At 37.0% G+C, this 72089-nt stretch overlaps 1 protein-coding gene and 1 pseudogene across 1 annotated transcript; one reads left to right on the plus strand and one right to left on the minus strand.

Annotated features, from left to right (window-relative positions):
• Nucleotides 1–23591: 23591 nt before the first annotated feature.
• LOC112203827 lies at nucleotides 23592–24443 on the plus strand. Its single transcript, XM_024344739.2, has one exon. It carries the CDS (start codon nucleotides 23592–23594, stop codon nucleotides 24441–24443), a length of 852 nt encoding a protein of 283 aa, XP_024200507.2.
• Nucleotides 24444–57885: 33442 nt separating this feature from the next.
• On the minus strand, nucleotides 57886–58820 carry LOC112167376 (annotated as a pseudogene).
• Between the last annotated feature and the right edge of the window lie 13269 nt (nucleotides 58821–72089).

The raw sequence follows: 72089 nt of genomic DNA on the forward strand, positions 1-72089 counted from the left end.
CCGATCACTGTACTGCTCCCAACGCCTTTTCAGGGCCCTGGAAGGACGGATCGAACACCGACTGCGCCCTGGATCCCAGATTTTCCAGTCACCAACAATCCCCAATCCAAATGGACGATGAACAGAAGGCGACCTCCAGACCCAGATCGAATCAATCTGAGGAGGAATGAACGAATTCGCTTCAACACGGGTCGAGGACCTCGATGTCTTGGAGAGTAACAGAAAAAACGAAGAGACGGCTGGGACCATACTCGAAGGCTGCGACACCAGGGGAAGTGCTAGAAATTTGCTCCATTTGAGATGAAGGAAGTTGCAGAAATGCATACCCATGGGCAACGTTCTCTCAACTTGAACTTGATCGTTGGATGGTTCTTAGCCGACATTGCACTACTACCTCAATTTGCTGAAGACTTCCTTTCTCCTATTTATATCTTTCCAATAAAAAAAAATGGAGAAATAGTGTTGCACTATTACGTAATTAACTAATTTTGTTCCTGAAAGTCCAATATAACATTTGTGAAATTCCATAGAGTACTTCAATATTGTTTCAACAGATTTTGAGTATGTATTGTCATTCAAGGTCCGATAATATCTCAATATATATATAAAAAGTATGAGTCAAGAATTTCCTTTTATATATTAACCAGGAAAGAAATTACTACTTGAAGCAATGGCATGCCATAAGTTAAACCATTCAGAGACACTTCCACAGCTAGCATTGCATTCATTAGTATCCGAAAACTCATTGGTAGTATCCGAAAGCTCATTGGTATTTATTTTGATGGACTAATTACAGTTACCGAAAGCCTGTTGTGTTACTTTTGCTTTTGATATCCGTCAAGTACTACTCTTTGTAAAAACTACATGAAATCTTATATACATTGTCTAAGTTTTACTTGTTTATTTATTAGTTTATGTTTTTATCTTGGTCACACCAGTAACCCCTCAACTACGCCTAAATACATATATGGCAAAATATTAGTTGACTATTTTAAACAATTTCCTAGCTTTTAGGGTTTTGCCTATAGGTTTGAATATTGCAATTTTCTGTTGAACTTATTCCATCCATTAGTTTTTCAAAGTCAGTGTAATTAATTAATTACAAAGGAATATCTTGTAAATTATCAAGACGATCTAATATGGCTTATTACATTTTAAGTTTAACTCGTTCAACAAGCTAATTTCATGATCTCAATCTTCTCTATGTTATGTTATCATTTATAAAGGTCTCTGTGAAAATCAATTGTTTAATCATGCATAATGCCAAATAAATATTCGACTAACTCACACTATATGCTCAAAAGGTTAGTCGTATGCATTTTTTTCTTAATTACAATACTTGTCGTAAATACCATAAGAACTTTTTGTACAATCAAGTGTATAATTGAGTTTCGTTTTCTCTTCTTTGACTAAATAGAAAATTACGTAGAATGCATGCATGGGATTCGAGTATTCGACATGGTTTTACATATCCAGCCTTCTCTTGCCGGCTAGGGCATTATATATGTTTGACCTTTGAAGCCCCAACCTATAGAAAAACCAACTATAGGTCTTGGCCAATGATAGAGAAGTTTCATGCATGTTCAGATATCAGTTTAGCCGCGTCTCGTCAAAATCTAATAATCTTTAAATTAAGGATCCTGATCCTCTCCCTGGCTTCTTCTTATTCTTTGAGTCCATTCAGTATTTAAAGGTAGATTAGTGCTCCACGTCATCATCTTCGACATCTCTTTAAAATGGGATTTTGTTACTTCACTCATCTAGAATTATGTGAGATATTTATATAACACAAAACACACATGATACGTTTGCTCATTTTCTAATACTTTGTAATAAAATCTCCACGAAGGTGATAAAATTATCAACCTTGAACCAAAAACTTGATAATAAAAAAAAAATAAACAAATGTTTACATGCAAATGAGGTTACAAATTAGCTCAAAAGAAGTCCAAGTCAAGAGTTCCTTTCTATAGAGATATGTTTTTCAGGAATCCATACCTAAGGAATTCTTCAGGAAATGACATACAATTATGTGAACAATTCAAACGTGCATACATTTAACAGTAAGCATTGCATTCAACTATCTGAAAATTTGTTGGTAGAGAAGGACAGTGATTTCGATCAACTCGATCAGCAAAGTAGATGAAATTGAAAAAGGACAACCCTCATAAAATTTCTAAGCAAGTTTAAAAAAATTTATTTCCCAGCAACCCTCAGCTATATATGTGTAGTAGCAACTAGCAAGTTAGAGAATCTGAAGAGGTCTTCATTATGAGTTGGCAGGTTGATGCATGAAGTAGTTCTTTGGTCAAATGAAAAAAAATATGACCGATTAAATAATTAATTATTGGCCTGGTCTCCTGGAATATATATTATAAACTCAAATTTGATGACAAACTTCGTAATTGGGTCAAAGCAAGCCCCACTGGTGGCATAGATCTGTGATCAGACTTCAATTTGATGAGACTGGATCTTCCATTGGAGTATGATATAAGGCCACGTTTGGTTCACGGAAGGGAAATCAATTCCCTTGTTTTTCTTATAGAGGTGGGAAATCAAAATTCCTGTCAGTTTTCCTTTCCTGTGTTTGGTAAAGTAGGGAAAGTATTTAGGAAAAACCATTTGATTTCCTTTCCTGTGTTTCGTTGGTGAAGGAAAGGAAAGTAAAAATATGTCTAAGTTTCAATAATACCCTTATATTTTGAAATAAAAACAACATTTGGATGTTGCACATCAGTAGGCTTCCTGATGGCTCATTTGGATGTGATTTGGTCCAAATATGTAAGGAAACCGTATGTATAAAAGAAAACAGAGCTGAATGTCTTCTACACCATTCATGGTAGCATAAATGTTTGGAAAGAGAAAGAATTATAATTAAGAAAACAATCAACACTAGGCAATTTGATATAAATATCACAAAGCAAACAAGATAGAAGAATCAAGACTGAATCAACTCATAGGCCTTTCGTACAGCAATTAACACAGTAGATGAACAAAAATATCACTTTTGTTAAGAGCCCAAATAACATTGATTGATCAGCACAACCAATAATGCTAGTTAAAAGCACCAATAATCTACAAGACTCCTTCATATCACAAAGCAAACATGTTTCTATAAACAAGGATCATATATATAATGCAACATGCAGAAGAAATCAATATTAGTTCAGCTTTTTATCAGTATTCATAAAGAAACAAGAAGTTAATATACAAACTTAGATTCATAAGGCTTAACCAAAAGAGAGATCAGATTCATAATATTGCTTATAGTCTGGAAGTTTATTATTTTTAATTCCACTATTATAGGAGAATATTATGCAGAAAATAGTACAATATTAAGTTCAAAAAGCGGGATTATATTCACTTACAGCAAGTAAGGGCCAGTGTAAGGCACTTAAAAACTTAACTCTTTTACAAATCTTTCCATAGCACAGCAAGTTAGGCAATCAATATTAGAATCAGGGTTATTATTGTCCAAAATTGCAGTCATAAATGCTGGGAAAGAAGAGGGGAAAATCAATCCCAAGGGTCTTGAGTGGAAAGACCTTCCCCCCTATTTTCCCCTCTGTCAGGGAAGTGCTTCCAGATTTTGTGGTTAGGAAAGACTTTCCTTTCCTGATGCCTCAAATCCATGAACCAAACATGACCTAAATGGAAATAAGTAGGAAATTGTTTAGAGATCAACTCATTTTTAATCAAGAAGGTAGTCTCTCCAACACATTGTATGTTTGGTTCAAGGAAAAGATCCCTAGCTTTCTTTCTTTTTTTCTTTGGTCGAAGTGTGCAGGGTTGGATTTCACAATTGTTTTTTCAACCTTACCATTTGTTTCAAAGTCAGTGATATAATTAACCACAAAATAAGGATATTCAAACAAAAGCTGAACAAGCAAATTAACAGGTAACAAGAAAGAGAGATAAATTTTTGAATAAGTTTTATACCATTGAAAAGAAGTGATTTACATTAGTAGTTTTATATTGGAAAACTGAACAGTCATGATATATGAATTTATGACGATGAGTTGGTTTAATTTAATTCAATAAAACTCATTATAGTAATAGAAATGTATACTGAATTTTATGTTTCTTGGACATTAGAGTAGCGTTAACTCATCATATATACTCTTTAGGGTTATTATCACAAATGGTACCTGAACTTATTCTCTATTTTATCGATGGTACCTGAACTTCAATTTTGATCACAACCAGTACCCGAGCTTTTCGACTTCATTTTAAATGGTACCTAAGGCCACCTTCGGTCACTATTCAGGCCAAAAAAACCAAATCTAAAAAAAAAAAAATATTCAAGTTCAAGGCAAGTCTACTACCAAAAAATCATCACTATATATGATCGCAACCCTTGAAATCATAAAAAATCATCACTATGATCGCCTCACATGCCGTTTTTAGTCAGAATATTGACCGGAGGTAGGTACCATTTAAAATGAAATCGAAAAGTTCTGGTACTGGTTGTGATCAAAATTGAAGTTCAGGTATCATCAATAAGTTTGAGGTATAGTTCATGTACTATTTGTGATAATAACCCTACTCTTTAAGAATCTCGATCAATAAGTAAGTAGTCCTTCTCAGGCCAAGGCTAGTACGTGGGCATTTTAGGTAGGAGTTGAATTCTGACCAAATAGCTAGCAGCCTAGCAGAAGAAAATAACATCTTGATAACCAAAGATTTGAGCCATGCTCGCTCATAATTTAGGTTTAACTACTGAGCCAATTACATGTATAAGGTCACTTTTATATATAGTGTAGCATGCAGTGAATCCAAGTAAGTAGCAAGGGTGGTATACACGCAATTAGGTCGGAAAGCAAAACCTAGTTTTCATAACGATAAGAATCGTCAAATATAAATCAACTTAAATGGTTAACAGTATCAAATATAAATGCATGTGTATGTAAGTTCGAATCAAATGTAGTGTTGTAGACCAATATGCGTGCATGTTAGAATTCAAAATAGAAAAATATATATATTCGAACTCATTTTATATATGAATATAGTAAATTACAATGAAGAACATATATGTTAGATTTGAACTCATTATATATATAATGGGACACTATTTCAATCGTGTGTTATTTGCACAGGGTTACTTGCTTTGATATTAAACCGTCAAGTACTTCTTGTAAATACCACATGAACTTTCTGTGCATGCATGTAATTGAGTTTCTTATCTTGGGAAAATTATGTGCATAAGTTTCTTTTATTTCATTTTCATCAATTTCTTTGACTGATCGGTCACACGGCCGATTGAGAGCCCTGACACTATTTAGAAATCTTTTAGTCAGCTTTATATATGGAGTTTTACATATATAAGAATGAATGAGATTCAATAGGGTTTTACATTTTGATCGAGTCTGATCAATTTAATTACAGTCCTTTCTCTCTGGCTAGAAGCATTACGAGGGTTTAGGGGTTGAATTTTGACCTTTGAACGTGGAACTATATATATAGGCCTAGGCCATTGGCATGAAAACGTAATTTTCATGGGTGAGATGACTGGCTAAACTTCCTTTATTTTCAAGAATTTATACTTATTGGTAAATAGAGGGTCAAAACATAGAGAATCGAAGTTTCAGTTAGAGTACTAAAGTCATATGTTCAAATATCAGTTTAATTAGCCGCGTCTCTTCGAATTCAAATTAACTATCTGCAGTGGATTCTCTCTTCATTATCACCTTTTCCATGGTCAGTAGCTATTCACATAATTCTACTCTGCAAATTAGGTAGATTTGTTGTATTCACTGGTATACATAAATACATGTTTCTTATCAAAGAAAAAAAACAAAAAAAAACTGGGTTCATTTTTTTGATACATTTCAATGCAAATGTAAAGATACATAAGTAATCTCCAGGACGTTAAATAATCATTTAACAAATCAACCAATTCACTCAAAGAATTAAATTACATTTTAAGGTACCGTTTAGCTCAATAGAAAAAGTCCAAGGAAAAATTTCTTTCCGGTTACTTTCCAGGAATTCATGACTGAGGACTAGTTCAAGCAAATGGCAAACTATTAATTAAAGTGTTCAGATTCACTTATGTTTAACGGCTAGACTAGTGTTGTATCTTACCATCTGGAAACTTGTTGGTATAGGAAGGACGGTCTCATTTTGATCAAGAAATAATGAAGACTATCGTGTTACGTGCTTTGATATGCAAACCGTCAAGTACGTACTCCTTGTCTAAGTTTGATCTATTTATTTATATGATCTTTTGACTGGTCATACCAGTAACCCTCGACTACATATGGATATGCATATGAGGCATTGGAAATAAGTTCACAAATTTTAACAATTTCTTAGATTTTAGGGTTATGATCATATCCGTAGTTTTGGATAACATAATTTTCTGTTAAACTTCTTCCGTTGGATATGATAATACAAACTCATATATGAAGTTCATGGGAAACAAGAAAGAAAAATTCAAATTGAGAAATTTTGCAATAACTCATACATGTACCGTTGAAAAGAGCGACATTAGAAAATTTGATACCAATTCAAAAAATAAAGAGTTCTATGTGATTTTATGTTGTAAGCGCACCCACTCAACCGTCAACACGCCGGATCTATGCGTGACCATGATGCTTCCACAAAACTATAGTTGGCATTGGGTTGTAGTTTCTATTGCCAGCTAGGACGTACTGTTTGGTTCAATTTAACAAAATTCCCTTTAGTAAAAGAATTTCAACATTCAATGTTACTTAAACATTAGGGCAACTCATTATAGAAAAGTTTCCCCACAATTTCACAAATTAATTCCACGACACCTGCAACCCTCATCTATGTATAAATACACATAGGGCAAAGAAAAGGATAACAAGATCCCTAACTAAGACAACAACAACAAAAAATAGTATTCTTAAGTAGTTGTAAGTTGTGAGCATGTCTTCTCCTCCGAAAGGTTTGGGACAGGGTTCAAAGGTACAGAGCAGCAGTTCCAAGGGAAACGATGGCTCTTCCAAGCAACCAACTGCTCAACAAATGCTCAGTCGGCCAAAGGAAAACAATTCAAATGGACAGAGCAGCAGTTCCAAGGGAAAGATTAAGCAACCAACTGCTCAACAAATGCTCGGTCGGCCAAAGGAAAACGATTCAAATGGACAGAGCAGCAGTTCCAAGGGAAAGATTAAGCAACCAACTGCTCAACAAATGCTCGGCCAGTAGCCAAAGCCAAAATAGAAAGGGAAGCAATGTGCCAATTAAGTGAAGAACAATTCAGAATGTTGTCTTATATATGTTTTAAGGTCTGTGCAGCTTGTTGCTAATTATTAGTACTTCTGTCATATACATATATTCACATTGATCGATTATGCATTGTAACAAATAAGCTAAATTTACATTTACATCTCTTTATTCTTTCGATACATTACAGTTCGATTAAAGATGTAAAAAGATCTAGCAGGTTATATATATTGTAGCATTCTGAATTGGGTGGCTGGTGCCCCCAGAATAAAACTAGTGTAGTAGAGTGTAATAGATTGAAGAAATAAATACACAGTTATTCATCTCAGTTTGTCCATAAGTATGTTGTTGTTTATGATATAATGAACTATAGAATGAATCGATGCTTATCTAATTTTTTTGACGGCGCAATCCCAATTGGAGAGCACAATCCATTAAACATCCAATCTAATGTCAAATGGGTCTAAGATAGATCTGATCAATTCAAGTACATTTCAGTTATATATGGACACCAATGGCAGCATGCATGCTGGTTTATTATCCAAATTAATTGTGTACGTCTAGCTCAATTGTCTCCATTCATCAACGGGCTCTCAATTATTCAAAATAAAAAATGAAAAAATATACGAAAATTCTTTTACCCACCCGGGTGGGTGGTCACCTGATGACGTGGCAACAAATCATGCACGCTGAGGCGACTAACCAATATGAACCCTTGGATGAGCCGTTAGTCAACAAAGACGGAGAACGTCAATCTGGGAAATAGAGTTGGCCAAAAAGTAATTTGTCGACCTGGTAAAATTTCATAGATGGGTAAAACTAGAACTGCGGTTGATGTTCGATGTCAATGACGGGCAATCCATACAAGAGGGCTGATCGATGTTGGATTGGATCTCAGGCAAGGTTTGGTGGCCGCAGGAGGTTGATATCCAGATTTCTTAGGCCAAGATCGGAGCGGGGTTGGACAGCGCAGTCGATAGAAGGTAGTGGTTGGGTCGAGGACGGCGCGATAATTTCTGGCGAGTGGAACACAATACTAGCCTTGCAGCCTCGTGCAAGCTTAGGTATCTCAGTAATATCATTTAGAAGGGCTTGAGTTAGAACAGGTAGGGGCCACTCAATAGGCCACTATACATCTACATTCATGTTGGGAAAAAGATTTGTTAACAAATTTTGCAATTACTTTACAGAATTCAAAATGTATTTAGGCATGTTGGCTAGCATACAAAATCCATAATACTTTCCTAGCTATTATAGTGGGAAATGAAGAGCTGTTAAGGTCTTAATTTCAAACATGCAGTTTCAATATATAAACATTGACCTTAATTTTTCACATTTCATATTTCTGGGTCTAACTATTATATGTAATTTCTAGCAGGGCTCCATGTAAAATCATATAGCTAGCATTGGGTTGAATTTTTGAACTTGAAGATATTAAGCTCGGTACGAAAAGAAAAAAAAAAGGCTTCACATGTATATGTATATACATGCATATTGACTGGCATACAAAATCCATAATACTTTCCTAGCTATAACAGTGGGAAATGAAGAGTTGTTAAGGTCTTAATTTCAAAAATGCAGTTTAAATATATAAATATTGACATTAGTATATGTAATATATGTAATTTCCACCAAAGCTCCAAGTAAAATCATATAGCTAGCATTGGCTTGAATTTTTGAACTTGAAGATATTGGTATGAATAAATTGAGCTTGGCACAAAAAAAAAAAAAAAAAAAAAAAAAAAAAAAAGCTTCAATATATATGAATGCCAGCTACAAGTCCATGCATGGGAAATATTGGGTTGAAACTTGAGCTTTGAATTTTGACTGCACGGGTGCTATGACTACGACCTCAGCTTTACCCAAAATGGCACGTAGAGGATCAAAATTAAGATCAAGAAGTTTAAGCTAAATCGAGTGATTCTGCAATAGCGACATATAATATATTCAACTGCTTAGATTAGTCCTCTATATGTCTTGGGATAAGTGATCCTTTCTTTCTTAATTTCTTCCAAATACTAGAAATTAATTTTAAAATATATATCAGAACAATCTAACTCTAGAAAAATTCTTACATACGGCAGCCTCACCACGTGGCTGTGCGGCTGCCCAATCAAAACCCACCAAACTTTACATGTATTCTGAAACTGCCCTTACTTTTTAAAGTGAAATATCCAAAATGCCCCATGCTAAGAACCTGATTGGACAGCCCTACCACGTGTCCTTTACGCATGCCCTACGTAAGACTTTCTCCTAACTCTAACAGTATAACTGATTAAAATTCAAAGCATATAAGCAGTGGCGCCCAGTAAACTTTTTATTTTATAAGCGGTTAGAGTTACCAAGTAATGCAATTGGGTTGCATAGTGCAGTGGTCTGGCACCTTTTCCTTACATTGCAGGTCTAGGGTTCGATTCTTATAAACTTCAGTATTTTTTTTTCTTTTTTTCTTCTCTTCCAAGGTTTAATTAGAGCTTGCATTTTCTTCCAGGGTTTAATTAGAGCTTGCAGAACTATTATTATTAGTATTACTATTTTTTCAAGTTGCTTGCTATTACAAACTTGACATCACCTAGGGTGAAGTTAGCTCCATCACTCATATATTGACACTTTTTGGTGATTTGGAGAACTCTTTAAAATAGAAAAGCATAGTTACAACATGTATTGCCTCTCAACTCAATCACAAATTTCTTGTCATTTTCTAAGATTTTTTGTGTTATGATATTATTATTTTATTTTTGTGCCCCAGTGACCCTAAGTTTCTGGCTCCGCCACTACATATAAGATATTTTACGGGCAAAGTATGAAACAAAATATTCTCATTTTGTTGAATATGATCAAAAGCAACAACTACATCTTCTACAAAGTTCCATCATGATAAACATGACAAATTCAGATTTATTGGAAAAAGAAGCAAAGTACTTGACACTCTTGATAATAGTTTTAGCCCTCCAATAAATTGAGCAATCGAACGATGAGAATCTCTAATCACAAAATCTGATATTAAGAAGAAAACCATCACAAATTAATTAAGTGGGTATTAATTTTTATGAATCTAAATTTGTACACAACGTTGTCCACAATGTGGCTACTTTGTTTAAAGATTCATGAAAACTCTATGCATGAATTACATTTATTATCAACGATTCAAGATCAAGTTCGAATAAGTAATTACATTTCAAGATACGAGATAGCTGATTAGCTCAACATAAAATGACAAATTGCAAATGATGAAGTGAAAATTTTCTTTTTGTCTTTCAAATTTCATTGAGCTGAAATCGAACATTATTCAGACCCATTCCTTGAGTAGAATATTATTCTATACACAGGGCCGGCCTTGCCCATGGGCAATATTGGTGACAGCCCAGGGCCCAACACAGAGTGGGGCACCAGATTTTATAAACAAAATATAATATTATATATATATATATATAATTATATATGTATAGGAATTGCAACGTAAAAAAAAATAAAAAATAATAAAAGAAATTTCTGATTTCTAGACGCAGATCGCGTCTTTACTTCTTCCAACACGCAACGGGAGCACAAAATTGATTATCCCAAGTGTCTCTTGCTCTCTCCCAAGTCTCAAACCTTGAAACCCAGCAAATTTTTTCTTTAAATTGGTTTCAATGGTTACTCAATTCTTCAGTTCATTCTCATCCATCACCCAATCTTTCTCCTCTCTATGTTTCTGTTATTCTACGGTGATCATATGAATTTTTCAGCATTCCATCAATGTAGGCTAAGGTACAAATCAAAATAGGTATTGGGTGTTCTTGAATTTTGATATGCAATGAAAATTTTGGATTTCAAAAGTCTTGTTACTTGTTTTTTGAGTTCTATTGATTTGTAAGAATTTCAATTTTCAATATTTGGTGCAATTGAAAGTTGGAGTTGCAAGTCAATCTCTATCAGAAAAGAAAGAACAAGAAGGTTAAAGCAAATTCCAAATTTCCAGGTATTGTTCTGTGCTCCAGTGTTTATCAATCATCATTCAAAGTGATTTTTAACAACCTGCTCATTCATCGCTTTTCAATTTTCAATATTATGTGCAATTAGAAGTTGGATTTGCAAGTCAATCTCGATCAGAAAAGAAAAAACAAGAAGGAAAAAAGCTGTTGGCCAACTTTCAGTTTGAAGCTTTAGTAAGATATCATTTGGCTCGGGACTACAATGCTATTTTGTGCTACTTTTGATGTTGTAATCACCCTGTTCATTTGGGGGGTCAGCCACCATATTCAAGATGAGGTAAAATACTAGTCATTTTTCAATTGGTTTTATTGAATATAAAACTTCATGCACATTACTGATCTTTTGGTGTAATTCATTAAATTGTGGAAATGGCAGAATACTGGATTAATATATCTATATGGCTTCCTTGTTGAAGCATATACTTCATAGAGGACGACCACAAGTGAGTGTACATTCAATAATTTCTATTTTTTTCCAAGTCATTTCTATTTGTTTGTTCAACTTTTGAATATGGTTTCTTTTTTGATTCAGAATTCTTCGTAAGTTTTACCAAGACACACGTTACCATGTCTCTTATTTGTATGTTTGTGTCGAAGTGCTACATTATGTGTGATCTTTTGAATTAGCTAGGAGTTTTATGTGTATTCTTTTTTATACGGGGTTTTGGTTTTATGTACCCTTGTTATATAATGTTTCTTTATGTAATAAAATCGGCGTGGGGATGAGCCGCGCAGCTTGATTAGGTTCCAAACCGCTAAAAAAAAAATTAGAGTATAACATTCGTAAGAATCATTACATGTTTATTTAGACCAGTTGGGCACACACAAAATTTTTTGCCCTGGGCATCAAAAAACTCAGGACTGGCCCTGTCTATACACTTCAGATATTGCAAATCAAACAAACATTTTCTTGTTCTAAGATTTCATTTCTTAACGCGATATGTAGTTACGTAAATGCCAGTCTATGCAAAGCTCAAAGTAAGCTCTTGTAGCCAAAAATAGGCTAGAAAAGTGACAGTTGACTTGACTGTTAATAAATTTCTATATAACTGACTATTTCTGTCACGCCCTTGATTTTACACACATGAAAATCGATATATATAACCCCATAATTATATATGCGTGAACGTCCAGTCATCAATACAAAATACCTGAATCTTTTTCCCTTAAACTTACACACATATTGATGCCCTGAACCCTCAAAGTTAATATACACTCGCATCCAAAGAGTTATATATTACACAAGCTTACGAATTAAATTGTCAACAATAAAATAAAACGTAAATACTCCTCAGAGCTCACTACAAACGGAAGTCTCTATAACGGTAAGGTCACAAAATTGACTTATTACCGTTAAGCTGCAAGCACGCTACCTCAGCATCAACCACGATCAACCTGACCTGCAGAAATAACCCCTACACCGTTGGAATGGTGTACCGGGTTGCCACACAACAAACCCGGTAAGCTTTTGCAAGCCCGTATGAGTAACTCAAAACAACTCACACCAATTCACGGGATGAAAGCCCGCACAACTCATGCCAAACATGAGGAAAACCTTTCAACTCGAGAATAAGGAAAACATACCATGTTTTCCCAAAACAGTACATTCTTTTCCCAAAAGAAACAATAAAGGTCACACCGTGACCAATCATATAAATTGAAACTCTGACAATTAAATATGATAAACAAGTCCTCCCAGGACAATTAAAAGAAAGAATCCCCGAAACTCCCTTTTAAAAACACGCACTCATGAGCATCAGATAGCTCCCCGCTACCTCCCATGATTTACCAACAACAAATTAGTCCAACCTAGACACACAACACAATAACACAGATTCACCACGAAGCCACCAATACATGAATACATATGTATATATATATATATATATCCCATAATATATATATATATATATATGCACACACGTAATCATTCACTCAGAAATGCCATTAATATCGTCTATAGTCACAGTTAATTCCATAACTCAAAGACAACATGGTAACTAGACTCATAACACAGATAAATCATTGGTCACCATCTGTGCTCGGTCACCATCTGTGACACATGATCTTCAGACCCTATCTGGTCATGAAATCAAACATCAAGGTCACCGTCTATGACTCTTGGTTTTCATACCCCGTCTGGTCTTAGAACCAACCATTGGTCACCATCTGCGACCCATGCTTTTCAGACCCCATCTGGTCTCAAGTCAACATTAAGTAAGTCACACCTGACCTAAAAACGTTATGACTATCTAGTTCTGGCTTTCCCCATCCCTGCTCACCATCTGTGACCCTTGGTACAAGGACCAATACATTTAAAATGAGTCACGCTTGACTCCAAAATGTAACATCAAACTCAATACTTTTCAAACAATAGAAAACATCTTTTCGATCCACAATATTGTTTATATGAAAAGTCTCATTCAACAATAATATGAACCTATCATGCATATTATTCATCACACATCATCCACAAGAATATATATATATCACGTAAATATATATATACGTAGTCATTCGCTCAGGAATGCCTACTAATACCAACTATAGTTTGCAGTTAAATAATTAACGCAAAACGATAATGGTACTTCTGTTCATAATGAACCTTGTGAGATTACTCACCTCGAAACTCCCACTGCGTCTTCACACCACTAGACTGCTTACAGAACGTCCTCTGTCAAGCACCTAAGGAAGTACAGCCTTTATTCAGTCAACGAAACACAAGGAATAACATTCGAAAACCCTAAATCGAACCAAAATTTCCAAAGTAACGCCAATCGAGGCGAAACCACATCCGAGACCACCCAATGTCTCCGGAATACTTCCACGATCGATATATCAAATTCACAAGTCGATCGAACGCTCAATTCCTCACGGATCGAATCATCGAACGGTCCGAAACCGTAAAAATCACAACATATTCATACGATCTCCAAAAATTACAAACAATATATCGAAATGCTCGTATCGACGAGTAGATCGAACTCAGGAACAGAAACTATCCCTGAGGTGGCCGGAAACCACCGGAAAACACCACCACAGTGGCGGCACCGCCGCTGGACCAAAGTCAGAATTTGACAAAACTCCCAACACCAAAGTTCTTCATCTCAACCCCAATTTCAACTTTCATAACTACAACAAAGTCCAAATATGAACCAATTGATCGAATTTTACCTTAGAACAAAACAGCTCGATTGAAACCCTAGAATTTCAATTCCAAAATTCGACCTCCACGAGTTGAATCGATGCAAGCCACCTTGTGGGAAGCATCAACGTCCTCCAAGATCCAAAAGCCCTCAAGAATCACCGACAAAGGTGGCCGGAATCTCCGACTCTGATCAAGGCGATTTCATCCCCAAAGCGGCCACTTCCAGTCGATGTAGCTCCCTCCACAGCTCGAATCTCTCTTCAATCCTTCCACATACCTCAAGAGGGGATTGAGGCGAGCAAAACCCACTCTTGAATCGAAGCAAATGGTGGCCGGAGGAGCGAGAACGACGCCGGCGAAGTGGAGGCCGCGCGCGGGCTCGGGAGAGGGCTGGGTTTCCGTTTTTTGAAATCTGGCCTTCTTTGCAATTTCCGGAAAATTTCATCCTTTTATACCAAAATGGAAAGTTTTTCCGAAGCCCATAACTTCTTCATACGAACTCCGATTCTCGCATTCCGCATGTCCACGAACTCGTATCGACGCGCTCTACAACTTTCGTGAAGGAAGTTTTCAGAGAATCTCAACGTATCAAAAGTCAACCTTGAAACCCCCCTAATTCCACACTTTACGAATAAAAATTCGTCCGAAACACTTCCGCTCCGTCCACGAGCCACGAAACCGTCCGATACCCACAATTTAAATTCCGGAAAATCCTCGGAAAATAAATACGAATTTCCGAGGCATCACAATTTCTAAACAGGGAAATTAATATACCTGGCGCGCAACAAAACCCAACATTATAACTTTGTTGTATATATAGGCTATTCTTACGACTGTCAACTCATGACATACTTAGGCTAATTCTTACAACATTCCAAAGTCTTTAATACATTTTAACATTTTATATGTAAAGACTTGACTGTATGCCACAATAACTAAATAGTAACGTTGCCGATGGCCTTCTCTCTGGCTCTGTAAACCTTGCCGTAGGTCCCTTCTCCGACCTTCTCCAGTTTCTCGAACACGTACATCGCCAACACTGCGATCGCCCCTACCTTCTCCATTATCTCTCTTTTCTTTGTTTCTCTCTCTACAATTTGATTTTGATTTGTGGAAGTGAGTGAGGAGAGGGCTAGGGTGAACTGAGTGGGTATTTAGAGGGGGATATTTATTTTGATCGTTGGCCTTGCCCCCTAACTGCAACTCTTTTTGAAATTCAAATTGTCTGAACCAGAGGTCGACGAAAAAAGAGGGAGGTGGTGAGAGAGTGAACGGTGAACCACTGTTGAGTCGGCGAGTCGAAGTCTATGGACTCTGAGATGAAATAATTGAAATCACTCGATCAGATCCCTCATTTTTGTTTTTCTTTTTTCAATCAAAACAAAAGAAAAAAAATTTAATATACTTTGATAAAAATATATATATATATATATATATATATATATATACATATATACACTTTATGACTGATTCACGACATACTTGAAAAGTAAGTCGTAAAAAACTATCTAATAACTCATTTACGGCACACATATTGTGCATGCTGTTAATAGATAACTAAATTTACGGCACACATAAGATGTACGCCGTAAATGACCCCAATAAAGACATTCTGACGGCACACATGAGATGTGCGCCGTAAAAGACCAATTTTGCTGTAGTGGTTACTATTTAGTTTTCGTGTGGATTTTAAATATGGGTTAATTAAACCTTAGTATCACTTTCACACTTACGACATCCTTTCCTCAATCATATATATATATATATATATATATATATATATATATATATACAGATCCTATCCAGAGCGATGCCTCGCTCTGAAATTAAAGTGCTAGGTTGAAGTTTAGTGTCACTTTTCGGTCTCATATCCACATCTTGACCGTTCAATCTTTAAGTACTAATGTATAGATCATCTCTGCAAAATTTTAGCCAAATTAATGATTTTTAAGGTATCTAGCTCACTTAAACCAATGGACGAACTGAATCTGTCCGACCTGAACCGTACTAGCGTTAAGGTAGTTATCAATGTCTTAACGACTATCAATTTCGCTGAAATTTTGCAAAGATGATCTACACATTAGTACCTAAAAACTGAACGGTCGAGATGTAGATATGAGACCGAAAATTGATCATAAACTCCAACCTCGCATTTTAATTTCAGAGCGAGGCCTCGCTCTGGAAGCAATTTCGTAACTTGACCCAGGTTTGGATATCCCAATTTTCCATTTGTTCATCTTCTTAATTGGATTGGCTCTCAAGGTCAATGTCAGTAATATATTAAAAAAAGGAAAAAAGGAAATTCAAATAATCAAGTTGATGGGAAACAAAAAAGAAAGCAGTAGAGAAACCCTTCAAGAAATCACGGACTGCAGTTAAACAGCTAGCATGCACTGAACCAAATTAACCAGAAAACTGGTTGTAGTTTAGTAACACTTCACTAAAGAAAATGAAATAAACAATCTACTTAAATGACCTGACCTATTACTCAAACAAAACTAATCACATTACATACCTGACCTCACCTCTGTTTGACAATTTCCAACCGTTAATTTTGCTCATTACATCATGATGTGCATGGGATGAAAAGAAATGAAGGCGTCCTAGGTTTCGGCCCAAATGAAAAAATTGTATTTAATTTTTCCTTGTATGATTATATCATGTCAAATACTTCGACTTTGGGTGTACAAAATATGGCCTCTATTGTTGCCTAAAAATCTACATTGAGTGAGGTATAGTCATGCCACATGATCATCATCTCACGGTCTAAATTAATTGGTGTTTATAGGGGAGATGTAAACTCATGAACTCATGAAATGAGCAATAATTATGTATGGAATCGAACATGATCTATGCATGCAAGATATATATTCTATCCTAATGTCCATATGACATTAGGGTAACTTATCCTAATGTCCAAACCATTAAGTTCGTAAACAGCACGAAAATTTTCTGCCAAAACACGCATGTGTATTCTTTTAGACTGAAATTTCTTAACATTGTGTGGATTTTAATTAAACATCGATCAAAAGAATGAAATTTCATCATGTTGGGAAAAAGATTTGTTTTCGGATGTAGATTTGTTAACAAACCTTTTTCCCTCAAATCTTCTTCCATAATTTCCCAGCTATAACAGTAGGAGAGGAAGAGTTGTTATTTTTATTTTTTGAGAGAATTGTCAACTCATTGCATTGATCAGCGAAATTACACATAATGACCCATCCCTATGGGACTGTCAAAAGAGTCACTACCTAAGTAATTCAACCTTTTTAAAGATCATGAAGCTCAGCCAAAATCTACCCTAAAATGTCCTAGAAAATCAAACGGCCAAGACATTCTGAGTATTTTTGGCGATAAATCTCAGAGAGAACCTACGAATTCATTCTCCAGAGGAGAATAAATTCTTACATCAAAATAATGAAAAGTAAAACAATCCAGCCAAGCAGCCCAGTTGTCCCATATGCCAATCAGAAGCCCAAATGAATGGGAAACCCTAGCACTAGGCCTAGAAGGGTTCCAAGCCCAACTGGACCTGCTAAGGCTACCCAAACTCATGGGCACCCCAAACAAGTACGGTAGCACACCAGATCGCCTCCAGTTGACGACGCCGGACGGAAAGGTCATCCGATCCCCCGCTGAAGGTCGCCATCGTCGCCTCTCCTAGCAGCAGCCAACCCCGCTCTAGCACGGATCAGTGCTGCATCAGTTAGCCCGGCCGCGCAAACCTCCTTGTACGACGACCAGTCCCCCGCCACCTTCCTCGCCCAGCCGCCTGGTACAGAACGAAATCCCAAGGAGGCAGACCTCCCCTCTGTGCTCCACTCCGTTCCCTGACGAGCTAAACCTTCCCAAACATCCCGGGCCAAGAAAGACCTGAAATCATTGCCGCTGCCTTGAAGAGCCACCCGAAACAGAAGTTCTTCAGTGGCCCCAATTTTGAGAATCTGACGACGGGGAACCCCACCATCCTCAATGCCCCAGCGACTAGACGAGAAGGAAACCCCATCTCCTCCAGTCCAATTTGTAGATCCGCCACCAGGAGGCCACGACCTCCACCTACCTCTCAGAGAGAGTAACCTAAACATAGTTTTTGAGTTACCATCTACCAATAAATAAAAACAGAGGAAGAGTTGTTATTGTCTTACTTTTAATCATACGGTACTAATATTGCATTTAGTTTTCACGTTGCACATTTTGAGTCTAATTAATACATGTATTTTCCACCAAAGTTCCAAGTAAAATCATAGGAGAATTCTTGGGTACCTTGGTGTTTGCCATATCCTCATTTTGTTAAATATTTTAGACCATTGGATTAGTAATATATCCAATGGTTTAAAATATTTAACAAATTGGTAACTTATTTAACCCTTAGCCTTTCTATTTTTTTTTCCTTTAGTCTATATTACTAATTAATTTTATCATTAGCGAATTAATATATGTTTGATTAATGCTTGTTATCAATAGACAATTACACAATTGTAAATTACGTTTTTTCCTTATTAAAAACAAAAACCTTCTAACCTAGGCTCGCAAAATTAGTATTAGTTAAGTACTCTTTATTACCAATTAATTATATCATTAGTAGTTTCCTTAACCAAATATAATTCTTTTTACATGCATTTTACGACAACCACAACAATTAGTGTAAAAATAGATCATATTTGTTTTAAATTTAGTCAAATGAGAACCTATTTTAGGACTTATTTACTCAAATGAGAATCTATTTACTCTAACCTACTTTACTCTAACAAATACTTTATTTACTTTAATACCAATTAATTATATCATTAGTAGTTTCCTTAACCAAATATAATTCTTTTTACATGCATTTTACGACAACCACAACAATTAGTGTAAAAATAGATAATATTTATTTTAAATGTAGTCAAATGAGAACCTACTTTAGGACTTATTTACTCAAATGAGAACCTACTTTACTCTAACAAATACCTTATTTACTTTAATGAGGATTTTTTTTTTCAATTACCACATGTGTCCTCAACGTGGTTATATGAGTCCTCAGAGTGGTAAATATTATATAAAATAGAACATGTATGAGAAATGTTAATGCCCATAGCTTTACCCGTCCTCATTTGTGTAATAAAGTTCTCCCTTGAGTAATTAAAGTAGTATATTGTGTAATGTCCATCGTCGAATTAGTAATTACTTTTAATCAACGAAATTTACCACAAACTTCAACAATTGATGAAAAACGATAAGTTTTGTTCTAATAATAGTAATTACTCCACCTACAACCTATGTACTAGTGTATGGATAATTTCACAAGTGTGACAATAAACTTGTTGTCAGAGTGGTAAATCTTTATATTTTTATCATTAATGAAATGATTACTACAATGACTACACATTTTACCACAACCACAACAATTGATGTAAAAGCGGTAACTTTTGTCCTATTTATAGTAATTACTCAACCTAAACTAATGTACTAATTTATGGACAATTTAACAACTGCAACAACAAATTTGTTGTCAAAGTGGTAAATCTTTCTATTTTTATTATGGACAAAATACTGTTTACTCCCTATACTTATAAGGTTTCGACGTTTCAGTCCCTGACGTTTCAATTTCATCTAAAAACTCCCTGAACTCTTCAATTTCACCTAATTGGTCCTTGCCGTCAACTTTCCGTCAAAAACTCCGTTATCTTGCTGACGTGGCAGTCCTTCTATAGTAAAATGACTATTTTACCCTCACTGACTAAAAAAAATAAAATTCTCCATTTTTTTTACTCTATTTTCTCTATTTTTTTTAACTCTCTTTTCTCTATTTTTTAATTTTTTCTTTTTTTTCCTACTTTTTTTTTTAACTCTCTTTTCTCTATTTTTTTAATTTGTTCTTTTTTTTCCTACTTTTTTTTTAACTCTCTTTTCTCTATTTTTTAATTTGTTCTTTTTTTTTCTTACTTTTTTTTTAAACTCTCTTTTCTCTATTTTTTTTAATTTGTTCTCATTTTTTTTTTAACTCTCTTTTCTCTTTTTTTGTTTGTTCTCTTTTTTTTTAACTCTCTTTTCTCTATTTTTTAAAATTTGTTCTCTTTTTTTTTTTGCTACTCTTTTTTCTCTTCTTTTTTTTATTTGTTCTCTCTCTCTCTCACTCACTTTTTTTTTTTTATATATTTCTTTCTCTTTTCTTTTTACCTCTTCTTCCTCTTCCTCCTCTCTTCTCTTCGGCCATCTCTTTCCCTTCTCTGATCACAGCTCTAGTTTCTGGCCACGCCTGGACGCCGAAATGGTTGGGTTCTCTTCCCTTCAGATCCCTGCCGCTTCGTGATATTGGAGCTATATCAGAAGCTTTCTCTTGACGTCAATAACATTTCTATGGTGTTGTTTTGCTAAGATGATGAGCCAAGAGAGAATCCAAGAGGATAAGATGTTTGAGTTTTCCTGCGCAAGGCAGTGATTTGGTCATTTTGGCTGTTTCTGATGGTAACTTGAGAGAGAAATGTTTGAACAGTTTTGGCGCCAAAGAAAGGGAGGTGGAAAAAAAAAGGAACAAATTAAAAAATAGAGAAAAAAAAGTTTAAAAAAAGAGTAGGAAAAAAAAATTAAAGAACAAATTAAAAAAAAATAAAGAAAAGAGAGTTAAAAAAAGAAGAAAAGAAATAAGAGTTAAAAAAAAAAGAGTTAAAAAAAAAGAGTAGGAAAAAAAAGAACAAATTAAAAAAATAGAGAAGAAAGAGTTAAAGAAAAAAAAGAGAGAAAAGAGAGCTGAAAAAAAAAGTGTAGAAAGAAAAAAAGAGAACAAATTAAAAAAAATAGAGAAAAGAGAATTAAAAAAAAAACAGAAAAGAGAGTTAAAAAAAAAAGAGAACAAATAAAAAAAAAGAGAAAAGAGAGTTAAAAAAATAATAATAAATTAAAAAATAGAGAAAAGAGAGTTAAAAAAAAGGGAAATGATGGAAAAGGTCACTTTAGAGAGTGAAATGATAATAAGGTTACATAGTTTTCCACTTGATAAAAAGGTCCGCTGTGAATTGTTATTAATATTAGTTTAGTCCTTATGAATAATGAGGTCATGTTATAAAAGGTCAGTTTTTAATTTTTATCATTCCGATTCTGCCCCTAAGGTAATAAACCTTTATATAACCTTCCATTTCAAAATCTGCGAGCTCAAATTTTCTCTCTCCTTTGATCAGAAACCTTCCGATTCGATTTGTTCGGAGATCTCTTTCCGAGATTTTTTCTTCTCCGTCCTCTCCGTCGGAAGCTTTCGATTTAGTTTTGTGCCTCTGCGACAATCTGAAATCTCAGTTTTGAGTGGTTTTGGAGCTTCCGCTGCTCTTCTCTTTTTCTGGATCTTTGGCTTCGTCGGTGTTCGTCTTGATCACGTTATTTTGTTCTTCTTCTTCGTCGACTCAGTGCTTAGTTACGGTCTCTGTATTTCTTCCTCTCTCTGGTTTTCTCTGATTTGATCTGTAAGCCTTCTCTCTGTGAATTTGTTCGTTTTGGATTTTGCAGTGTTTTTTTGTTGTTTGTGTTAAATTGTTGAATTGTTCGTTTTGGATTACTGTGTTCTTCTCCTTCGTCGACTCAATTCTATGTTGAATTGTTGATGATGTTTTGTGCTATTGCGGTACTATATTTGTTCTATACTGTGTTTTTTTTATCAGTGACATGGCCAGTTACATTTTTAATACTGCTGTTTTGTTCAGGCTTTAACAGTTACTTTGGCAGTGACTTGTTTGTGTTGATTCTGTTGATTTTCTTAGTAGTGACATGGATAGTGATTTTGTTTTATTCTTATGCAGTTGTTATGGATACTAGCTATGTTGTCAAGTTTATTTATTCTGGTGAAGCAGCGACAGTTCCATTGTTGCATAATTGGTCGTTTGTTGACCTATGCAAATCAATACGCTCTCGTTTTCCGGATTTGATTCAAGGAAATTTCATGTTGAGGTACATTATTCCTCTGGATTCTAGTTCATGTTTTCTAGAGAGTGAAGTTGATATGAGAATGATTTTTAGGAATTTGGTTCGTTACAATTCTGATTTCGTTGAAGTGTTTGTGACTGATTTGCCTTCTATTAGTGAAAGCGTGGTGAGTAATACAGTGTGTGAGGATTCTAGTACCATGCTTGAGGAGAATGATTATTTGGGGTGTTATAGGGCAGAGGCACCGAAGAGTTATATGACGAAAGGTTGGGAGAGTTATATTCATTCTGAAGGCCAAAAGTTTGAGGGTGGAGTTGTTGAGTTTAGAGATAAGCTGCGTAAGTACGCCATAGAAATTGGTTTTTCATATGAGTTTGTTAGAAATGACAAGGTTCGTGTTATTGCTCAGTGTTCTAAGAAACATTCTCAGGGCTGCAATTGGCTTGTGAAGGCTTATTTATGCAGGGTTAATGGTTTCTTTATGATTAAAAGGTTGGTTAATGTTCACACTTGTCATGGTGTGATTCGTTTGCAGAAGAGTAAGATGATGGGATCCAAGGTTGTCAAGTCTATTGTGCTTGATAAGATTCGTGCGAATCCAAACAAAAAGCCAATTGATATAGCTAATGAGATCAAGAGTGATTATGGTTTGGATGTTCCTTATCGTACAGTTTGGTATGGTACGGAGTTGGCAAAAACAGCCCTGCATGGTGATGAAGCTGAGTCTTATGCTCAGCTACTTTGGTTCAGTGAGTCTGTTATGAAGTCAAACCCCAACTCTAGGATAGTGGTTGAGTTTCATCGAGAAACACACAGGTTTCGGCGCATGTTTGTGACCTATGGTGCATGGATGAAGGGTTTTCAATTTTGTAGACCTATTCTTTTCATTGATGCTACATTCATTACCAACAAGTACAAGGGGCAGATTATTGCTGCATCGGCAAAGGATGCCAATCAAGGTTGAAATCTCCTTCATTATTTCTAGTTTTTTATTTTTATTGCTACTGACATTGTTAGTTACATGTTCATTGACAGTTACATGTCCAGTGACTTAAATGTTCTGTGAGTTGAATGACATGTCTCTGGCCATGTCACTGTCAAGTAATATGCAGTTATGTCAGCGACATGGTCAGTGACATTAACAGTTACATGACAGTGACATCATTTTGTTTTTCTGTTCAGGCTTGTATCCAGTTACTTATGCTATTGTGGATTCAGAAAATGAGAGTAATTGGAGATTTTTTCTTGAGGTTTTGGCTGAAGAGTTTGCAAAACACCCTATGAGGAGGGTGACATTCATTTCTGATCGTCATGTTGGGCTTGTTAGTGCCTTCCCTAGGGTGTTTCCCAATAATCCACATGGGTTTTGTTTTAGACATCTGATGGCTAACCTTTCTGACAAATTTCCAGCTAGTTCTTACCTTAAGGATCGGATTCCTTACTTGTTTATGTGTTGTGCTTATTCTCGCACACCGGAGATGTATGAGTTCAACATGGAAATCTTGAGGAGTGAAGGTGGCGACATAGTTGCTCAATTTCTGGAGGATCTTCCCAAGGAGAACTGGTGTATGGCTTACTTTAACGGTGAAAGATTTGGTGAAATGACAAATAACTTGGCTGAGTCTTTCAATAATTGGGTGTTGCCTTTGAAGAGTCTTCCTATTCTTGATATTAATGATGGGATTAGAGTGAAGTCCATGGCTTCAATTGCTGCTCGGAAGCAGGATGCTCAAGAATGGTTCTCTGAGTTGTGCCCGGTGATTGAAAAGAAGCTGAAGGAGAATTTGGAAGTCGGAAGGCATTGGAGAGTGAGCAGGTCTGATACCTATGTGTATGAAGTTCACTGCCAGAAGTACAATAGCATGGTAAATTTGGAAACTCACTTTTGTTCGTGTGGAGAATGGCAGCTGTATGGCTTCCCATGTTCCCATGCCCTTGTAGTGATCCAACAACATGGTTCTTCCCCATATTTGTATGTCAATGAGCTGTACAAGGTGGAGAAATATCGAGAAACTTATTCTTTCCCAATTAATCCTCTTCCCTCTATTTGGAAGCAAGTGCATGATTTTGGTAGAGATGCAGTGATATTGCAGCCTCCTTTGACTAGAAGACCACCGGGAAGGCCTAGAAAGAAGAGGTTCAAAAAGAGGAGCGAGCAAACCAGGGTGATCAAGTGTGGTAGGTGCGGAAAATGTGATGGTCACAACAGAAAGAGTTGTACAGCTCCGATATAGGTTCTATTCTGCTTACATGCCTTTAACAGTGACATGGCAAGTGACATAGCAAGTGACTCCAATACAGTTTGAAATTTTGTTTTGATTTTTCATTTTTTTCAATAAATGATTAGTGCTTACTCATTGGAATTTTTTTTTACTATGAGACAGTGTATCTGCTTTCTTCTTTTATAAATTCTTCAGTATTCTGTGTCCTACAGGTTTTTAATAGTTACATGTACAGTGACATAACCATTTTCTTTAGATTTACATTGACTTGTCCATTGACATTAGTTTTTAGTTATCTTGGCAGTTTCTTGTTCAATGACTTGTAGTTGGATCACTGCATATAGATTTGGTTATTGGCAGCGGAACGCTGCCGTTGCGGTGCAGCGGCACGCTGCAAATGTTAATGAAAAATAAAAAAAATTAGCTGTAAAATTTTTTTTTGGTTTTTTGGTGTAAAAATTAGCTGTAAAAAAATTAGCTGTAAAAATAAAAAAATTAGCTGTAAAAAAGTATACTCTGCAAAGAATGAAGTGTAAGTAACATAGTTTGTGATGTTGGTTATTTAACAATCACATGGCCAATGACTTGGCCAGTGACTTCACTTGCCCAACTCATTGGCCAGTGACTTCCGCATTTACATGTACAGTGACTTGGCCAGCGACTTTACTTGGCCAGTTACTTTGTCAGTTACATGGACAGTGACTTGGCCATGGACAGTGACTTCGCCATATACATGGACAGTGACTTTTTCAGCATTTATATGGACAGTGACTTGGCCAGTTACTTTGTCAGTTACATGGACAGTAAATTGGGCATGGACAGTGACTTGGCCAGTGACTTCGCCATATACATGGACAATGACTTTTTCCGCATTTACATGGACAGTGACTTGGCCAGTTACTTTTTCAGTTACATGGAAAGTGACTTGGCCAGTTACATGGAAAGTGACTTGGCCAGTTACTTTGACACTTGCCAAGTTAGTGACTTGTCCTATGAATTCAGAAGATGCATTAATCTTGAATAAAAAGATCCATACAAGTCATAGTCTGAACTAAACAACAAATTTCTGAATTTCTGAAGTAAACAAACAAATATCTAAAATTCTTAATTTGCTGAGTTCCAGCTCTGCTTATGTTCAGCAAATTTTTTGAATATTTGAGCTTTGAATTTCATGATCTGAGCTTTGGTGACTTTGTTTGGCATCTTCTCCTCTTTTGCCATCCTGTCCATGTAATACATTACAAAAGCTCCGCAATCTAATCTGTTGTCAATTAAAAATTTCATGTTAATGATTTTGACCAACTTAGTAACAGTAAAGTTATCATTTTAAATTTTTGAATATAGACTTACGATCCTTCGTCTTGTTGGGGGCAGATTCTGGCATGGTTCAAAGGGATCCTTCCACCGTCATAATTTTCCTTTATCCACCTTATTGTTCTTATCTCATCATCGCTCAAAATACTTTCAACCATCTTTAATTTTATGTGAGTGCTTTGACTCTTGTCAAATTTCATTCGGCTGCCTTGCTGCAGCATATCGTCTGCTTGATCTTTGACTGCTCTCATCCACAGCTCGACCATTTCAACCTGTATTTTTTAACAGATTAGTGAGTGATAGTTACATGGTCAGATACATGGTCAGTAAGAAGTTTCTTACCAATTTTTTTATGCTTTTAAAGCACTCCCCTGTTCCTGCTCTTCTTGGTTTCATTGAATCAAAATGCAGCCATTGCGGTATGTCCTTGTCAAAGACCAATAGCGTGTGGTGAAATTCTTCATTATGGGTAATTGGAAAGAAAAGCATGCTGCATTTTCCCATGTTTTGGAACAGCGGCTCACACAAGTATTGATGGAGGTTTCTCACAGTTAAATGTATTGTCGAATACTATTTAAAAAAAGAAAGAAAGAAATACATAGAACGAGTTATAAATAAACAAAGAATGAGAGATAAGGATTCAATTTTTATAGAAATTGCTCGTCATACTTACCCAACACATGGTATGCATAAAAGCATATCTTCCCAAATTTTGTAAACTTTGGTTTTGCATTTCATCCTTCAATATTTTCCCATAGCAATCAATCCAGTTGTTTGCTATTGATTGATTGGTTATGAACATTTTGACATCTGCCCTTGTGATTTAGCTTCCAGGCTCTTTTCCCTCCCAGAATAATACGCTGCATAACATAGAACGGTGTTAGTCCAGTGACTTAGCCAGTTACTTTTCACTTGCCAATTATCTGGACAGTGACTTGGCCAGCTACATGGAAATTGAAAATGATTTGGACAGTGACTTGGCCAGCTACATGGAAATTGAAAATGATCTGGACAGTGACTTGGCCAGTGACTAGGCCAGCTACATCTCAATTGCCATGATCTGGACAGTGACTTGGCCAGTGACTAGGCCAGCTGCATGTCAATTGAAAGTGATCTGGACAGTTACTTGACCAGTGACTTGGCCAGCTACATGGCAATTGAAAATAATCTGGACAGTGACTTGGTCAGTGACTATGTCAGCTACATTGCAATTGAAGTCACTAGGTGGTGGGCTGTAACATGAAATTTTACCTTTGTTCTGCCTTGTTCCAGTACTTCTCTAATTTTCTTTTATTTGGCATGTCAAGTAGGTTGTACAGTTGTAGCTTTTGCCAATCTATGACTTCAATTTCGCTTTTTTCTGTTTCTTCGTCGTCATCCACTTGAATCGTCAAATCATGTATCACTTCCTGCTCTGGCTGCTGTTCAGCTGTCTGTCCTTTTTTCTTTTTCAGTGCTTTGATTCTGGTCATTTTCGCCCTCTGCCTTTGCTCTTTCACTTCGTCCCACCAGAAAATATGATGTTTTTTTTGTACTGTCTCGTTTCTCTTCGTCCTAACCACATAACAATAGAGGCCAATAGATTCTGAGTCCTGCCCTGATATGTCATCTAATATTGGCTTTGTGAACTCAGCTCTTGTCATCTGTTCCATATGAGGACAGCAATTGATTGGTTCAACGTCAAAAACAGGCTGAACTTCTGGTGATACAATGATCTGATACTTGTGTGGCTCTGCTTCCATATCTTCCAAATGGACTTTTCTTGGAGGTGGAGTTTGTAACGCGCCCGGAGGTGGAAACACAAACAATGCATTGTCCCAAGCAGTATTCGGTGTGCAAGCATCTTCCATCATTCTCAATTTAACATCAGGAGAGGTTGGTGAATGAACTTGTGCAGCTACTTGGGCAAGGTATTCAAGTGGTGACTGATGTCCTCGGTCGGTAGAGTGAGGAGGAGTTGAGTCGTTGTCATCACCTGGACGTGCTATTGGCGACTCATACTTCTCGGTTAGTGCCATTACTATGCCCTCCAATTGCTTCACTCTTTTAATCAGTGAGGCTTTCTCAATTTGCAACACCTCATTTTCCAATAACATATCCTCCTTCTCTTCGTTTATTTTGCCAATTTCCTTTTCTTTCTCCTCAACTTCTTTTTTCAAAGCACTTAGCTCTTCTTCCTTTCCCTCGAGCTTTGTCTGTAATTCATTCTTCTCTTCATTGGTCTTTCCTATCTCTGTCTCCATCTTCTCATTGTTAATGTTGTCACCTTTCTTTTCTCTTGTTTCCAGTTCTTTCTCCAATTTCCTTATTTTTTCTTCCAAGACTTTTTTCTCTATTTCCACCTCTCTTAGCTCTTCTTCCTTTTTCTGAAGATTTGTCTCTAATTCTTTCTTCTGTTTATCATTCGATGCAGTCTCCTTCACCATATTTCCACTGGTTCTAGTTTCAACATTTTCTTCTTGCCCATCATTCTTTTTTTCTTTACTTTCTGTGTCTGTATTAGACTCAGAATCTTCTTCCTCTGCATCTTCTTTAACTTTATCAAATATTTTCTGAAACAAAATTACAAAAGTTGTCAGTGACATAAGCAGTGACAGAAATAAAACAACAACACAATCATAGACATGTAAAGTTACATGCACTGTGACATGAAAATATAACAATAACATGAGCAGTGACATAGTCAATGACTTGCTCAGTGACCTGAGCAGTTGGAACCCTACAACATTAACAAGACCAGTGACCTAGTTTGTCTACATCAAATTAACATACCTTCAACTTCCCCATGGTGTTGAAATCCCCTTTTTTTTCTATCAGGGTCTTTAATTGCCACTTTCTTATTCTGTGTTTTTCGGTTTCTCTTCCAGAGATTGGCGGCACTACTCCCGTCTTGTGGCAAAACCAGTACTGTTTGGAAAATAAAAAATAAAAATAGAAAACTAGTTAGTTATTTTTCAAACAGCTGCTTAGCAATATGAATATCACAAACATAAGCAATGACATATGCAAATACACAAACAGTGACATTGTCAGTGACATAAACTTGACAGTAACATCAACAGTGACCTAGCAAGTTACCTGTCCAGTGACTTGACCAATGACATGACACTGATCTAGTTTTTGTACTTACAACAGCATACGTAGTTAATTATGGTACAGCAAAATGATGCATAAACAAATTTTGAACAAGGTACGGGAATTTACCATCACCAATATCATGCAACCAGCCATGTTTTGGGATTCTTTTCCTTTTCGTTTAATTGATTTTTTAAGGAAGTCGCCAACTTCCTTTGCCCAGCTATATTTTCCCAGACTTTCCACCTCTTCACAGACTCTTATATAGTCCCAAGATATTGTTCCTCCAGAGTTTGGGAACAGGAGTTTGATGAAAAGGTTCAAGAGTATTAATATGGCAACATTTCTGTCCCGTTTCGTTTTTTCTTCCCCTGTTTCTGGAGTTTCTACCAATGCCTTCTTCAAAGCTTCCTCTGCAGCCGCCTTGTTGATCCTTTGCTTTTTGTCAAAGTATTTAGTCACGAACTCAGATTCGTATGCCCCTTCTTTGGTCTTTGGTACTGATAACCCGGATCCCAGCACTCCTAAAATCATAGATATATCACTTGTTGACATTCTGAATTTCTTGTTTCCAAACACAAAAAGGTCTGTGTCGCTGTCATATGCTTGTAGCAGAAGTGTGATTAAATCATTTGATTTCTTTGCATCCTTTTCTTTAATTGAACCGCCATGGAATGCATCTATCAGCGTTGCAAAGGGAGTTTTCTGCAGCAGCTCTAAAGTCCCTTCAGTCAGGTTATTTTTGTTTTCTGCAATTGTTTTCAGAAAAGCAATCATTGTGCAGCGATATTGCACATAACCCTCTTTTACATATCTTTTCCTTTTCCCTGGGACTTTTTCCTCTACCTCATCCTTTGTATCTTCTTCCTCGTCAGTTTCTTCCTTCTTCTTTGTACTCTCTTTTTTTGCCTTCCTTTTATCCATTTTCTTCTTCTTCTTGGCAGGAACTTCTTCTCCATCAGATTCTTCTTCTTCATCTTCAGTTTCTTCCCTGTTTCTTATTTTCTTCTTTTTATCCTTCTTCGTCTTCTTACCCCGGACTTGTTCTTCATTTGATTTTCTTCAACTTTAGTTGTTTCTTCCTCATCTTCACTTGATTCTTCTTCATCTTCAGTTTTCTGCTTTCGCCTTTTTCTCTCATTTACTTTATTCCGTTTTATTTGTTTTAACTTTTCCGCAATTGTTTCTTCTGAACTTTGTTCTTCAGATTGTTCTTCTCTGGATTCCTCACTTTGTTTTCTTTTTAGTTGGGCCATTTCTAGAACTTTTTAAAAAAATCCTGTAAACAGTTAAGAAAATTAGAATTCAATAGTTATTTTGATAGTTACATAACCAGTGACATATTTATGCACATGTTTATGATAGTGATTCAATAGTTATTTTGATAGTTACATAACCAGTGACATATTTATGCACATGTTTAAAATAGTGACATAAGCAGTGACATGACCAATTACATTATCATAGCCAGTGACCAGTGCAGTGACATGGGCAGTGACAAAGACATTGAACTATGACAAAATGCTGAAATTTTATGGCATTATCCCACATGTAATTCAAACAAAACTAACATGGAAATTCATTTTCTCATCAAATCTCACATGTAATTGAAACAGAAATCATCATTTTCTCATCAGATTCCACATGTAAGTCAAACAAATCTCACCATTTCCTCATCAGATTCCACATGTAAGTCAAACAAATCTCACCATTTTATCATCAGATTCCACATGTAAGTCAAACAAATCTCGCATTCAAATTCATTTTCTCATGAGACTCCACATGTAATTGAAATATCTTTTCTAATTCAAACAAAACGCATGCTATTCAAATCTAAATTATATGAAAGAAGTAGGAGGAAGTTATCGGCGGCTGTCTGACGAGCACAGATTTTCAAATATTTTCAGTAAATTTGTAGAACAGTAGAATTTGGGGCTTAGTCGGTGAATCGCTTTTGCTTACCCACGGTTGACGGTGGAGGAATTCAGTCGTTGTCCGCTGTTTTAGCCGGAGAGAAAATCTTTGAGCAGTTTCCCTGAATTTTGAAATTGTGAAAAGATATTGTAAAATGAACCAAGAGATATAGTCGCCCTCGGGTTAGATAACTGCCAGTGGCAGTTTTATGGAAGTTGAAGGGTTGGATAGGTAATTTGAAACATAGACAGTGACATAAGCAGTGACTTCAATTTTTACAGTTACTTGTTCTATTTATTGGCTCATGACATTATTTTTTAAGTTACTTGGGCAGTTACTTTATAATGCATGTAAGGATATGAATTTTTTTACAGTTTGTTTTGTGCAGCGGAATGCTGCAGTCGCGGTGCAGCGGCACGCTGCAATTAAAAATAAAAAGATCAGTTTGGTAATGTCTTGTCTTTTGCTAGTGAGTGACTTTGTCAGTTACTTTGCCAGTGACTTGGCCAGTTACTTTATGTATTTGCTCATGACATTACCTTTTACAATTATTTTGCCAAATCATGGTTGGTGACTTGTTCAGTGTCTTGGCTAGTTACTTTGGCAGTTACGTTGTCAGTGACTTTGCCAGTTACTTGAGACGGACAGTGACTTGGCCAGTGACATTCAGGTCGCCATTTCCAGTGACATTCAGTTTCTCTGTAACTTAGCCAGTGACTTCCGCATTTAAATGGACAGTGACTTGGCCAGTTACTTTGTCAGTTACATGGACAGTGACTTGGCCATGGACAGTGACTTGGCCAGTGACTTCGCCATATACATGGACAGTGACTTGGCCAGTTACTTTGATAGTTACATAAACAGTTACTTGGCCATTTACTTACTTTAAAAGTTACCTAAGTATATGAATTCGCTTCAGAAGATCATATCAAACAAAATTTTATATACTGAAGCAATATCTGCAAGAAAATATTAAAAAATGGAAATTCCGATTGAACGAATGAATGGATATATATGATGAATCAATTTGAAAAAACTATATAAGCTATCCTATTTCCTAAACAAATTTCTACACTTCATTATGTTGTGAGTTCCAGCTGTTCCTACTTTCTGCAAATGACTTTACCACATGAGCTCTAAATTTCAAAATATCATCCTTTGTGAGCTTCTTGGGAACTTTCCCTTTTTTCGAAATTTTCTCCATTGTGTACATTACAAAAAGTCCGCAATCCAATCTGTTCATCATATAAAAATTGAAGTAAATGATTTTGAACTTTATAATGATTATATGGACATTTTTAAAGAGCTGTGTACTTACGAATCTTCTCCTTACTGAGGGTTGTCTTTGAGTTCTGTCACTGTCATTTTTCGTTTGTAGTTATCCTTGATCCACCTTATGCTTTCTCTCTCTGTTTCAGTCAATGGAACTTCTATCATTTTCAGTTGTTCTTCTGAACTGTTCTTTTCATCAAATTTCATCCTGCAACCTTGTTCTACCATGTCATCTGCTTGTTCTTTTACGACAGTCATCCAAAGTTCTACCATTTCAACCTGCATTTCCAACATCGCGACATAATCAATAATATGCTTTCTTTCTGCTTAAATTAAATATATGAAATTAGTATGACGAAAGTGTTTCATACCATTTTTTGAACATTTTGAAAGCATTTTCCAGTTGATGATTTTTTTGGTCTTTTTGAATCAGAGTGGAACCATTTCTTTAATTCCTTGTCAAAAATGAGCAGTGAATGATGAAATCCTGATTCATGTGAGATTGGGAAGAATATATAGTTGGATCTTGCCAGATTTTCAAATAGTGGTTCGCAGAGGTACAGATGTACATAATACACCGTCAAATTTTCTGCAGAATGCTGTTTGTAAGAAAAAAAGAAGACAAGTTATTATCAATTAAGAATTATTTGCTTTGATTTTAGATTGATAATCGTTCCACTACTTACCCAGCATAAGGGATTCATAAAAGTTGGGACATCCAAGCCTTGTGATTCTTTCTCCAACAACTGATCAGTCAAGAGAATTCCATAACATTCGATGCAATTGCTTGCTATCGGTTCATCCATGATTATGTCTTTTAAATCCTGTCTTGAAACCTGTGCTCCATACCGTCTTCCATCCCAGAAGTATACTCTGCAAAGAATGAAGTGTAAGTAACATAGTTTGTGATGTTGGTAATTTAACAATCACATGGCCAGTGACTTCCGCATTTATATGGACAGTGACTTGGCCAGTTACTTTGTCAGTTACATAAACAGTGACTTGGCCAGCGACTTGACTTGGCCAGTTACTTTGTCAGTTACATGGACAGTGACTTGGCCAGTAACTTCAGTTGGTCAGTGACTTCCGCATTTACATGGCCAGTTACTTTGTCAGTTACATGTACAGTGACTTCACATGGCCAGTGACTTCCGCCATATACATGGACAGTGACTTGGCCAGTTACTTTGTCAGTTACATGGACAGTGACTTGGCCAGTGACTTCGCCACATACATGGACAGTGACTTGGCCAGTTACTTTGTCAGTTACATGGATAGTGACTTGGCCAGTTACTTCACATGGCCAGTGACTTCCGCATTTACATGGACAGTGACTTGGCCAGTTACTTTGTCAGTTACATAAACAGTGACTTGGCCAGCAACAATAAGTTTAAAATAGAAATTTAACTTAATTAAAGTATTACCCTGATGGTGCATTTTGCCAGTATTTCTGGACTCTCCTCTTGGTGTCCTGGTCCATAAAATTGTATACTTTGCTCTCCTCCCAGAGTACGACCTCAGCAGGTAGCTGTTTTTCTTCTGGCTCTTTATTGATTTGTGCATTTTCTGCAGCGTCCATCTCTCTTATTGCTTTCAGAACATCCTCTGGTAAATCGTCCAACTTCTGTTGTGCTACCATCTGTTCTAGCTTTTTACGTTCAGCATCTGGCAGTGAGGCCTTCATCTCCTTTTCTTTTTCTCTCTTTTCAGCATCTTTCAATCTCTCTTCAATCTCCTTTGCTTTCTTCTGTCGTTTTGCTTTCACATCTCCCCACCAGTAAATGTTGTCCTTTTTCTGTGTTCTTCTCTTATTCTTTAATCTCACAACGTAAGAGTAGAGACCCATTGATGATACCGTTTCACCGGAATGTTGCTCTGTAAGGTGCATTGTTAACTCTCCCTTTTGGCTCTGCTCTGGTGTCTTCTTCTCTTTCTCTATGCTCAACGTACGAAGTTGAAATGCTTCTTCAACTATAGTACTTTTCACTATCTGACACTTGTCAGCTTGTTGTTCTATTTCTGCCACTGTGAGCATGTGGAATGTGGGGCTCTGGAACTGTGACTCCTTGTGTGATGGAGGCGTAGATTTAGTTTCTTCTGCCACTGTGCAGTGAGGTGGAGACTGAGATGCTGCTTCTGCAGATTCTTCGACTGTGCAGATCCTATGGGACTGACCTTCCTCAACAGTTAATTGATCTTTCTCTTTTGTGTTTTCAGCAGCCTTAGATGCAGCTCCATTTAATTCATTTTTTCCTTCTGTTGAGTTAGGAGGTGGGGAGCTGTGCTGCTGTTGAGGTGCGAGTCTTTGGGCTCAACATTTTCTCCAATTCCTTCAATTTTATCTCTAACTCGTTCACCGATGAAGCAAGGCAGAAATTCTCGGTCACAAGTGCAGCATTTCGTTCCTCCAGATTCACCATGTTCTCTGTGATTTTCCTTAGTTCCTGTTCCTTTTCGTTCAGCTTTTTCTTCAAATTATCTTTCTCCGCAGTCATATATCTTATCTCCTCCTCCTTTTTCTGAAGCTCTTTCTCCCATTTGTTTTTTTCTGAAGCTGTTTCCTGTTCAGCCACCTCAACTTCTAGGTTATCTTCTTCGTTTTCACAATTCTGATCATCAGCTCCTTTTTCCTCTCCTTCCGGAACTGTCTTTGCTTCATCTGATCTATTCTCCTCTTCCTCGGATTCTGATTCCTCTCTATCCTCCTTCAGGTTTTCAAATATTTTCTGAAAGAAACATATTCAATATGTCAGTGACATGCTATGTGACATGAGCAATGACATGTTTACAACAGTTATGAAGGCCAGTGACATGAAGTGTGACTTGACCATTGACATGCAGTGTGACAGTGACTTAGTCAGTGACTTTTAACCAAGATAGTTACTTGGCCAGTCACTTGTCCAGTGACAACTACTTTGACAAAAAAGAAAATACCTCTATTTTTTTCAAGCTGTTAAAACTTGGCCAATTCTTTATCAGTTTCTGGATGTCCCATTTTCTCATCCCATGATCTTCGTTCTCCCTTCCAGATATTGGCTTGATTTTTCCAGTCTTTTGGCAGAACCAATACTGCTTGCACAAAACAAAAAAAAAACAAAAAAAATTAGTCATAGTAGTGACTTGATGAATGACATGCAGTTTGAGTTGATCAGTGACTTGACCAGTTACATTTCAGTCTGACAGTAACTTACCAGTATTATCAGAACACAGCCCCCTGTATTACTATATGGGTTGCTTGACTCATTTTTCTTTTTCAAAGTCTTTATAGACTTTTTTAAGAAGCTTCCAACTTCCCTTGCCCAGTCATAAGATCCGATCTTATCCAAATTTTCGCAGGCTTTTACGTAGTCCCATGAAATTGTTCCTCCTGCATTTGGGAACAGAAACTTGATGAACAAGTCCAGCAAGATTAATCTTGCCACATTTTTGTCCTTCTTCTCAATCCCTTCCTCTGTTGTTGCATTCTCTTTGAGCGCATCTTGCAGAGCTTTCTCCACGGCTCTCTTGTTAATTCTCACTGTGTTTGAAAAAAACTGCTGGATAAAGTTGGACTGATATGCCCCCTCAGAAGTCTTTGGGACCAACTCACCTTTTTCTGGCATTCCTAGGATCTTTGAAATATCTCTTGTCGAGATCCTGAATTTCTTCTTTCCAAAGAAGAAGAGGTCATTTTCATGGTCGTAGGCCTGCAGGAGGAGTGTAATGAAATCATCAGATTTCTTGGCTAACTTCTCCTCTATGTATCCACCATGGAATGCATCGACAATATTTCCAAATGGTGACTGCCTGAGCAAATCTAATGTTCTTGCACTGAGATTCTGCTTGTTATCTTTAATTGTGTTCAAGACACTTATTAAAGTGCACCTGTACTGCACATGTCCTGGTTTCACATTTTTTTCCTCTTTGGTGCTGCTTCAGGTTTTTCTTCTACTTCTTCTTGCTCTTCAGAATCTTTTACCTTCTTTTCTTTCTGTTTTTTGCTAATAACTTTCGAAGAATCCTTCTTTGGTGATTGTTCTACTTCTTCTTCTTCTGTTTCTTCCTGTCTTTTTTTTTTTGATTTCAATCTCTTCGGTGATGGTTCTTCTTCTTCATCTTCTGATTCTTCCTCTCTCCTTTTTTTTGATTTCTTCAAGCTCTTCTTCGAATTCTTCTTTCTGTGTATCGTTTGATCATCTTCTTCATCTTCCAATTCCACCTCTTGGTAGTCTTTGTTATCATCACTTGGTTCCCTTTCTTTTCTTTTTGTTCTTGTCATTTCTGATGTTTAAATTCTGTTGAAAAAATAAGAAGGTTAGCATTGAGTTTGCAATTACATAGTCAGTTACTTGGCAAGATACATAGTTAGTTACTTGGCCAGTTACATGGCCAGTTACATGCATGTAAGTTACATGGCCAGTTACATGGGCAGTTACATGGCCATGTTACAGCATGGCTATGTCACTGGCTATGTTACAGCATCAAACATATACATGTAAGTTACATGCAGAATTTCCATTCAAGTAAAACCTAAAGCCTAAACAGCATCACACACAGTCATTATCTCCACATAAATGGTAATGACTATGTATCAAATCACACCAAAATGGAAACAGAGCCACTCCAAAATGAAATGATACCCACTCAGTAGCCTATGTCACTGGCTATGTTACAGCATCAAACTTAATTTTTAAGACAGTCACTGATCATCTCCACTCAAAAAATCTTTAAATCTTCACTCAAACCAAACCAAAACTTGGAATCGAATTGTTTTGTTTCAGAATCAAATGCAGAAATAATTATAAATCATATTCGACTTATAATTTCAAAACTAAACACTATCTCAATGACTCGAAATTAAGTAAGAGAAGTTTCTGAGAATCGAGGCTGAAAGATTACCCGGTCGAGGTAGACGATATGAGTTCTGCAATTCTTCAAATCCCAAAAATTTGGGGCTTTTTCTGTGAAGTACTCTTGCACAGTCGGCGCTGCTTCACCGTTGAGCAAAACAGTCGTCGGAGAATGTATGTGTCTCAGAATGTGGCAGCCGGAGATGAAGAGGATTAAGAATTCTCTGTTTCGGAGTAGGGTTGAGTGATTTTTTGACGTTTGAAATCCCAAAATGATATGGAGAAGATGAACAATAATGGCGTTTTACTTTACCGGCCGTAAACTGCCAAAGAAAACTGATGGTGGCAGTTTTGTAATTAAATTGAACTATAGTGGTAGGTTGTGAACACGTGACCTTAATTATCATGGTGACATTTGTGGTGTTTGAATTATAATAAGGCACTTCAAAATGACCTTTTTTATCATTATCCCTTAAAAAAAACAGAGAAAAGAAAGTAAAAAAAAGAGAGAAATTTTTTTTTTCTCAGTGAGGGTAAAATAGTCATTTTACTGTAGAAGGACTGCCACGTCAGCAAGATAACAGATTTTTTGACGGAAAGTTGACGGCAAGGACCAATTAGGTGAAATTGAAGAGTTCAGGGAGTTTTTAGGTGAAATTGAAACGTTAGGGACTGAAACGTCGAAACCTTATAAGTATAGGGAGTAAACAGTATTTTGTCCTGTTATTATTAATTGAATAATTACTCAATGACTACATATTTTACCATAACTCACAACCAATGGTGTAAAAGCGGTAACTTTTATTCTGATTGTAGTAATTACTTCAAAAACTATACAATTTACAAGATTACCAACCATTTTACAATTCCATCAACATTTGTGTTGTGAACATGGTAAAATTAAATTTAGACCAAAAGATATGTACGTAACCAGTGGCGGAGCCAGAATTTCCTATCAACTGGGGCACTCAGAAATTTAAAGAAAAAAAAATTAAAAATATATACTAAAATTTTAATAAAAAATAAAAAATTAGATAAAATTACGGTAAGATTAATATTTTTAAAATTACATATTTTATTAGTAAATTTTATTGCTTTTAGATATTAGACAAGTTTTTTTTTTAATTATGGAGACATAATTTATTTTTAAGTTTAAAATTATAAGAAAAAATTGTGTTAATGTCCTAAAAAAAGGAAAAGAAAATTGAAAACCTAATCTTCCTACCATGCGTGATTCGAACCTGGGACAATTGAACAATTACCGCACACCTTGCCACTACACCAAGTTGGCTTGTTGTGTAGCTAACAAACTCTCAGCTACTTATTCTGATTTTCATATACAAAAATTCAAAAAAAATATAAAAGTTAGTGGGGCACGGGACCCACTGGGTCCCCATGTGGCTCCGCCCCTGTACGTAACAACTCAGTATTGTAAGGAGGTTCTCCACTTGATAATCAAGGTTCTCCATTTGATAAAAGTTGTCCAAATATGATATTTACATCTTTGACCACTCAATTACAATAACCATAACATCTGTTGTCATAAGTCGTAATTGTAGTTCAATTATGTGTAATTTATTATTTTGACAATACTTGTTACATGATTTTTAACAATGTTACATATCAAGAAAGAGTGTGTTGTTAATATGGTAAATTTTATTTTTAGAAATAACACATGTCGAGATTTAATTGGGTAACCTATTGACCATTCAGTAGGTTTCCACTATATTAATTTACTAAAAGTAACAAAGCTAAAAAAATAAGGGTATGACATACATCAAGGTACTCTAGACGACCTCTAAAATCATATTGCTAGCACTGATCGAGTTGAATTTTGAAGTTGAAGATTGGTACGAAGAATTGAAGAAAGCCTTACACATATATCTAAATGGCAGCTATATATATATATATATATATATATATATAAACTTAAAACTTGACCTTTGATGCCCCAACTCAAGTCCCAACTTTTGAATTTTGACAGCACGGGTGGGATAACTAGCTACAACCTCATCATCTAAAAGTGGTATTTTTTTTTCTTCCAAACCTAAAAGTGGTATGCAGAGGATCAAAAGAAATTCAAATAATCAAGCTGATGAAGGAAGTTAATGGGAAACCAAAAAGAAGCAAAATAACCTGAAAGTCTGAAACTCGTTGTAGATGGTAAACACTCTACTAAAGAAAATGAAACAAAATGTGTAGGGTTCGGATATGTAAATGAATAAAGACTACTTAATCACATACCTGACATCTCTGTTTGACAATTTCCGACCTCCGCCATAGACACCGTTAACTTACCCCACAACATCATGACGTGCATGGCATGAAAATGGAAAATTCTGTATTTAATTTTTCCTTATATCATTTATACTCAATCCATATGACATTAGGGTAACTTGTCCTAATCGTCAAGTTCATGTAAGAATCGCCAGAACTTTCTGCCCGATCCTTTTAAAAATTTTCTTGTTTCTCATTTTCTGATCTACAGATGACTACAATAATGAACTGAGAAAAAAAAATATCAAATTGAATTGAGTTCTTTGGTTAAATTAATTTGTTTTGTCAATGCATGGTAAGGTTCAACCTAATTTATAAACTGAACCCAAAACACACAAGCAACCCTCGTTCAGTAGCTATAAATAGAGGAAACTGATTCATATCCATTCATAACCAATTCAAGGTCCGACAAGCCTCGCAATACTCATGCAAGGCCCCGCAGTCCCTGTAATGTGGAAGATTCTTTAATTGTTGATCAAGTTAATGAGTCTGTTCCTTCCCATGTGCAACCTTCTTTGTTATTAGAAGAAGGAGAATTCACTCCTGTAGTCACAAAGAGAGAGAAGAAAGAACAAAAAAGATCCGAGAAGATGAAAGTCAAATTGAAGCCGGGTAACCGTGCTATTGTTCAGAAGAGTGCAAAGCACATAAATTTTAAATGAAAGTTCTATATTGGAATGCTCGTGGAATTGCAAACGATGACACGCAGAGAGCATTAGCTAACATGGTACGTTCTCACAAAGCTCTTATAGTTTGCATTTCGGAACCTTTCGTTACTTTTGATTCTGTTCCCTTTTCATTCTGGAGGTCTTTAGGCTTCCAACTTGTTGCTACTAATAATCGGGGTCTGCAAGCCCCGAACGTTTTGTGTCATGAGGCTCTCACTCTACAGGTAATCTCTAGTTCTAATCAGCAGATTACAGTGTCATGCACCTTGGATGGAATCTCTTATGCAATCACTGCTGTTTATGCCAAAACTTCAGTTGCGGGGAAACGTCAGCTATGGCGTGATTTAAGCATCATACATTCTTCTCATGGTCAGGGTCCCTGGACAGTGATTGGGGATTTCAATTGTGTGTTGGGAGCTCACGAAAAACGGGGTGGTTCTCCCCCAAACACGGCATCTTGTCAGGACTTAGTCAAATGTGTACCTTGTGTAATCTCCTGGAAATCCCTACAAAAGGCCTTGCCTACACCTGGTCCAATAAGTACACTGAGGTAAGGTTAGACCGTGCTTTAGGTAATCTGGAATGGTTGAATTCTTGGAACTCAATGGACTGCTGCACCCTCACTAAAGCTACATCAGATCACTGTCCTATTTTACTATCATGTTCCAAGCTCGCTGTTGTTCCAACGTCTCCCTTCAGATTCCAAAGCTTATGGCTACACAAACCAGATTTCGTTACACTAATCCGGACACTTTGGTGCTCTCTGCAATACTATGGCTGCCCGCAATTTGTTTTGGCGGCAAAGTTGCGTGCACCGAAAGGCATGTTGAAATCCTGGAGCAAAGAGCAAGTTGGTGATGTGCATGTTCAGGTCGCTAATTCCAGAGCAGCTTTGGATACCATTTAGGCTGAGATATCTTTACATGGGCAAACAGCTGAGAAGTCTGCTATTGAAAACGCTGCTCACACCAAGATCTGTTGGACTTATCTCTTCAAGCAACTCTACTACGGGACAAGTCTAGAATTCGTTGGTTAAAGGATGGGGATAGAAACACTACTTTCCTGCATAACATGATTGAGCTTTTGCGTCTTCACAACTCAATCTCTTCTTTGCTAGTGGATAATGTGGTAATCACTGATCAATCTGCTATCGCTGCCCATACTGTGCAACATTTTCAAAGTTATTTCACTGGTGATCCGCACATCCTAGACACAGGTTTAGTTGACAGAGTTATACTTACCTTAGTCACTGCAGAGGAAAATGCATCACTTTTAGCTATTCCTTCTCCTAAGGAAGTCTTCACTGCGGTACAAAGCATGGATGGGAAGAGTGCTCCTAGGCCCGACAGTTTGGGGGGGGGGATGGGATTTTTTCACTTTCTGTTGGTCAGTGGTGGTGCAAGATGTGATCCTAGCAGTTCAAAGTTTCTTTAGTAATGGGTTTATTATGCCGCACTTCAATTCCAACGTTCTGGTCCTTATTCCCAAGCTGCAAGATTCTGAGGCCATTTCGGACTTCCGCCCAATTGCTCTTGCTAATTTCGTTTTTAAAATCATCACTAGAATTGTGGCAGATAGACTTGGTCCCATTGCCTCAAGGATTATCTCTCCTAATCAGAGTGCGTTTTTCAGAGGCCGCTCCATCATTGATCCTATCGTTCTCACTTCCGAGTGTGTCAATCTATTGGACCACAAGTGCAAGTACGGGAATTTGGCAATTAAATTTGACATCTGCAAAGCTTTTGACACACTAGATTGGAAATTCTTGCTTCAGGTTCTAATGGCCTTTGGGTTCAGCGAGGACTTTGTAACTTATATTCATAATATTCTGAAATCTGCACATATCTCAGTTAATGTCAATGGCAAGCATGTGGCTATTTCACTTGTTCTAGAGGGGTTAGACAGGGTGACCCTCTGGTCCCCATTATTATTTTGTCTTGCTGAGGAAGTTCTAAGACGTGGCCTTTCATCTTTGATCGTCGGTAACAAGATGAAGAATATTGCATCACCATTGGGCATCTCACCACCCTCTCATGTGCTTTTCGTAGACGACATCATGGTGTTCCTTCAAGGTAAATTTTCTCACTTGCATAATTTACTTTCTTTCATGGATGAATATGCCTTGAATTCAGGTCAGGTGATAAATAAGGCAAAGTCCCATCTATTCTTGGGGAAGTATGCTACGCTGAGGCAGAATAGAATCTGCAGAGTTCTAGGGATCCAAGTTCATCATCTGCCTTTTATGTATTTGGGAGTAGGCCTGTAAATGGACTGGGTTCGGATTGGATCGACCTAAATCCAAATCCGTTAAATTAAAAAAAAATTCGATCCAAACCCGCTCCGTTAACCCGGCGGATCATTGATACCTCGATCCAAATCCGTATCCGTCGGATTAACGGATACCCGATCCGCTAATCCGATCCGTTTATAATTTCAAATATTTTTAAATTTTAAATAGTAATATTAAATTTATATCATAATATCTCATAAGATATTAATAAAATATTAAAATAACATGATCTACATGAAGAGTATCACCAAAAATAAAATTACGAAGACTGCCTCTTAGATTTCTGCAAAAAAGTAATATTAGAAATCTTTAATATTTTATATTTTATATTTTTAAAAAATAATAATATATTAATAAAAATAATATTTTTTTATTACTAAAACGGGTTGGATCATTAACAGATCGGATTGATCGACCTAAATCCAAATCCGATCCGTTTATTAAACGGGTTAACGGATTCGGATCATTAACGGATCAACGGATCAAAATGTTCGATCCAAACCCGTTTAATAGCTACGGATCTGGAGCGGGTCCGGATCAAAATCCGGTCCATTTACAGGTCTATTTGGGAGTCCCAATCTTCTCTGGGCACCCAAAATTTGCGCACCTGGTATCGATTGCAGACAAAGTGCAGTGTAAATTGAGTTCTTGGAAGGGGAAACAATTATCTCAAGCTGGTAGATTGCAGCTCAGTTCTTCTGTGGTTCATGGCATTTTGACCTACAGTTTCCAAGTGTACGAGTGGCCCAAAGCACTGTTGAAGAAAGTCCAAAGGTGGATTAGAAATTTCTTTTGGAATGGGGATCCTCTCAAGGACGACTCCGCGCTTATCGCATGGAGCAAGGTCTGCACCCCAAAAGAACAAAGGGGGTTAAGACTAAAAAATATTTTTACTTTGAATAAAGCCTTATTACTGAAGAGATGTTGGGATGTGGTGTCTTGCGCATCGAGCTCAGCCAAGTATCTGCATGAAAGATTTGTTAAAGGGGGTCTGCAGCCTTGTTCATATTATAAAAAATCTTCAATTTGGGTAGGGCTCAAGAAGCTGTGGCCATCACTTCTCGAAGGATTTCAGTGGTTAGTAGGGGATGGCACTTCAATTAGATTTTGGAGAGATAATTGGGTAGGGGAGGTTCTAGTAAATTCTTCCAATTATGCTTTGGAGGTCCAAGAGCTTCTTAATGACAAAGTTTGCGATTTTATTAATAATGGGCAATGGTGTCTTCCTGCAAGTTTTTGTCGCACATTTCCAGAAGCAGCCCATTCAATTCATTCGGTGGAAATCCCAACTGCGCCTACGACGGATCAAGTGGTCTGGTCAGCCACAACATCTGGCTCTCTGACAACTAGAAAAGCTTACAACACCCTTGCTCCTCCTTTACCTGGGCCCTTGTGGTGTAAGTACACTTGGCATGCTGCAATTCAGCCTAGGAAAAGTCTTACAACGTGGAAAATTCTGCTAAACAAGATTCCTACTGATGATTTCCTTCAAACACGTGGCACTAGTCTATGCTCACGGTGCTTATTTTGTAGTAAAAGTCTAGAAACCACACAGCACCTCTTCCTTACATGTGATATTGCTGCTGCGCTATGGGATTGGCTTCTGCAATTATTTCGGTTACATCCTCCTCCAGAGAATCTCCAGGCTTGGCTTTTGCATCTTCTTCCACCACCTCATCAGTACTGCCCATTTTTTCTTTCTTGGGCCTATCTCCTTTGCTATCTTCTGCGCCTAGGTACATCCCAGTGGTCTGGAACCCTCCACCAGTAGACTGGTTCAAAGCGAACTTAGATGGTTCCTTTCATGATACTGACCATGTTGGATATGGTGGAGTTTTTAGAAACAGCGATGCAACATTCTTGGGTGCCTTCTCTTGTAAAGCATTTGTCTCTTGGACTATTGATGCTAAGATGCTGGCAGTTATTGAGGTAATTAAGGTGGCTCATGGGAGGAACTGGTTTCCTTGTAGATTGAGACATATTCCATGTTGGTTTTGCATTATTTCAGGCATCATAGCATGGTCCCATGGCGTCTCCGCACCCGTTGGAAGAATTTCATGAACTTTTTTGACCAACAACAGGTTCATATCTCTCATACATATAGGGAAGGAAATTGTGTTGCTGATAAGCTTGCAAATTATGGTGCCCTGAATATTGGTACACATTGGTGGAGCACAATTCCCCAATTTTTAATTAGTTCTTTTGGTCATGATTTTACTGCTAGAACAGATTACCGGTTTGCTTAAATGGGTTGTTAATTTCTTGTTCAAGTTAGCGAGTCCCCTAGTGCAGTACCTTCATATTTGTAGCTTTTCTTTTTTGAGGTGGTTTTGGCCTAGTCCCCCTCCTCATGTATTTTGGCCTTTCGGCTACCTTTTATTAATAAGATTCCTAGCGAGGGAAGGGCGGTGGGCCCCCGGTTGTAGTGGTCCCCTTCAGGGTTGTGTGGGTGCTTAGGCACCCATTTCAGACCATTGTAGAGGAGCTAATATCGCCTAATCCTCGTTAGTTTATGGAAAAATAAATAAATAAAGATCTTAAGACACAAGAATATATCTCAATAGTAATTACAAGCATGGATTCTCCTCAGGATATATTTGGAAAGGGTTCAGATGTACAGGATGATTCAGATGGAAATGATGGCTCTTCTCAACCAACTGGTCTGGATATATTTGGAAAGGGTTCAGCTGTACAGGCCTGATGGAAATGATGGCTCTTCTCAATCAACTAGTCAAGATGTATTTGGGCAAGTGGAAATTAAGAACACTACAGATTGAGTGAAGAACTGTGCAGAATGTGGTCGCATGTTTGCATGTCTCTATAGCTAGTTCATGTTAGTGCTTCTTTCATCATACATATGCATGCATTGTAACACATAGATACATCTCAATTTACAAATTGATCTTTATTCATTGTACAATACACAATTTGATCCAAATATGTATGCTCTTCGTCTCAATTGTTATGTACTACTTGTAATTTATTTATTTTTAATAAAGAATCAGTGCGGCCGCCCTCAAGCCTTGATTAATGAAACTGTCTAATACGCCGGGGGGGGGGGGGGGGGGGGGGGGGGGGGAGGGAGGACATGGAGCCTAAACCCATGATTACAATAAGCACCTAGAGTATGTCCCTAAATGATATCAGGAATCTCTACAAAGTACATGTATTCTAACAAGCACCAATTAGCAAAGAGTGCTCTTCATACTAACTACTCGATCTATTTGCTTTAACATAGCAGTGACATAACGGAAAGATAACTCGATATGTAACCCGATTACAACATAGCATAATTACCAATTGCATAGCTTTCCTACTATGTTGCCGCCGGAAGATAAATCCAACGACACTTAGTTTCACCCTACCATTAGGAGGGTGCGACCATTTGACCAAGCAAGGAACTTGCCGCCTACCTAAAGCCGACATGTTACAGCAACTAGGAGATTGCGACCATTTGCCAATGCAAGGAACATGCCACCTACCTAGAGCAGACAAGGCACACAAGGTGCATAAACCTGCACAAAGCCCATCAGATCCTACTGAAACATGGCAAAGACTTATTAACAACAATACAACAACTGAAAAGAAACAACTAAAACATAAACAGCAAGGGCCCAAAGCCATAGGCCCAACCCAACCACCATACCATGCTTCCCAGCAATGAACTCCAATGTCATCTGCAGCATATTCTGCTGCCCACAAACTTCCACGTCACTGCTCCGCCCCGCAGCATCAGTACGCTGCCGCACTGCATCGCCCCACAGCGGACTACCCTTAATCCCCACAGACTTCCATGGCCGAAACACACAAGCGAAACAAATCCCTTTTGGGATTACCTCTGCCATGAGATCGCAGCCTCAGCTTTTGCTAAGATCTCAAGTATATTGGTGACACCAGAACTCGCCGTCGACCAGTAGCACCCCAACGCTCACCCACGATCCAAGGAGATCAGATCGAAATCGATCTGCCTAACCCTGAATCAACCGCCCATCACTGTCCCTGGACCACGCCTCTGCCATGGAGCCCCACCAATGTGCAAAGCACCCTCATCAGCCTGTCCGACGATGAGGCCCCAAGGGCGCGTCGCCGGATGTAAGTTGATTTTTTTTTGTTGACTTTAGATGGCTCTCTAGGGTTTTCTCTCTTTCTCTCTTTCTCTGCCAAAATGTCAGCCATACTACTTGTAATTATGAAAACTAAATTGGTTAGCTGGTGTGCACGCCACCATTATAAATCCCAATAGTATGTAATACATCGAAAAAGTAATTCCCATTGTTATATCATTTTCTTCATATATTATGTTTCTTTGATTCTTTTAACAATCACCGCCAATTGATGATGTGGAATTCCAAATAAAGTGGCAGGAATTGTGAAAGCTGCGTTTTGATAACGTAGTGTGTATTTTTACAATTTACCTTAGCTGCCACTGTAATTGGCTTTGGCTTTGTTAGTTTGCATGTGTTATCCCGACACGTATAGTGTAGCTACAAGTGAAAGCTTCAAAGAAAGCTTGAGAAAACCATAGAGAAATACAGAGAAAAATAGAAACTTTTGTATTGTGATTGGAATTAGTTACAATGAAATTACGATTTTGTATTTATTACCGATATAATTTGCACCCTAACTAACTAATACACGAAACCTGTAGCTACATGACACGTGTCAGGATAATATACACAAACTAACAAAGCCAAATCCAATTACAGTGGCAATTAACGTAAATGGTAAAAATACACACTATGTTATCACTTCTCCTCAGATTGATGTGGGGGGCCTAACATCAAGCCGTAGCATAAGTAATTGTGTTGAGGTGAATAGAGACCCTTGGTAAAGAGATTAGCAAGTTGTTCTTCAGAGCAAACAAACTGCAGCCAAATTGATCCATCATTGACTTTGTTTATGGTGAAATACACACATACCTCAATATGTTTCAGTTTGAAATGATGCACAGGGTTAGTGGCAAGAGCAAGAGCAGAGATGTTTCATAATGTAGTGTAGGTGTAGAATTAAGGGTGAGATGCAAGTCTGCAAGTAGATATTTGAGCCATTGTAATTCAGAAGTTGTATCTGCTATGCTTCTATACTCAACTTATGTGGATGACCTAGAAACAGCTATTTGCTTTTTGCTACACCAAGAAAATAGGAGAACCATTAAGTAAAATGACAAAGCCAGTGATTGATTTTCTATCATTTGGGTCTCTAGCCCAGTCTGCATCACTGTAGGCTTGAAGAGAGAAGTTGTGATCAAGGAATGCCTAAAGATATAAGTTGTGATTTGAAAAAGAACCCCCTCCTAAAGGTAATGCCAATATTAGAAGTTCCTTTGACATATTTGAGAATACGTTTTGCAGCAGTGAAATGGTGATGAGTTGGACAGTGAAGGAACTGACAAATAGAATTAACATTGTATGTAATGTCAGACCTTGTGAAGGTAAGATATTGCAAACAACTAACAAGGCTCCTGAACTGTTCAATGTCACTAGAAGAGAGAGGTGTCCCATGATCTTTTAGAAGTTTGAGAGACCAGATTGACGTGGTATAATATGAGAGTGACAATCATCCAAACCTACTTTGTGAATTAGGTCTTTAGCATACTTCTACTATGATGCAAATATACCATTTGATAGATACTTGATCTCCAATCCCATAAAGAAATTAAGTTGGCCCAAGTCTTTCATATCAAACTCATGTTGTAGAGAAGTCTTAATCTCTTATAAGTGTTGCACAATTGCTAGTAAGTATAATATCATCCACATGCCATAAAGTAAAATTTATGCTTTTGAAGAGCTGGAAATAAGAGTAAACAGTGAGGGATTAGCATATGAAGGAATAAAACCAAGATAGGGTAAGAATGAAGTAGACCTTTCATTCCAGGCTCTAATACCATGAAAGCTTCGAAAAGAGCTTCAGAAAACCATAGAGAAGTGCAGAGAAAAATAGATACTGAACTTGTATTATGACCAGAATTAGTAACAATGAGATTAGGGTTTTATATTTATACTAGTAATTAACTAACTTAATTAGCACACTAACAAACTAATACAAGGAACATGTGGCTACACGACACGTGTCAGGATAACACACGCATTACAATGGCAGCTAAAGTAAGTGGTAAAAATACACACTATGTTATATTACTCCATGGCATAAACCATGAAAACTCCATTTTTTCCAGCAATAATTCTTTAGTTATAGTTTGGTTGGTAGCTTTGGATTTTTGTTTACTCAGGGTCTGAGGACTCTGAGAGTCCGAGGTAGCTTTGGATTTTTGTTTACTCAGGGTCTGAGGACTCTGAGAGTCCGAGCAGTAATAATATGGAACTAGCAAGAAGTGTTTCTTGGCTCTCTTCTCCATCATTCAATCGGAGATCGTTTTCTCTATGCTAGCTAGCTAGTTTGTGCAATAGCAGCATTGTTTGAACACCTCAGAGACATGATAGTGTTGTTCGAACATGTCAGCGTTGTTCAAAGAGTAACTAAAGAGGCTTTAAGCTCGAGAGTGTGTGTGGCTCCAAGAGATAGCATGAAGGGTTCTGAATTCCTTTTTAGCCTGCATGTTTAACCTTTTCTACTTTCAATCAGAGACTGTTTGCAATTACAGAAGGACATTTCTACATATGTCAACTTAATTTGCTGATTTGAGTAACACTATCAGATCTAATGTGAACTCAATTGTATTGCGGATACAGTGTGTACATCCTCTATTACAAAGAGCAATGCTGATTAACCATTCAATTGTCCTAAGTGGCGTAAGCTGCTTTTTGTAGCCTTCTTCTTGGCTCATCTCTTAAGGTAATTAATTAACTTCATGATCCTGGCCATTAGATTTGATAGTGTTATTTGTTGCACAAATTAAGAGATTGGTCTCTTAAAACAGGTGGATAGGTAGGACAGTCATCCTTAAATTTATAACAATCTTATTTTACATTTATATAGTAAATTACAATGAAAAACAAAAGAGATTACTAATGACTTGATCAAGTTTAGGATCAGTTTGTTTGGTATTAGAAAGAAAGTATTAAGTTGCATACATGAGAACTTTAAATTAAATTATATTATATTATATTATATTATATTATATTATATTATATTATATTATATTATATTATTGTTTGAACCTAAATTTAGCGAGACCTACATGACACACAGGTTGGCAGGGTCCACAAGAAATTTTGTTTAGAATGGTTGAATAGCCGCGACATAATGGATGACTGTTATTGAATGGCCGAGGCATAATGAATGACGGCAATCGAATGGTGTAAATCAAGTTCATAAAGGTCATTAGCTGTAGGCGTGCGTTAAAAGGATTCAAGATGTCACGCCCCTGATTTTTAACACAATTAAAAATCAATATATAATCTCATAATTACACATGCGTGATCGTTCAACCATCAGTACCAAGCACCTGGAAACTTTTTCCCTTTAAACTACATACGTATTAATGCCTTGAACCCAATATGTCAATATTGACCCGCCTTACGAATTAAATTGTCAACAACAAAATAAAACGTAAAACCTCCTCAGAGTTTACTACATAGCGGAAGTCATGACAATGGCAAAGCCAACCAAATTTGCTTCCTACATGTTCTGCTACCAACAAGCTACCTCAGCTTCAGCCACAATTACCCTGACCTGCAGGATTAACCCCTACACCGTTTGAATAGTGCACCGGGTTGTCACACAACAAACCCGGTAAGCTTTTGCAAGCCCGCATGAGTAACTCAAAACAACTCACACCAAAATCACGGGCTGAACCCCGCACGTTTCAATTAAGAAACCAATCACGCTTTGATCCCTTAAAACACGAAATAAAGGAGAACAACTCACACTTTAATTCCCATTCAAATCAAAATAAAAGAAAGCAACTTACACCTTGGTTTCTTTTAAAACAAAACATAGAAAGCAACACACTCCTTGGTTTCTATCAAATATAACATAGAAAACAACTCACACCTTGAATTCTATCAATCGTACCAAATCATACCATAGAAAGCAACTCACACCTTGATTTCTATCAAATATAACATAGAAAACAACTCACACCTTGAATTCTATCAATTCGTACCAAATCGTACCATAGAAAGCAACTCACACCTTGATTTCTATCAAATATAACATAGAAAACAACTCACACCTTGAATTCTATCAATCGTACCAAATCGTACCATAGAAAACAACTCACACCTTGATTTCTATCAATCGTTAATAAGGAAAACAACTTGCACCTTGTCCCCTTAAAAACCGTTAATAAGGAGGCAACTCACACCTTGTTCCCTAAAAACATGTAATGTCATGAGTTATCAATAACCAATTCCCATTACCACCCCATGAATTACCTATATGGCAGATAGACTAGAGCTCTAACTGAAAACGTAACCACTCGTCCAGCTAAAGACGTGATTACCTGATATTCTGCCCAAGGTCATAGACCTTCGTTCCTCGGGCCGCACAGTCCCTTGGAGCAAAACATTAAGGAGTCGTACTTGACCCAAAATGTTACACAATCTCAATGCTTTTCAAAACAATCGAAATCAACATTTCCATAATCATTGTTTTCCGAAAAGCCATAACACAAAACAATAAAAAGCATCATTCCATGCATATTGTTTTCATACACAAATCTCAACGCTTTTCTCAAATCTCAACACTTTTCAAAACAAATAAGAATCAACATTTCCACAATCATTTGTTTTCTAAAAGCCACGACCCAAAAACAATAAAACGCATCATTCATGTCTATTGTTTTCATAAATCCACAAACCGCCAAAACATATATATTTCACGTAAATATATATCTATACGTAGTCATCCGCTCAGGAATGCCTACTAATACCAACTATAGTTTGCAGTTACTAAATAACTCTCAAAGCAATAAGGGTAATTCCGTTCATTATTGAACCTTGTGAGATTACTCACCTCGAAACTCCCGCTGCGTCTTCAATACAGAACAAGGCAGTCAAATCCACAAAATAGCCGTCCAAGAATACCTCGCCAAGTACCTAAGGAAGTACAGCTCTGATTCAGTCAACGAATCACAAGGAATAACGTTCAAAACCTAAATCGAACCAAAATTCCCAAGGTGACGCCAAATGAGACGAAACCACATCCAAGACCACCCAATGTCTCCAGAATACTTATACGATTGATATTTTCGAACCACAAGTCGATCGGACACTCGGATCCTCACGGATTGAATAAATCCACCGGTATGAAACGGTAAAAATCATAACAAATCCATACGAACTCCAAAATTTGCATATTATATATTGAAACCCTCGTATCAATGAGTAGAACATATATAATACCAGAAACAGTTCCCTAGATGGCCAGAACACCGCCGGAACGCAGCCACAGGCGGTGGCACTTCGCCGCCGGCCAAAACTCAATATTTCACAAAACTCCCAACATCAAAAAGTTTCATCTAAGCATGCTTGTGAATTTTCATAACTAGCTCGAAGTCAGAAAACAAGCATAAAGGGTTGAAAACTACCTCACAAGTTTTGAATTTTTGCTCAATCTGAGTTGAACTGATTTCCACATAAATCGATCTAAAAAAACACCATAGATCGATCAAGGAGGCTCCCACGAACCCAAAGATGGAAGCTTGAAGCCGTGCCGTCGCCGAAGCTAGGATTTCCTGTCGGGTCCGAAAACACCAAACTTTGCCGACTTGCAGTGCTGGCGTGGAGGAGAATTATCGCTACAGGACACCAGAGGGACGACCAGACGGAGGAGACGACCTAATCTGGAGCGTTTCACCGCCGGAGATCTCCGAAAAATCCGGGTCGGGTCTGCCGGGTTCGGGTCAGGTCAGTCGAATATCTTCAGTATTGAAGGCGTCGACCGAGAGAGAAGAAAGAGAGAGAAAAATAACTTTCCAGAAATGGAAAGTGGAATTATGATTTCATTTTCTAATTTTCCATATTTATACTAAAATGGAAACTTTTTCCGATAGTCATAACTTTCTCATACGAGCTCCAAATGACGTGTTCCACATGTCCACGAACTCGTATCGACACGCTCTACAACTTTCATCAAGGAAGTTTTTAGAGAATCTCAACGTATAAAAAGTCAAACTTCACACGACCCCCTAAACTATAAAATTCGAATAATTATCCGCCCGAAACACTTCCGCTCCATCCACGAGCCACTAAATCGTCCAATAACCACTACTTAAATTCCGGAAAATCCTAAGAAAATAAATACAAATTTCCGGGGCATCACACAGGATATTTAAAAGCCGTGGAGATTATAGTTTGAGACAATCATCTTAAATGTACGGTTATGAGTCTTAATTCTCTTATAGTTTGAGACAATCAGCTTAAATGCACGGTTATGAGTCTTAATTCTCAAATTAGCAGTTATTGTATTCAAATGCATGTAACCATGCATTGATTCACAACTTTGAATTCATGCAATCAATACGGTCTTGATAGTTACAACCAAGATTTTATCTTTTCCTTTATTCAGTAATGTATCTTTCACTATAAAAAGGACTATAGGCATCATTGTTAGTGGTCGTCGACCAAACGCTCTACGCGATTACTTAAATTTTATCTTAATATAGTTCAATATTTCAGCAACGCTTATCAATCTTTACGTGATTGTCTTATCACTTTCTTTACCGGTATTTATTTTTCTGCACTTTACATTGTTGTTCTTTACATTCATGCAATTTATCTTTTCGCTATTTACTTTGTCTGCACTTTATTTCCTGCGGTTTACATTCTTCTTGTTTATCTTTATTTGCTACATTTTTACTTTCATGTTGTTTACTTTGCATTATTTACATTCTTGCAGTCATTAAGCAAATCACTATAAAGAGACATCACTAGAACGTTTGGATCTAGTAAACAAGTTTCCTAGCATTCATGCGTTTCTTTGTTTATACCCGTATTGAATCAAGGCATCAGGGTAACACTTTATACTTTGATTTTGTTTTTACCGCGACTGGTGAGTATTTGCATCCTACAGATTTATCAATTGTCACTCGAACGTTCACGTTCACTCACCGAGTTGTACAGTACGAACACTCCGGCTAGGTAAGGCCAATCCGTGCTAAAGTCCTTGCATTCAAGGCAGATATAACCCCGCGGCCGAGATAGATGCTTCTTCAACCCACAATCAACTGATCATAAGTCAAATCGGCCCAAGATCTACAATCTAGAACAAACTCGCTTGGCCTCCCGGCCCCGAGTTGGCATGCCCGCGCACATGTCACCACTCCAGAAAGACACGTGTAAGCCAAAGAAGCCCAGCTCAGTGACACGAGGCCGAGTTGATTTTTTAGCGAACAATTATATTATATTATATTATATATATATATATATATATATTTATATACCTATCATATCTAGAGCGGAGCTCCGCTTTTAAAATTTAGGTGTGAAGTTCGAGTTTTGGGTCACTTTTCTGTCGCATATCCACATCTCGACCGTTCAGTTTTTAGGCACTAGTTTATAGATCGTCTCTGCAAATTTTCAGCCAAAATGATGATCGTTAAGGCATTGATAATTGCCTTAAAGCTAGTACGGTTCAGGTTGACAGATTCAGTCCATCCATTGGTTTAAGCGAGTTAGATACCTTAACGATCATCAATTTGGCTGAAAATTTGCAGAGATGATCTATACACTAGTACCTAAAAACTAAACAGTCGAGATGTGGAAATGCGACCGAAAAGTGACCCAAAACTCAAACTTCACAAGTTAATTTCAAAGCGGAGCTCCACTCTAGATAGAATCTGTCTATATATATATGTGTGTGTGTGTGTGTGTGTGTGTGTGTGTATAAGCCAGATCACAGACGGACGTCCGCACTATCGCTAGAGTGCGGACGTCGACGCAGCAGCCTCTTTCAGGCCACGACGGCGGCTCAGGGCTTGTCGGACGAAGGCCGAAGGGATCCCAGACGGCTTCTAGGTAGCGATCGAGGTCGGAGTTGCAAGTTTCTGGGCAGTGAACTCACCTGCAATTGCAGGTTCTAGACAGAGCTGCAAACCGCTCGCCAGCAACTCCACCGGACGGCAGGCTGGCTTCGCAGACCCCTGGCCTCTGTCAGGAAAGCCGCGCCGCGCCATCTAAGCTTGATTAAGGCTGGAGAAGCGACGTCTGCACTTTTTCTGGGTTGCGGAGGTCCGCTCTCGAACGGCTCCGTGTGTGTGTGTGTATAAATATATATATATATATATATATATATATATATATATATATATATATGGTGGTGCTATTCACACACCCCCTCTATCTTTATATTACTTTAATTCAATTATGTTTTACAAATTACCCTCACTACCCTCCTTTGTAATTTTATTTCTTTTATTTTTTTATTTTTTATTTTTTCTTTTATCTGTTTGGCAAGTCAATCATGAATCAAAAATCATTGCAATAAATTAATTTTCTTTTACCTATAAATGAAGGAAAAATAATACGTTCATTAAGTGGAATGACCTGTATTATTAGACGAGAATATGCTTCCCAAGTAATTACATTCATCCAATTGAATCTAAATTGCAAAGTTTGATCTCATACAAGTAGGAGGGGTGAAACGCATGCTTTACTTCCTCGTTGTCTCGGGTTCCAATATTACACCTAGCTTACTAGAGTTTCTCATCTCTTATAGATTGGCAATAAGCCATTTTCAAACGAAGTCTGCAAATTTGAGAAATTTGTAGGTAAAAAAGAAAAAAAGAAAAAGGAGTATAGTTCAAAATTAATTGTCTGAATAAGAGTAGCTTGAGGAGCTAAACAAATGTAGACACACGCATAATCAATGGTATGAACTCTTAATTTAATGTATTTTAGATAACTGTATTGAAAGAACACTGACCCATAAATAATAAGAATGTATTATGCAAGGCTGAGGACAAATTTTGCAATTTTGATTCAGTTGGATGAACGTAATTACCTAGGAAGCATATTCCTTGTCTATCTAATAATACATGTCATTCCACTTAACGAACGTATTATTTTTCTTTCATTTATAGGTAAATTAAAATTTTGATTTATTGTATAATGATATATTGATATTTGATTCATGATTGACTTGCCAAATAGACAAAAAAAAAAGAATCAGAATTGCAATGGAGGGTAGTTAGGGTAATTTGTAAAAAAGAATTGAATTAAAATAATAGAAAAATAGAAGAGCGTGTGAATAGAGAAAATGGGTGTGTGAATAGCACCACCCTATATATATATATATATATATATATGCCCGTTCTAGAGAGGATGTCCTTACTTTAAAAATTTGAGGATTTTTGTTATTTACACAAATATGTGACCTAAATCAATGATCTCAACCGTTGATCCTTTAGATTCCTATGTAAGAATGATGTCTACAAAAAATTAACTAAATCCATAATTATTTGGTGATTCAAAATTGTGTAAACAATTGTAATCCGTTAGATTAAATTAAAACGAATATTGTGCTAATCAAATAGTTAAACGTCTTCCGATTTGACTAATTTTTTGTATGATTCATATGTGTATAGGTAACTAAAGAATGAGTAGTTGTGATTATTAAAATATATCCTAAAAATAAAAATGTCATCACTTGATCCTATATATATATATATATATATATCATAGGATCGATGCAGAAGTTTCCGTTAGCTACGCTGGACCGTTGGAGTAATACTAATATAATATGTAAAGTTATAGAGAAATTCTTAGTTAGGTACTTTCCAACCATGCGCATGGCAGTAGGGCTGCCCAATCAAAATTAAGAAAGAACTTTGTGTATTCCAAAATTATCCCTCTTTTAATAAAGCAATATACCCAAAACTTCCTGCAAGATCCTGATTTGGTAGCCCTACGGCCACATGGTACAGTTGCTCTACCTAAGAATCTCTCAAAGTTATAAACCATATGTCGGCTAGAAATATACGGAAAGAAAATGTGTCTTCTGACTACAGAGATAAGAAGTAAAAATAATTAAATAATTACGGGTGTTCTTGTTTTCGGGAACAACAATTTGTGTTCTTCGAATCTTATATATTTGTATTTGGTTACGTTATTGGGAAAAGCTTTGTGCATGATAAGATAATTGGACCGGCACGATTTAATGATGCTATCTCAACCTACTTCCAGTAATAACGAGAATTGTTTCAAGAAACTAAAAGAATATTGGATATCCGGTAATTTGATGATTGTACATATTACTCAATTATTTCATAATTAATATGGAGGTATTTCGATCAGAAAGTTATATTCCAAGCTTTTTGTTTATAGTGAATATCTCATTAACTTGAACTTGAACGTTGGATGGTTCTTAGCCGACATTGCACTGCTGCCTCAATTAGCTGAAGACTTCCTTTCTCTTTGTGAAATTCCATAGAGTACTTCAATAAGGATTCAACAGATTTTGAGTATGTATTGTCATTCAAGGTCCGATTATCTCAATATATATAAAAAGTATGAGTCAAGAATTTCCTTTTATATATTAACCAGGAATGCATGACTTAGGAGAAGAAATTACTATTTGAAGCAATGGCATGCCATAATAAGTTAAACCATTCAGAGACACTTCCACAGCTAGCATTACATTGCATTGCATTCATTAGTATCCAAAACCTCGTTGGCATTTATTTTGATGAACTAATTACAGTTACCGAAAGCCTGTTGTGTTACTTTTGCTTTTGATATCCGTCAAGTACTACTCTTTGTAAAAACTACATGAATTTTATTTATGTCTTATATACATTGTCTAAGTTTTATTTGTTTATTTATTAGTTTATGTTTTTATCTTTCTGTCAAACGTATTTGCTTATGTATTTTACTGTCACACCAGTAACCCCTCAACTGCGCCTAAATACATATATGGCAAAAGAATTAATTAGTTGACTATTTTAAACAATTTCCTAGCTTTTAGGGGTTTGCCTATAGGTTTGAATATTGCAATTTTCTGTTGAACATTTTCCATCCATTAGTTTTTCAAAGTCAGTGTAATTAATTAATTACAAAGGAAAATCTTGTAAATTATCAAGACGATCAAGGAAATTAATAGCTTATTACAGTTTAATTTTAACTCGTTCAACATGCTAATTTCATGATCTCAATCGTCTCTATGTTATGTTATTCTTTATAAAGGTCTCTATGAAAATTAATTGTTTAATTATGCATAATGCCAAATAGATATTCGACTAACTCACACTGCTCAAAAGGTTAGTCGTATGCATTTTTTTCTTAATTACAATACTTGTCGTAAATACCATAAGAACTTTTTGTATAATCAAGTGTATAATTGAGTTTCGTTTTCTCTTCTTTGACTAAATAGAAAATTACGTAGAATGCATGCATGGGATTCGAGTATTCGACATGGTTTTACATAGCCAGCCTTCTCTGGTCGGCTAGGGCATTATATATGTTTGACCTTTGAAGCCCCAACCTATAGAAAAACCAACTATATATAGGTCTTGGCCAATGACAGAGAAGTTTCATGCAGGGCGTCTCGTTAGGCTTCAAATCTTCTGTCCCCATTTTCCTATCCCCTTCCCTGTCTCCCTATCAATTGTTGACACGTGGCATTGTTGTCTCCTCAAACTAACCTTCTCTTACCAGCCTACTAACCCCGTGTGTAGCTCTAACCCAACTCTAACTCACCCTCTCCCCTTCTTCTTCTCTCTTTCATCACCAACTTGCCTCCTGCTTCTGCTTCTTCTCATCATCTTCATCTTCAAACCAACAAAAACCCACATCATTGAACCCAACTGCTTATATTACTTGTTTTCCCACCATCATCACATACATACTTTTTTTTTTTGAACATTTAACTGACGAATCGAAGCCGTAAGATTCTCTGATCATTTGCTTTTATACGGTGAAAAACCAAACATCCATTATCCCATTCCAAAAAAAAAAAAAAATCAGAGACTTGTTCCAGATAGATCAAACATGATACGGAGAGATCTAAGATCATCTCTGCAGCTCCATCATAAGAGCAAAGTCCTCCCACAGCTCCGAGTCGGCCGCCGATTCGCAAGCCGGTCCGAACCGGTGCAACAAGGCATCCAGGGGTATGCAGCCGTCGCCGTCCCGGTCCACCTCGCTTAACATCATTTCCACCTCTTCCTGGCTCGGCGGCTCCGCTCCCAGCCGCTTCAGCAGAGCCTCTAGCTCTTTTCTCGACACGACTCAGTCGTTGTCTCTGTCGATCAGCTTAAACACCTGGACCACGTCGAGATGAGTGTCGGCAGAGAAATCTGACCAGTCGCCGGATATTTCCGGCAGAACTCTCGTAGGAGTCCCCATGCCGCAGGGCCGGGGCTTGTGGTCGGACTGCAGGGGATCCGAGGAGGAAGACGACGTCGGTTCCGGAGCCAAAGGACGGTGGGTCGGAGCGGGAAACGGCGGAGCGGTCCTTCTTAGAGCGGAAGAAGCGTTTGGGGCTGAGGCTGTTGATTTTCATGAGCTTCATGGCTGAAGATGAAGATGAAGGTGATGAGAAGAAGCAGAAGCAGGAGGCAGGGGAGAGGGTGAGTTAGAGTTGGGTTAGAGATACACACGGGGTTAGTAGGCTGGTCAGAGAAGGTTAGTTTGAGGAGACAACAATGCCACGTGTCAACAATTGATAGGGAGACAGGGAAGGGGATAGGAAAATGGGGACAGAAGATTTGAAGCCGTCTCGTTAAAATCTAATTAAAGCTTTAAAGGATCCTGATCCTCTCCCTGTCTCCTTCTTATTCTGTGAGTCCATTCAATATTTAAAGGTAGATTAGTGCTCCACGTCATCATCTTCGACATTTCTTTAAAATGGGATTTTGTTACTTAACTCATTTAGAATTGTGTGAGATATTTATATAACAGAAAACACACATGATACGTTTGCTCATTTTCTAATACTTTGTAATGAAAATCAAAGATTCAGAAAATCTCCACGAAGGTGATAAAATAATCAACCATGAACTGAAAACTTGGTGAAAAAATAAAAATAAAAAATGAAACAAATGTTTACATGCAAATGAGGTTACAAATTAGCTCAAAAGAAGTCCAAGTCAAGAGTTCCTTTCTATAGAGATATGTTTTTCAGGAATCCATACCTAAGGAATTCTTCAGGAAATGACATACAATTATGTGAACAATTCAAATGTGCATACATTTAACAGCTAGCGTTGCATTCAACTATCTGAAAATTTGTTGGTAGAGAAGGACAGTGATTTCGATCAACTCGATCAACAAAGTAGATGAAATTGAAAAAGAACAACCCTCATGAAATTTCTGACCAAGTTTAAAAAAATTTATTTCCCAGCAACCCTCAACTGTATATGTGTAGTAGCAACTAGCAAGTACGTATAGAAAATCTGAAGAGGTCTTCATTATGAGTTGGCAGGTTGATGAAGAAGTTCTTTGGTCAAATGAAAAAAATATGACCGATTAAATAATTAATTATTGGCCTGGTCTCCTGGAATGTATATTATAAACTCAAATTAATTTGACGACAAACTTCGTAATTGGGTCAAAGCAAGCCCCACTGGTGGCATAGATCTGTGATCAGATTTCAATTTGATGAGACTGGATCTTCCATTGGAATATGATATAAATGGAAATTAGTAGGAAATTATTCAGAGATCAACTCATTTTTAATCAAGAAGGTAGTCTCTCCAACACATTGTATGTTTGGTTCAAGGAAAAGATCCCTAGCTTTCTTTCTTTTTTTCTTTGTCTAAGTTTGATCTATTTATTTATATGATCTTTTGACTGGTCATACCAGTAACTCTCGACTACTTATGGATATGCATATGAGACTTTGGAAATAAGTTCACAAATTTTAACAATTTCTTAGATTTTAGGGTTACCGCAGTTTTGGATAACATAATTTTCTGTACTTCTTCCATTGGATATGATAATACAAACTCATATATGAAGTTCATGGGAAACAAGAAAGAAAGATTCAAATTGAGAAATTTTTCAATAACTCATACGTTTACCGTTGAAAAGAGCGACTTAAATTAGAACATTTGATACCAGTTCAAAAATAAAGAGTTATATGTGATTTTATATTGTAAGTGCACCCACTTAACAGTCGACACGCCGGATCTGTGCGTGACCATGATGATTCCACAAAACTATAGTTGGCATTGGGTTGTAGTTTCTATTGCCAGCTAGGACGTATTGTTTGGTTCAATTTAACAAAATTCCCTTTTGTAAAATAATTTCAACATTCCATGTTACTTAAACATTAGGGCAACTCGTTATAGAAAAGTTCCCCCACAATTTCACAAATTAATTCCACGACACCTTCAACCCTCATCTGTGTATAAATACACATAGGGCAAAGAAAATGATAACAAGATCCCTAGCTAAGACAAAAAAAAAAAGTATTCTTAAGTAATTGTAAGTTGTAAGCATGTTTTCTCCTCAGGAAGCTTTGGGACACGGTTCAAATGGACAGAACAGCAGTTCCGAGGGAAACAGTGGCTTTTCTAAGCAATCAACTACTCAAGACACTCAAGGACACGGTTCAAATGGACAGAGCAACAGTTCCAAGGGAAACCGTGGCTCTTCTAAGCAATCAACTGCTCAGGACACTCAAGGAAAGTCAAATCAGAAGAAGAAGAAGTAAAGGGAACCATGTGAAGAGTACATTATGTTTGCATACATATCTGCAGCTTATATAGCAAAAGGTTATATCGTACGTTTGTGGTATTCTATAGATATCGAAGAAATATATAGGTCACTAAAGAGACAGTTTCGTTTAAGTTGTCATAAACCCTCAGAACAAATCGATCCCTTTGCATATGTAATATTATATATTCTTTGATTCCGTTCATAAATGATGTACTTAACTTCAATACTAAATAAAAAGCCAAAGACCATGAAGGTTTATTTCTAATCCATGTAGCAATGTTTTTATTCTTAACATTCAAGTTCTTTTTTAACCATTTTGCTGAGGTTTAGATTTTTTTTTTCTCTAATACACGATTGATTAATAATTAACCAATGTTAGACTTGTAAGGAAGATTGAAGAAGAATGATGAAAAATCCAGAAAAGGAGAGAGAGCTTCGTATGATTGATACTAAAACCACAATTGTTACAAAAAAACAGACTTAACATCATATTGTAGTAGTAATAAAATGTTGTGATTATCATAGGAGTGAAGATGCTTGCGTAAGCCAGGACGAATGTGCGGCAGAAATTGAGAAGTATTGTCATGTTGCCAAGATAGACATTGTGATGCCCCGGAAATTCGTATTTATTTTCCAAGGATTTTTCGGAATTAATTTTATGGTTATTGGACGGTTTCGTGGATTGTGGATGGAGCGGAAGTGTTTCGGACGAATTTTTATTCGAAAAGTATGATTTTAGGGGGGTTGCAAAGGTTGACTTTTTATACGTTGGGTTTTTCAGAAAACTTCCTTCACGAAAGTTGTAGAGCGCATTGATACGAGTTCGTGGACATGTGGAACGCGGAAATCGGACTTCGTATGAGAAAGTTTTGAGCGATTGAAAATTTGAGAAATTTCTATAAATATGAGAAATTTCAGGATTTTTCATTAAATCCCAAAATTTCCCATTTTCTCATTTTCTCCCCCAGATTCTCTCCGTTCTCTCTCCTCTCCCACGCAGCCGACCCAATCGACCTGACCCGACGCCAGCGGAGCTGTCACGCTTCCTCCGGCCACGACCCGGCGCTTCCCGCGTTCGCCTCGAGTCACCCAGACGCCCCTTGGCATCGACTTGTCTCATCACAGCCTCCAGGGTTGGATCGAAGCCCTCCACCGAGCCCCAAACCCGACCCGGCCGGTTCTCCTCCACGCCGGAGTTGCACGGGCCGATCTTCCCCGGTTTTGGGTTGTCTTCCTCCTCCTGATCATCCCCATATAGGCCTTGCATCACGATTTGGGGTGTAGAGCGCTAGATCAAGGTTTGAGTTTTTGCTATGGTCCTGATTCGATCTGGAATCCGATCAGACGCACAAGATTAATCTAACTTCTAGGCTTGATCTAGGATGATCTAGATCGAGTCTCACTTAGCTCCAGGTATGAAGGTGGCTCATCTCTTCATTTTGAACATGTTTGTAGTTGACGACTTTTGCATCGGAGGTGGTTGACTCAATGTTGACCGCCTGCTGACCCGTGGCTTGTGGTGGCGAGTCTGGCCTTATTTTTGTGTTCTGTTTTCAGTTTGTTCATCTACGCATCGATACGGTCATTTTGATATATTATAAGGTTATTTTGGAGAAGGTTGATGCATGCTAGGGTTTCGGTTTTACGCATTATCTTCGGTTTGCAATCCGCGAATATCCGACCGTTGGATCTTCGTATAATTTTGATAGGATGATCCCATAGGCGGTCCGTGAGAATCTGACCGTTGGATCGTCGTTTAAGTGTGTTATGAATCAATTGCTAAGTTAGGATCGTATTTTGATTAGGTAATTTATGGTTTTGGTTGGGCGGACGGTTGTGATCGTGATTTTGGGCTGTATTGAAGACGCAGCAGGATTTGGAGGTGAGTAAATCTCACGTGGTTCATTTACGAATGGATTTATTTATTACTCGGAATTACTTGTTTAATTGTTAAATCATTTTCGAAACAAATTATTTGTTTTAAAATATATGAACTTGATCGACAACGGTTCATGGGTAAGTGAAAACAATGTTTTGATATAAAATGATTTTCGAGAAGTATAATTTATAAAACTATAGTTAGCATTTGTGGCATCCCTGAGTGGATGACTACGTATATATATATTTACGTGAAATATATATCTTGGTGGAATTGAGTGTGTAGTTTACTATTGTTGTGCAATGTGATGTTGAGGAAAACATATGGTTTTGGAAATAAAAGATGATTTTGTGATATGAGTGAATTGTGATTTATTCAGAATATCGTTTTGAACTGTTGCTTATTGTGTTGAATGAGTAGTCGAGTTGGGTAAAGTTTTGAGTCACGTGGGACTTTAAATGTTTTCCGGGTCTACGGTTCCGGGTCACAAGTAGTGACAGAGGCAATCATTATCGTAGGTTTGAACCTCGGCCGAGGTGATAGGCTACGATTCAGTTAGAGCTCTAGTATGTCTGCCATTGTATATTCAGGGGAGTAACACGAGGGTTACATGAAGCCTTTGAATACATGTTTTTAATTGAGAGTGTCGTGTGGGTTCTTTCTTTTATTGTCCAAGAGGGATTTGATTTTCATATTATGGGTGAGTTGGGATAATATGATTTTTTATCACTTTTGTGATGTATGTTACCTTAAGGGGTAAGGATGTCGAGTTTTGAAAACGAGTCATGTTGTGAGATGATTTATTTGGAGTTGATGGGTGATCATCGACTCTGGTGTGAGTTGTTTGACTTCTTTATCTATTTCCGTGTCATTCTAATTGTTTGATTTTAAAAATGTAATCTCCTGAACTAAGTTATATGCAGGGATTACTGCCTTTTGTATGGTTTGTTTTATTTGTAATCTCTTGAACTAAACCATATGCAGGGATTACTATGAATTCTTTTGTTTGTTTTCATGTGATCTCCTGAACTAAATTTCTATGCAGGGATTATTATGAATTCTTTTGTTTGTTTTCATGTGATCTCCTGAACTAAGTTTCTATGCAGGAATTACTGATTTTGCTTAATTCTTATTGTGGGTACAGTTGTGGCTTGTGATCTGTAGTGATTGATAAATAAGTTGGGGTGGCATGATTTTGGCAACCGCATTATGTTGAGGGAAATGAGTATGATTTCCTGGTTGTGCCGTTGAGGCAAAGGAATAGTGATCTAATAGATTGTGGGGACGTAAAATGAATTGAGAGACAGAGCATGTGGATTTTTAGTTAGGTTGAAATTGTTGAGCATGTTATTGATTAATTTGAACTTGACGTTTTGTTGTGATAATTGCATTTTTTTTTTGTTAAGCTAAGATGGTGAAAGCATGTATTTTGAGAAAGTAAATGTTGTTGCTTTAATTATCTCACAAATTGAGAAATTATAAGCATGCCTGACGTGAGTCACTTTAATTGAGTTTACTCATACGGGCTGAAAAGCTTATCGGGTTTGTTTTGTTCATTCCCGATGCACTATTCTATGGTGTAGGGATTTTTGTGTAGGTTTGATTATCGAGTGATCATTATCAAAGCTGAGGTGTACGTTCGATGGTGTGGACGTGGATGGGTGCTCTTAGTTTTAAGTCTTCCGCTGGGTAGTGAGTTGTGGTGGGTGTGTTTACTTATTGAATTGTCATTCAGTTTGATTTGTAAATTATCTGTAATGTAATATGTGACTCTAAAGAATGAGTCGGTATTGACATTGTGAGCTCAGTTTGTTTTGTTGCTTAATGTAAATGAAAAATTTTCTTTGTGTTTTTCTTGTGCTTGTTAAGTTATCGCGTTTCGGATTTGAATTCCTTTATTCAAAATTCAGGGTGTGACAGACATGGACTTGGTTAAGAAAAGGAAGCAACCTTAGCTTGAAATTCTGTAGAAGATGGTGATTGGAAATCATAGTGATGCTTATGAAAATACTCTACTGCACTGTGACCCTTCTTAAAGCAAATGTGACACTGTAAAGAAAAGCCAGTAGCAACAACTTGCCTAGGAGATAATCTCTGAGAACATTCATGAGCAGTGTGACCCTTCTTATCGCAAACTTGAAAAGCTTCACGGGAATTACGATAGATATTTCCAATTGTTATTGGAGCTCATATTCTGTGAGTAGTCACAAGGTTGTTGTGAATAGCCATTGCATTGCAGCAAAGGCACGCCATTTTGCTGAAAATCATGTTTCTTCCAACCAGTTAGCTGAAAATCATGTTTCTGCTAGATAATATCAGTATGTGTATGAGCAATACGTGGGCATTAGGGTTTGAGTTTTGACCTTTGTCTAATAATTGTCACGCAGGGGGGCATTATACTGTAAAAGGATTTTAATTGTATGTTATTGCAGAAGCAAAAACAAATAGCTAGTAGAACAAACAACATACCAATTACCGATGGCTTGAGACCTTGAGTTATAATTTTTTTAATTTTATTTTGGGCAAAAAAACAAGCTTAAATTAAGGGTGCTTTTATTCAAACCTCTAAAATTAGTATTTGGACCTCTCCATTTTTCCAAGTAATAGTTGACTTTGTCAACTCATGTCAAATTACCAATAAAGACACAAATAAGGGGGGGGGGGGGATCTCTTCTTATCTCTATGAACAGTACTAGTCTTCAATTTGGGAAAACGTAAACCCTAAAATATATATCGCCAAACGTTATTTAATGTTGAAGTCAAAATTTTCTGAATTTGATTTTGTCCTCGTAAAGTGATAGACTTCCTTGCTCACAGAACTGACAATTTACAAGATCTATCATTGCACTATAAAAAATATATAAAATAAAAGGAGAGAAAATGAGAAATACAAAGACACCTCAGTTGATGAAGCCCTATTCATTTTGAATGTAATCAAACATGTGAACGAGCGGCGACAAAAACTAGTAGTACTCCAGCACGTTTATAGGACAAACACAGCAATAGGTAGTTGTCCACAAGATCTTCCCGCACATCATCAGTGCAGAGCAATTTTATGTGGAACTATTTTATAGATATGATGAAAAATTCGACCCTCTGATATAAATCTATGGAGAATGCACTAGTCCCATGGTTGATTATTGTAATTTCCTCCAATATCACATACATATCTAAAACAAAAGGACCATGCATGTTCATTTCAAGTTGTTGTAGAAACAAGTATGAGAGAATCAGTTTAGGGACAATGACACCTAAATGCAATGAAAATAATACTTAGAAAACATATTTGTACGAGATGATGAGCAAACATGGTATTATTGCCTACTCTAACCAAGAGTCGACAATTCATTGAAAAAGTGCTAGCAACTCCGTTACTCTTATATGGAGGATGAACTTACAAAAAAAAAAAATTGCCTTCCAAATCTTCAAAAACTGAAGGAGATCTAACTAGTGATTTTGAAAGTATGAAAGAATCTTAAAAAAAAAAATAATAATAATAATAATAAAGATATTTTATTGATTTTATTGGACGATGGGCATTATAGAAAAATTAGAGAGGTGTAGATAGTGAATTAGTTATTTGTAAAGTAAGTTGGAGATCTATTAAGTAAGGAGGTCCAAATGTCAAATTTAGAGGTATAAATAGAAGCTCCCTTAAATTAAAGATAAAACATTACTGAGACAAAATCTCAATTGAGCCTTCCAATAAAATCAAAAGCAAAGAAGGATAAAAGCTCAACTTTTACCCAAATAAGGCAAAATAAAGAAAACTCCGTAGGCCCAAACTAGGCAAGCCCACAAACTTGACCACCAAAACACGTACCAACCCATCAACGGAGAAGAAGCATCAAAATCAACCGCGCTGACAGTTGGTTTGGTTTGGCTCCAGTTGTGTTTGAAACTGATTGCCTACAGTTAATTAATGCCATAAAAGCTGAGGGTGAAGATACTTCGGAGTTTGGTAGGTTGGTGGATGACATCTCTCATTCTCTATCTATCTTACAGAATTGTCTGTTTACTAATGTTGTTAGGGAAGCCAATGTATTAGCTAATAAGTTGGCTAAATGTGCTCTAAGCACAGGTTTGTTACTCTCTTGGTGTGGACTTGTTCCCACAATATTAGAGAAACTCCTCTCCACCTAATGTAATCTCCTTGATTTCATTAATATAGTCTGTCGTTTTGAGTTCAAAAATAAAAAAGATAATTCATCGTCTTAGCAACCAACTGTTTAGGACACTCAAAGAATTGAAAGTCAAATGGGAAGAAGAAGGTAATATAAAGAAACCAAGTGAAGAGTACGTTATATTTGCATACATATCTGCAGCTTATATAGCAAAATGTTATATCGTACGTTTGTAGTTTTCTATAGATAGCGAAGAGCCTGTTTCTTTTGAGTCGTCATAAACCTTCAAAAAAAATCGATTCCTCTTTTTTTTTTTTTTTTTTAATTGGGAGTGAGATAGTAAGTTACATCCATTACGTTAGCGAGTTAATAACACACCTACCCACCTCAGAACAAATCAATCCCCTTGCATATGTAATATTATATAGAGTTAATTAGATTAAAGTCCAAAAACTAGACTCCATATTGGTTGTAGTCCACATCAATTTTTCTTGTTAATTGCGGTGCATTGACTCAGCAGCCACCTCAAATTTATTTCCTTTTCCATTGTGTTGACTCAATAGTTATTGATTTTTCTTTTTTACATAACTAATATGTCCTTATTGAATGTCTTTGCACGTAAAAAGCATGAATTAATAGGATTAAAATTAGCAATCTGATTAGTAATTTAATATCATATTTGATGCATAGCTTTCTTAAATTATTCTTATTGATTTGGTATAAAATTATGGAATTGATATGAAATTGAATAAGATATTTAATGTAAATCATTCCTAAAATTGTTCTAACTTAAAAGATGTCTTCTATAAGTTAAGAATCTTTCTAAAGCAATATTTTGATAATGTTTTTCTTCAACACCAAAGGTTCTATGGTCGTGGCTCTTATATGTAATGTCAAGTATTTTATGAACATGGTTCTCCTTCTTTAGTATTAAGCTTTCTATGGTCAAGGTATTTTCTTGTCAGCTCTAAACGATTGTGGTCCTTTTGGTGTAAATCATTCCATCGATGGTAGCTATTCTTCTTCTTCTTCTTCATTTTTTTTTTCACGTTTCCTTCTTAACTTACCTTTAACCTAGAAAAGAACATGCGTGTGTGTGCGTATATTGTTGGTTAACAAACTACTATTGAATCTTATTCTAAGGTAAACATTACGTAATTTTTGTAGTATATGTATTAAGAGCTCAAAGACTATAAATGATGTACTTAACGTCAATACTAAATAGAAAGCCAATGACCATGAAGCCTTGTTTCTAATCCATGTACGTAGCAATGTTTTTATTCTTAACATTTGTTAAAGGAAAAACATATTATGTGCCTTCATCAAAGTGATTGACGGAGAGGGAATCAAGTAATTAATAATCACCATCAATCAGCATGGATCAAGGACCAATCAGTAGTTAATGTCATCATTGTAATTGATATTTCCTTTGTAATTCTCTCCCTATATAAAGGGGCTATGAAATGAAATGAGTAAACTAATTCCAATTGTCATTTTACTTTAACACGTTATCAGCACGCTCAGAGCAAATGACTAATAGAAGAAAAAAAATCCTAGTTTTCTAGTTTTCTTTCTATCAAAAAAAAAAGAAAAAAAAATATTTTCTTCATTTTCTGCCGCCACCAACAACCAAAAAAAAAAAAACTCTTCTTCCCCGGCGGCCCTTCCCACCCGATCCCAGCCCACCAGCCCGCTCGCTGCAACTTCCAACACAGCCCCGGCGGCCCCTAGCCTTGCCCAACGTTCGCTCAACTGCACCAACGCTGCTGCTCTGCTCCTGCTGCAGATCCCACCACCACCGAGCCCTGTAGCCCAGTCGCAGCACCCCCGCGCGGCCCCAGCCCAGCCTGCAACAGCCCTGAAATCTACAGTACAGCCCCCTGCCTAGTCGCACTCATCCTCAACGGATTCTTGCACCCCCAACCCAGTGCACTGCTGCTCACCACCGTCCAGATCAGCTGTCAGATCCTCCTTCCGGATAGTAGCCCAACTCCTGCCATCCAGTGCACGCGTCTTCACAATTTCCCCGCACCTGCCATCCAGACCAGCCTGCAGCCCTGCACCACAGAGCCGACTCCACCCCTCCCACCGGCAACGACACAACTGCTTCTGCAAGAAAAAAAAGAGAGAACCAGAAACCAGAAGAAGACGCAAAGAGGAGAGAGAGAAAAAAAAAGGTGACTTGGCTCATAGTATAGAGTTGGCCCAACAACAACAACAACAAAAAAACGTGACCCGGCCCAGAAAAAAAAACAAACAAAAGGCCCAAAGAACAGAAGGCCCAGAAAGAAAAAAGACACTCGGCCCAAAGTAAAGGGGATAGCCCAAAGAGCAGACCCAGCCCAGATCGAAAAAAATCTCCGGCCCACTACTGCAAAAAAAAAAAAAAAAAAAAACATCACTACGCAGGCCTGCATCAACAAGCGTGTGCGCTAGGATCGTTTTATTTTCTCCAAACCAAGTATGTTCTCTTTTATTTATTTAATTTCATATTATGGTATAATTAATTGTTTATAATTAGAACTTTTGAGCATGTTTAATTAGATAATATTGATTTTTTTTTAAGCATGCCTTGTTATTTATGTTTAAGCATGCTTTATATTTTCTTGCTTATGTTTTTATTATGAAATCTTAAGCATGTTTCGTGATTTTTATGCATGATATATTCTTGCTATTATTATGTGTAGCATATAATTTGTTGTATATTTGTGAAATTTGAGCATGCCATTTAGTTTATTTTTATATGCTATATTTAAATGTGCTATGATTATTTTTAATGCAACATATCAATTCCTTTTTTCCATGATAATAAAAATTCATGCGCATTGTCCGTACACACTTACTGTGATAAAGCATTTTCACATAGCATCGAAAGAAAAAAATGTGATCATTACAAATCTTGGTCTTGAAATCTAATTCACATTTTTGGAAAATAATTTACGTGGATGTCTTTATGACTGCGTAATTTATATCTTCTCTCTTGTTTATGTAGATGGCTGATCCAACTCGACCTGAATTTAACATCTTGGACTCAGAAGGACTTGAGTAACATCATTGGGTTTCTGATATGGAAACTGCCTTCGTGGCAAAAGACTACACTGCCACCATTACCGACCCCAAAGATGATGAATTATCTAATAAGGTGAAAGCAAATGCCTTAATGTTTATGAGGCGACATATTGATCCTAGCCTACATTGGGAGTATCTTCAGTTGAAGACACCCAAAGAACTGTGGGATACCCTTAAGGAACGTTTTGGGAACATTCATGACACCATGCTCCCAGAACTGGCCGTTCAGTGGAATGGAATTCGCTTGCTTGACTACAAAAGGGTCAATGATTTCAACAAGGACATGTTGCGCCTACAGGCACGTCTCAATTTTTGTGGAAGGGAAATCATAGAAGATGATATGATCTACAAGACTCTTTCCATATTTCCTACTTCAGCACTTATACTAGCGGACCAGTATAGACTGGAGTATGACAACAAAAGAATCACAACCTTCAAGAAGCTGATCAGCCTACTGCAAGTGGCTGAGAGACATAATGAGATTCTCTTGAACAACAATGCCAGGCCACTGGGACAAAGAAAATTTCCGAGACTAATTATGAAAAAATGAAAGGTGGAAAGAACTCCAATGCAAAGGGGTTTCGACGTACTGATCCCTACCCACGTGGCAACCATGCACCATGTGGAAAGGGACATGGGGATCGTGGAAACAAGATGCAAAAGGAAAGAGTTGACAATGAACCATGCTATAGGTGTGGATTCATTGGCTATTGGTACAAGAACTGCCAAGCAAACAACAGAGTAGCAGCCAATTACAAGAGGTATAGAGAGTCTAAAGAACAAGAGGCTCACTATATGAAAGAAGGAGGCCATTACCTAGATGTCAACCTCACAATTGCATACTTCAATGGCAACAAGGAACTTGCTCAGTCAATGGATGGACTGGATTTTGACTAATCTGCTTTGTCTATTTATTTTCCAAAAACAGTTGTGAAGGCATAATGCCTCATTTTTAATTAGACTATTACTTGGTCTTAAAGTTTATTTCAATAATGATTTGATGAATTAAATTTTTGAAACAAGACCTTGATTTGATTATCTTGGCTTATTAATAAATTTCGAATTTTATTCTCAAGCACTGAATTTATTCAAATTTATTTACTACACATATTTACACGGTTTGAAATAGCACTATACAGATCTAAAACAATACATCTAGAGAAAAAAATATTTAGAATGAAAGGATTATCATTCTACCTGAAATAGAAATACTCTAAAGAATATGAGATATGCTCTGTATGTCCCAAGAGCTAATCAAACCTTGTTAAAGTTTCAAAGATATTCATGCCAACGGTTATCATGTAAAAACATATTGTGAGAATGGACTTGCATACATTTATATTAACTCTAATAAATGTGGAAGGGAACACATTTTAGAGAAACTTATGAGTCGATTTAGTGGACTATACCTCACTACTATTTGGATCATTGATCCTATGCTGTCACCAACAATGAAATGTGGGATACTGACTCATATAAGCTTTGGCATGACCGCCTAGGGCACCCCCGTCGTGACATGATGATCCATATTTTAAAGAACTCATATGGACATCCCTTCTTTCGAGTGAAAAATAAAATGGGACAAAAATCTGTCACACTGCAAGGTGTTGGTCCTAGTACTGCTCAAACACAGTTATTGCTTCTGAAGTACCAGAAGCACTACCTCCCTCCCATTATGCCTCATTGACTATTTCAAAGGCCAATCACTTGTTTTGTAAATCCTGCTCTTTAGCAAAAACAGGATCGAGACCTTCCTATGCTAAAGATACAAAACAAAACATTCCATTCTTACAAAGGATATAAAGAGATATCTGTGGACCTATCCATCCAAAATGCTGACCATTCAAGTACTTTATGGTTCTGGTGGATGCTTCGACACATTGGTCACATGTCGCTTTATTGCCCACAAGAAATGCTGCAAAACTCCTAGCACAAATTATATGTTTAAGGGCTCACCACCCTGATCACCTTATCAAGTCTATAAGGCTTAATAACGCTAGAGTTTACATCAAAAGCATTTATTGATTATTGCATGTGTATCGGGATCAATGTAGAGCATCCTGTACCTCGTTTGCATACACAAAATGGTCTCGCAGAAGCCACCATCAAAAGGCTACAAATGGTGGCTAGGGCATTGGTTATGCATACCAACTTGCCTATATCTGCATGGGGTTATGCAATATTGCACGCAGCTTTACTTATTCGTTTCAGACCCACAACTAGCCAACTATTTTGTGCATACTAATTGGTAACTGGATATGAGCCTGACATTTCACACTTACGCATATTTGGTTGAGTAGTATATGCGCCTATTGCGCCCCCACATCGCACCAAAATGGATCCTCAGAGACGATTAAGTATTTATTCATTTTAGACCCACAGCTAGC

This window comes from Rosa chinensis, chromosome 5 (assembly GCF_002994745.2).
Source record: "Rosa chinensis cultivar Old Blush chromosome 5, RchiOBHm-V2, whole genome shotgun sequence".
Classification (NCBI taxonomy): Eukaryota; Viridiplantae; Streptophyta; class Magnoliopsida; order Rosales; family Rosaceae; genus Rosa; species Rosa chinensis.

What these genes read in the sequence shown, in the direction of transcription:
- LOC112203827 (XM_024344739.2), top strand. Translation starts at nt 23,592, where the DNA reads ATGGCTAACCTTTCTGACAAATTTCCAGCTAGTTCTTACCTTAAGGAT.